The following is a 72,089-nucleotide window of genomic DNA, read 5'->3' as shown; positions in this document are numbered from 1 at the left end:
GATACAGGAGAAGGGAATTAATGATGATAAAAAGCTTCAAATAAATAATGATGTAGGGGATGAAATATTGGATGCATTATTAACTGAGTGTCCGCCACCTTACATGGTGCTCACTGAAAATACTGATAATAGTGTACCAGCAAGTACTACAGTGGCTACTGCTTCTGCTGAACAGAGATAAATACAGAATGAGAGAAATGTGCAGACATTTCAGATTGACCCACTACCTGTTGATTCAGCACTGACAGTGATACCTCCAGGTATTACTGCTTTAAATGTGACTGATTCAGTAAACAAAATACAAGCTTCAGATGCACAGACAGTGCCTAGACAAATTGTGACTGTCCAAATTAATATGGGCCCTACTCAAAAGGTTCAAAGAGTTGTAGAAGGAGTAAATATGTCCGGGTTTATTTCAGAAACTCAGAATTCACAGATTATTGAACAGAAACTACCCCAGACAGTCCAAGCATTGAAAGATGGGGGGAAATTTGTGTTTACAGCACCCACAGCCCAGGATAAAATAAATATATTTGTAGATGGGATTTTCAAACCTGCTTTGAGGAAGCAGCAGTAATTAAAAAGATAAAAAGCATGGGGGAACAAATTAACCCAGACCCTGAAAAAGAGAAACAGCTTAGTGTTCTAAAGTCAACATTTGAGCATGAAGAAATTAACAGTCCTTGCTATTTAAATCATGAAAATGTGAACCAGTGTTGGGGAAAAAGAATTAATTTCCCTGAGTAAGGAAACAAATACATGTGCAGTAACTACACATGCTAGACTGGCCGATTTGGCTAAAAAATATGAAATTAATGTTTCAGGAAGTTTTCCATTTCAGAAAAGTTTTAGGGTACATATGGATGATGAAGCAAATAAGACCATGAGTTCTTCAGAAATGCAAATGCACATTGCAGAAATAATGAAATATATTTTCAAATGCAATGGGTTTGAGAAATTAGGAGCCAAGTGGGCAAGAAAACATGAGAAGAGAAAGAAACAACCTGACCTAGCAAGGAAACTGGATAAGAAAAAGAAACCACCAGATCTAGTTGAGGAAAATAATAAGCAGAATGAGGGAGAAGCTTTTGATTACTCATTGAGAGAAATGGTGGGAGAAGTGCATGTTCATATGCCACTGAATAAAAGTGAACTTGCAGCATTTCTGAACACATTCCCAAAATTGAGGGACAAGCCTATGCTGTGGTACCCACAAGTTGATGGATTCGTTGAAATTTTAAAGGAGTTGTGTATTAATTTGGAAATGTTTTTTGACACTGCCATGCAAACTGAATTATGGTTTGAATCTAAAGTTGTGGTGCAAAGGCCAGGTGAGGAGACAGTGAAAAATGTTTGCATGAATGCACTATCATTTTCTCTTGTTGTTGAGAAAAATGAAGCAGTGATTACTTTTCTGAAGGGCAGAGTGCCAGCAAAATATGTTAATTGGGTACAGATTAAAAGAACAAAACAGGAGCTAAAATTGATTCATGAGTTTTGTGAAAGTGTGTGTTTAATGTTTCAGCAACACCGTGGTAGAGAATGTCCTGATGCCACTAGCATAAGATTCTTTGTAACTCAGTTGGTTATTGGTTAAATATTTTCTGATCAGATGAGTGTGCACATACAGCAAAAGCTGATAGAATGGCATCTGAAGGATGAAGGTTACTATTGTGCTGGACAGGGAATGAAGCCAAAAGAGTTTGAAGAAAAGCATATGATGGTACAGAGAAGGTTTGCACAGAAACGTTTTCAGAATAAGCTGTTTGCAGAGAATTAAAGTATGGTACAAGGTGATGTTTCACAAGTAGAGGTAAAAAGTGCTCAATGAAGATTTGGTGTTCCACAGGATGGAAATAAAGGTGTTTTGGTTTGTGCAAATTCGGGTATGGATGTTGTACTGCTGGAAAAAGTGTCCTTTTGACATCTTTGTGACAGATTTGAGCATTGGAAGAAGAAATTTAAATTTGAACATGATGCAGCAGTAGGAAATGTGCAAAAACAGAGAGAAATGCAGGTGCAAGAGGTGCCAGCTAAGCAAATGCAAATGTCAGTTCAGAAACAGGTACCAATGGCAGGAATGTTTCAAGAGAAAATGGTCCCACAAATTATGGAAAATACTAAAATTAATTTAAATAAGTTGTCCAGAGCAAATGTGAATTATTTCCAGAAACAAAATCAGAACCCAGTTCATCAGGTTACTGTATTTAAAAATGAGAGTTTTAACCTTAACAATTTTGAATTTACCAAGTCCATTGTGAATGCAGTGGAGTGTCGAGACTTAGTTGGAGTTTTAAACAGAGAAATTACAAACCCAATTTTAGAAGGATTTGCACCACAAATAGGCCCATTTGAGGAAAGTTACCAATTTATTGTTTGTGACTGACAGGAAAACAATTGTTTTGCAAATTAAACAGCACAGATTACTGTACTCCAGATAATGTTAATTTTCAGATTCCTGATGAGGATGTACATTTTAAAATGGCCCATCAAGAGACAGCTGTAGCATTGTTTTCAGAAAAGGCAGTTGAAAAATTACCTTCTGATTTGAAAGAAATAATAAACACAGAAGTAAGGGAGTTCACAGAGAAAGATGTCAGATTAATAAAATGTGCAGAGCATGTCTTATTCCAATTAGAATTAGATGACATGTATTCAAGAACAGCATCAGTTGCAGGAATTTTACCAATAAAAGGATTTTTGATGGAATTGATTGGAAGTGTATGTAACTTTCTGATCACAGGTTCGCAGAAACTAAATGAAAAGAACAGATTAGAGCAGGAGATTAATAGCATAATTTTTCCATGTTGTCCTGTGGTATCGAATACAGCCAATATATTTTTTCACATTCCATGTGCTGAAGAATGGCTTACTGTTATTAATTTTTGCCAAGTTCATGTCACAGTGTCATTGCATGAAGCTAGTGAGGAGTACTGTCAGAAAGAAAATGAATGTCTGGGACACATAATTGGAAAGGGAGGTAGAAAGGTGTCACCACAGAGAGTGAAATAATTTACCAGATGAATCGACCTCAAATTCAGGACGTTTTTTGGGAATGGTTAGCTGCTGTAGAGAGTGGTTGCTAAACCTTTCCCTAGTGGCTAAGCCTTTACTGAGGCTGACACACAAGGATGTGTCTGATCAGCTTCCATTGGACAACAATAGCACAAAAGTATTCCTAGAGTTGAAAGAGAAAAAGTATTGCACCCCAGCACTAGGAATGAAAGTTTATTTGAAAGAAAATACACCAATTTGCAGTGAGAGGGAGGGCTGCGCTCTCTCAGTGCCTGTTCAAAAACATGAATGCGTTCAAAGGTCTGTGACGTATTTCCCAATGACCCTTGACCCCAACGTCACAGAAATGCCCAGATGCCTTAATTTAGTAGCTGTGGTAGATGTCAGTCATAAAAAGTTTATAATAATGGAATTCCCAATTATTGAAACTGTTGCTCCCTTTGTGGAGTTGTTTTGGGAAAATACTGTGACCAAGAAATGTCTAAATTCAAATGTATTTAGCTTACTGCCAGCAAATGAAATTGTTTGTGATCAAACTGAACCTAAATGTTTAAATGTCATGAATTTCTGCCTGAAACCAAAGTTAGACTATAATGATGAACGTCTGATTCAGCCCAACCATTTTGTAGATGGCCCATATTTGAAAGGTAACATTGACACACTAAGAGCAGCACATGCTGTGCTTTCTATACATTATGTTGTCAAAGTTACATGGCTGTCAGCAGTTACCTCAGCCCAAAATTCGAGATTGATTGCCCTTACCATAACATGCAATATAATTTCTCAATTGGGAGTCACTGTTGTCCTGGGAAAGAGAAATGCTAATTCAGTTGCACAATATTTTATCCTGTTAGTCTCAAATGTGTTATTGCAAAATCTGATGCCCAGGTATAGATTGCAAGTTTCTCTGAAATCAGATCATAATGAGGTCTCAAAGTTGATGTGTGAAGAACCACAGACTGGACAAGGAGTGGATTGTAGGTATCTGCCTGACGTTTCAAGCATAATAAAGCAACACAAAGGCAGCACAGAGTTACATTTTGCAAAAGACTGTGTTTCAGCATCACCAAAGTGGCTCGAGTATTTACATGCAAATGCACTTGTGAAAACAACTAATTAAAAGACTAGCCATTGCTGTGAAGGTCTGACTGATGTGGAGTGTGCAGTTTCTCACCAGATCGCAGCTGCTACAGAAGATCTACATAATGGAGGGTGCCAAACTTTGATCTGAGAGATGCTGTGAAATGGAAAGGCCTGTTCCAAATGATCCTGGCAAAGACTGTAGTGAAATGTGGTGGCCTTCCAAATTGGGTGCATGCCTCTCACACACGTATGGTCCTGTGTCCCCCTGATAAAACAGCCCCTCTTCAAGAAGAGATGCCAGCAGTGGTCAAACGGCCACAGAAGAGGGTCAGTCAAGCTGTGAGGGAACACAGAGTCTGAAGTAGCACTAAAGCAAGTAGCACTGCAAAAGCAAAAAGTGGAAACTGGCTCAGATGAAAGCGGTGTCAAAAGGGTGAATGAATCAGATGCAGCCTCTGAAAAAGAAATCAGTGCTGTGGGCCTACGAGTGGAGGTAGGAAAAAGCTGTCTGAAAGGGAATCCAAAACGTTTGCAGTGGTCCCTTGAAAAATCATTTGCACCCATAGCTGAAACGTCTGAATCTGATCAAAGTGAAAATGAAAGTGAAAGGCGTGGATTGGAACAGTGCAGAGAATTGATGGTGCTCTGTCAGAGTTTCTCAGCACCTGATTGGTCAAAATGCATGGAAAAAGTACAGAATGCCACACACTATGAGGCACCCTGAAGGCGAGCTGGTGACAAAGAGAAAAAGAAAGGCTGAAACAATAACTGAAAATTATCAAGAGCTAAAGAGAAAAGAATCTTTGAATGATGAAAGAAAAAGAAGAAAAGTAAATAGAAAAGAGAAGTGTCCTATTGAATTTTCCTTTTATTATTTAGTTACTTATTTTAGAAGAAACTAACTGTTCCAAAAAGCTACTTACAGAAATCTGCACTACAACTTTTGAGCTTGGCCATATATGATCTGCTTACAGACCAAATTTGTGTGGCCTTAGAAATAGAGGTAACATTGTTATAGGCTCAGCTTTTAATAACCAGTGATAAAGAACATACTCATTTTGAAGGGTTTTCTTTTAGATACCTGTGTGAAATAAGTGTGCTAATGAACACTAAAGATGAGTAGTAATATTTTAGGTAGAGAAAAACATATATTTGACTCAACTAATGATGTGTTTTATTTAAACAAATGTAACATGTGAAATTAAATAAGTGTGATAAATTTAGAAATCATTTGAGGTACCATGATTTGATATTCATCAAAAGGGTGAATTGATGGAGCTCAGATTTCACCTATAAAATGTATGCATTATTATATGACAAAAAGCTGCAGACATGATTCCTAAAATGGCACGCAGATTGTGGCGCAAGTAAGATGAAAACATAAGGCCTGATCAGAATGCTTCAGTTTGGAGGTGCTTTCATGTGAAAACATGCTCAATTAGTTGAATAGCCATGTTTATATGTGATTAATAAATATGTAATCTCACTATTGAATGCACATTAATTTAGAAAATGTATTTGTACTTTCAAAATGGCATATAATTGTACTGAATTAACATGTATTTTTGCAAGAGTAGAAATGTGCTGAAATGTGTTTTACAGTGTAGAAAACCACGTGATTTCAGTTTGCTTTAGTGGACTCAGCTTACTGCAGTTTTTGCCCTTGAAGATTAGAATGGAATGTGCTCCTCTTCCCTACCAACTTTCAATGAAAGGGCTTTGTTAATAAATCACGCCCTCCTGTTTCCGTCTCTTCGACCTTCACCATGTTGCATATTTTTGTAGCCTGTTTAAACGTGGAGTGAAGAGCACACATGTTTTTTTTCATAACCACAAGACTAAAATTGGAACAGGAACACGCCAGATTAATGACGTATCCAGTCTGCCCATGGGTAGATGATGTGTCTTGAAGTTCTGATTGGACCAGCTACGGGGACCAAGCACGTGGACATTTGCTTGAAATTTGGCTTACAAGTGGGAGGGGTGCCACTTTTTTCTCATTTTTCCTGAGGGCCAGGCCCAGCTTCTGTGCTGGACACAGAGATGGGAGGAGAGAGAATGAGGGGCTGCGTCTGTGGGGGTTATTTTGCAGCCTGAGAGAGAGAGACAGACCAGCACAGGGAGGCAGAGAGAAAGAGTTGAGAGGATCAGAACAGGTCTAGATTTAGGTGCTAAGCTTTACATTTCATGCTTTAACTAACTGCTTTTGAAAAGATGTATTTGTCCTATGCATTTATTTCTCTTTATGGGAGATTTTTGCCATTATTAATTATTGATTAATCTTGCAAGACTCACTCTTTTCTTAGAAACTCTTTAAGAGTTTTGACTGACAATTTGCACCACATTTCCCTTCCTATATGTGATTCTTATATGCAGACTGTAATATGTTCTGTATTAATGCTATTTTTCCTATTTTTCAATTCTGTAACCTGATTGATATTTGACTAATGAATAAAAATAAAACCCTTTAAAATAACTCAACACTCTCATTATTGCCTTAAATATTGTTTGCATTTAAATTTCGTATTTATGTAAAGTCTCCTGTTTGGTGAAACACGGTCATCAAAAGGTCCATCATTTCTCCCTTTACAGCGGTAAACAATAGGTAATGAGGTTTTGAATAGGGAAATTACCAGGTAATTAATTGGGCAACCTTGTATTCCCGGGAGTCTAGGTATTAGATAGTATATACTATATAGAAATGTGGTTCCTTTGGAAGAATTTATACATTATGGACTTTTACAATTGACCTTGTATTATTGGTTTGGTCCTATGCATGTGTCAGGAGGAGATACCTTATGCGTCTACTTATAATAAGGAAAATTGTGTATACATTCTCAGAAAGGAACAGCATTTCTTTACTGTTGTAGGAAGGTAGGATCCTTCTGCATGGTAACCCCTACTGTTTGCCTGGTGTTCAGCTGTATTTTGACTAGTCTGACTGGGATCCTGCTAATCAGGACCTCAGTCTATCTGCTTTCTCCCCAAACTGTTGTGTTCAGTACCTAGGTACATCCCAGAATGGATACTGGGGTACCCTTTACAGTCCCTAGTATATAGTACCCATGGCATAGGTACCCCAAAGGTCTCCCATGGGCTAAAGCATGCATTATGCCACCCACGAGTGACCATTCAAAATGTAACTACCGGCCTGCCATTGCAGCCTGTGTAAGTTGGTGCCTTTACAATCCTGAGGACAGGGTGCTTGGTTCTAGGTGAGAGGGTGCCCCTGCATGAGCAGGACAGCCCTGCAGCCTACGGAGTCCATTCTCCCAGGTTGTCACTGAAGCAGCCATATACTATATATATGACTGCACGATGACCATCTCGAAAACGGCTGCAACAAATCCTATTATGTTTTGTATCAAACATTATGGAATCATACCCCCACGCCGTAAACGATGTGGGAGGTATGATTCCAAGCCCTTGGAGAGCCCTCCAGTGTTCCAGTACCAGCCTTCTAGTCCCGGACAACACAAAATGGTTGCTGCCGACCAGAGACACATTTCTGCCCTCCTGCTGCTGAGCCAAGCTTGAGCAGGGGAAGGCAGAACAATAGGCATCCTGTCGAAGGGAGGTGTGACCACCTCCAAGGCAGGAGTTAGTGTATTAGGGCTGGGTGGGTGCACTTGCCAGCGCCTGAAAGTCTGCATGAGGGACACATTTGGTGTCCCTGTGCATAGTCCAGTTCAAACCAGTCCTGGGAGCCGTTGGCTCCAGCTCTAGCGCGAAACTGGACAAAGGACATGGGAGTAACATCCCCCTTGTCCAGACCCTCCCCTGGCAGGGTCCCCTGAATATTCTCAACTCTTTCCTTAGGGTACTTAAGGGCTTACCTGAGTGTAGGTCCCTAGATTTGTCGTGGGCAAAATTAAAAACTGAAACCACAGCCTGACTTTGTCTCCCTTTCAGTCTGCTGCATCTTCTGTGCCTGTGCACCATACAGGATCCGTGCAAGACCTGTGGAGCATCCAAGACACTTGAAGATAATCTCCCTTCAAGTGAAGGAGTCACTTATCTGCATTTACAGGCACCTCAACACTGCTGACCGGTCTGCTGATCCCGAGCTCCTGCGGACTTCAAAGGGTTCAACAACACAGGTTGTGGTTATCTACGACTCTCGAGGCCCAAGCTGTCCTCTCACTGAGTTTGAGGTCAGAATCCCTCGTGGGGTCTGCATTAACCGAACCCCTGAGCACTGCGCACTTTTGCAAGTGCATATGCTTGTTGGCAACTTTGCAGCAAGTGCATTGGGCTCCAAGTAGCCTCAACCTCCAGCAACTTCTTCTACCAAGATCTTCAGCTACACTGCCTGGTGGGCATCATGGCCTTCTCCTCTTGGTGAGCTGCTCGAGGTCCTCTCGTGACTCCTGTACCCCCGGCCTGTGGGTCCATTTGAAGGTCACTTTTCTTTTCCTTGGGCTCCTCTAAGTACTTGGGGCCTGCCCCAACTCCGCTGCTTGTGGTGAGTCTCCTGGACCTTGCTGGTCCCAACTGTGCACCTTCTTGACTTCCTACATGGGTTGTATTTGCCAAGGCTTGTTGGTGCTCCCACCAGACACCAACCCCTCAGCACTCGACCTTCTTCATGGGGCAGCTTGTATCCAGATCTTGGTCATCCTCAGCATCGCCTGGTCCTCGCAGCTGCAGAGTCAAGGTCACCGTCATCCTTCCTGAAGCACCCGACATCGGAGAGCCTTCGTCTTCCAAGTCTCCTGATCACTCCTGAGTGACAAAGACTCTGTCCCCTCTGCTTTCAGGTACTCCTCGTCAAGAATCCACATTTGGAATCCTCCGGATACTTTCGCCTCTTCCAGCAGCGGCACTTTCCTGAAGTCCTCCATTGGGTTTGACTGCGGTTTCCGACGCCAGTTCACACCTATGCACCCGGCCTCCCTGGGATAGGTAACTTGGGTACTACGGTATCCACGGGTGGGGTGGCTCTCCAACCTTCTGTGTTCCACAGGGTTTCCCCAGGGTCCACTGGGAAGGGTCCCTAATCTTTAAAATTCCAACCGCGACTTGCACATAGACTTGTACGGCACACGTATAAGGGTGGGCAGGCCCATAGAGTTAGACTATTCCTGTATAGATAGAGAACTTGTTGCTCATCCTATCTGTTACTTCCTGCAGGTAGGATAGCTGGATTGTTACAGTGTGACCTCTGAGCTAGGTGTACAAACAAAGCTTAGTTTATATCAGTCACAAGATTACAGGCCTCATTTTGGGGTATGGGGCTGCACAGGGTAGACAGGGGCTACTGGGCCCTAAACATGATGGTTGAGGTAGTTTGCCAATTATATCCTAGAGTCCGTCTTACTATTGCTGTGCAAACTGGGAAAAATACAACCCTTCCACACTTGACTTTCAGGGTGGCAAGGCTGAGCAATCACAGGCTTCTTAGAGAAGTAGTGTGAGGGAAATGCACAGACCTCAACAAACAAAAGACACAGCAATATAATATCCACCCCAGTGCCTATTTCTTAGACAAAGAATCTAACAGCAAAACTCAATACTACACAATATAATTGATCCACTGTACAGGGTTGCCATAAATTGCACTAATCATGGGGTACTACACTCTTCACTCCACCCCAGTAATCATCTTCTCTCCCTCTGATGGTGGGCAAACCCACATTTACTAGCCCGTATGCTAGGTTATAGCAGGGACAGACTACTCAGGTGCAGACTACTAAGACTCCTTCAAATTTTCGATGGCTAACTCGGTTCAAACTCTTAGGATGCTTTTTGCCCCACACAGTATGAAGTGAGCAAGATGGTCCTACCCAAATGCTTGTCAGTCTCTCATCCCCAGGCTCAGCTAGGCTCTGGGGTTACCTGACATTGCTTGTCAGCTTTCTGGGCTCTGTGGTAGGAGCGTTCACATCCATATGGAGAGGACTTCTCCGGGGCTCGTTTACCACAGCGGTGGCTGGGCGAATGGATTATCTCAAGCAGGCTTCTATAGTGGCACCAGTTCTCGACAGCTATGACCCTCCTAGTTCAGCTTAGGACTGGGCCTTCTGCTATTGGGGGATTACAGCCTCCATGCCAAATCCTTATTCGGGCATTGGAGCAGATGCAGCTACCAGCCCTTGCCAGCATCTGGGTGTCCATTGCGCTTTTAACATGTTGGACCTCTCCTTCCTGGATAGTCTCTCCTCCAACAGAGCCAAACACATTTCTTCTATTTCTCAGAAGGCAGTCTTCTAGGTTTTCTAGGGCAGATCCTCCGCTCCTCCACCAGAAAGTGGTGACTTCAGGGGATGTCCCCCATCTCTTGGAGACTGGCTGTCAAGAAGACACCAGCCCAGCCTACATAGCAGCCCTTCAAGTACTCTGCCAATCACTTTCTTCCTTGGTCAAGGAGAACTTGGGACTGGAACAGTGTGGGTTGGTTTGGATTTCAATTGTATACACATTTTTCAGAAAGGGGATGCGGATCCATGGTTACAACCTTGAAAACCAGTATGGCTTGTTTTATTTTCAAATGTCATTCTCAGGACACAACCTTTGTGTAAAGTGATGCTTCTCGTAGATGGTAGCACTGGGGCAACAAGTAGGAGCACCCACAGCATGGTCAGAACTAAGGGAGTTTTCTACACCTGGCTTGGAGAATTGAGGTTTTTGTTTGTTTTTTTGAACGCGTTGATCGTCTTTGGACTTCACACGTTCTTCTTTGTTCTCTGACCGTCCTCTTCTTTCGGATGTCTGTGATGATATCTGAAAGGTACGAGAGGAACGTGTATCAATATCTTGATATCTGTCAGGTTTTCTCAAATTATCCCTATTCCTGAGGTTGTACCTCCTTTCAGAGAGCTCCTTTTGAGGAGACCTACCTCGGGATTGAGAATCTTTTCCTTTTGAATATTGTTTGTTATTTTCCCACTTCTTTTTAGAAGAGGTAGGATTATTTTTAGTAAAGGCCTTTTCAGGACTTTCAGATAGTTGTGGTTTAACTGGTTTCCCTCCCAAACTGTCTCGGCCTAATTCTTCATAGGATTTTTCAATTATTCTGGCTAGTTCTTGTGGTTGTTCTGTTACATCAAATTCCCTTAGTTTCTGGTGGATTGCCACTGATGCTGCTTCTCCTTTAATATTAGATAATATTATTGTTGAGACCTGGTCGAAAGTTTTCAGTAACTTCATACCTATTTTCAGAGCAGGCTCTGCCCCGTATTCATTTTGAATTTGTTTCAGGACCTCAGCTATTACCGCCATGGACGGAACACCATGTGTTTTTGTGTAGATTGCAGCAAATACTGTACCCCAAGTGGTGCAGTCTTCCAGATGTGGTGTAATCCCCATCGGTAAACAGATTGTTAGAATTCTGTGTTTCTCATAAGGGCTAGTATTTTCTGCAGCAGTAATCAGGGACAGACAAAACGGCAGGCTTGACCTAGAAACGTCCTCATCTTGGATAATAGAAATCGCATTTCCACCATTATCATCCTACCATCTACCAAATGGCAGTGCTCAGGAAGTACTAATAAGCAGCCTCTTGCTAGTAAAATCTTCTTAGAATTTCTAAATATAGCTCTGTCTCCAACCTCCTCACTTTATTATCTGACTCTCAACCTTCCATCATCAGGAATGCCAGCAATACTGTTCCACTGTCGATGAAACTATACTCACCCTCTGTTTTGTGTCATGTTAAACCAGGGGCATTCAAAATGGACCCAACTGGCTTCAGCACTCAGACTCACAAACGCACACACAGAATCCTGCTAATGCGAATGTATCACATGCTCAGTGTACACAAACGTGTGGATGTTTGCGCCATTTGTTGGCTCTCACATAACAGCAGAAATTTACAAGAGAGGGTTCAATAGGTCACACTCTCAATCACAGTGATAAAAAGGACTAGTTACTATATAAATATGCTGCCACCACTGCTGAATGTGAGGAACCCCGAACAGGAACAGTAGTCTGCTGTTCACCATGAGAGCATACTTGGTGTGCCCCTCCAGCTGACAGGGCAGGCCCTGGACCTTGTATTGTCAGGGGCAAGTTAAAAACAGCTGCTCAAATGCTAGATTAGCATGATGATAGGGCCAAAATAAAAGGCAGTCAGGCACTCAAGACGAAGGAACCTCCTCAAATACCATGCAGTGGACTTTTCAGTTGCACTGCATGATGAAAGCCTGTGCCACACGCTACAAAAGGAGCTGGCATCCCGTCAAAGCATTTCCACTTTTCCTGCTGCTCTGCTCCTAATGGGTGCATAGAACACTAACTCAATTCCACTGAGAGCTGATGAGCTGCAAAGTATACCTCCCCCCCGTGCCATCATTTCACAGGCTCCTATGGTTTCTGGAAGGGCAGGTATTCCACAGCTCAAGAATCACCCTTGTTTGCCAAAATGGTTGCTCCGAAATGGCCACTGCACCCTCTGCCTGCTGGAGACTTATGTATAATGAATGAGTGAGGTATTACCTCTATATCGCACTATCACTCAAACAGAGCATCCGGGGGCTCTGACTGACATCATAAACACACACTAAAAGAAAGAAACCCTGACACCACCTTAAGTCAGTTAGACCAATTCAACTCCATTCAGACATGAGAAAAGCCAGGTTTTTAAAAGTTTCCTGAAATCTACTTTCTCTTTCACCAGTCTCAGGGAGAAGGGGAACGGATTTTCAGAACAGTGAATAATTTACCACCTCTAGATTTTAGCCTGATGTTAGGTATGCATACAAGATTAGTATTGGATGATCTCAATGTACTTTGTTTGTGGTCTGCAAGATACTTTGAGCCTATTGAATGGAAAAGCTCTAAAAACTATTTTCAGGGATTTGAAAGATTTGTAGGGTATGTTCAGTCTTTGAAGTCTCAGTTGAGGTAATGCACCACTGGACTCCATAGTTTGCTGAAGTTCACCTCTAAGCCCAAGGCTTTGTACTTAAATTTCTCAGGGCCTAGTATTGACCAAAGTCTCTATTCCACAATTCATATGTTAGGGTTAGTACCTTCAATACTTGTTTGCTGCCCACCAGCATGTGCGATATTGTCTTTCATTTGATGAATGTAAATGGATAATCATTGGTGTCGGTTTACCAAGAAACACTATTTGAGAGCAGCTATCTAATTTGTTTCCCATAGTTTGCACCACCCCTTTCACAATGTTGACCCAGTATTTTGCTAATCGTGGCCACCTGAAAAGGATGTGAAGGAGAGTACCTTGTTCACCACACCCCATCAGGTATTCTCCACTTCTTGGGGAGTCTATCAACTGCAGTCTGACTGGGGTATTGTAGGAAGGTAGAATCCTTCTGGCATTGTTACCCCCACTGTTTGTCTGGTGTCAGTGTGTTTTTGACTAGCCTGCCTGGAATCCTGATAATTAGGACCCCAGTCTCTGTGAACTCTCCCTAAATTGAGCATGGTAAGTACTTCTGTACATCCACATTGGCTACTGGTTTACCCTTGTAAGTCCCTAGTATATGGTACTGAGGTGCCCAGGGCATAGGTACACCAGGTGTCTTCCATGGTCTACAGCACATGGGAGCCCACTTAAACTGTGAGTACAGGCCTGCCATTACAGCCTGTGTGAGTTGGTGCTTGCACCTCTCACAACAGATATGTTTCCTTATATCTGGGGTCACTGCCCTAAAACCTATAAGACACCCAAATGGCTGGCTCTTCATTCCTGAGGGCAGCGTGCTTGGTTATAAGTGTGAGGGTGTCCCAGCATGAGCAGGACACCCCTACAACCCCAGAGTCGATTCTCCAGGCTTTGTAAGTGCAGTCAGCCATTTTGATACATGTAGTGGACCTCAGTCATTATGAGATGTCTAACTATATAGTGGCTGCACCGAACCCGGTCAAGTTTGGTGTCAAACATGTTGGAATCATACCCCAACACTGATTCCAGTGTTGGAAGTATGATCCCATGGGGGGCTCCCTTGGGGTACCCCTCTGTAACATGTAACAGCCTTTCAGGGTCTGACAGTAAGCTAGTGCTGCTGCTGACCACAGACACAATTCTGCCCTCCTGCTGCTGAGCCAGGCTCGAGCAGGGGAAGGTAGAACAATAGGTTTCCTGTCGCAGAGAGGTGTGACCACCTCCCAGACAGGAATTAAGTGTATTGGGCTGGGGTGGGGCCTCTTGTCACCGCCACCAGATTGTTTTGAAGGGCACATTTGGTGCCCTCCTTGCACACGCCAGTTTGAACCAGTTCAGGGAGCACTTGGCTCCTGCTCTGGTGCGAAACTGGACAAAGAGCATGGGACCCCATAGTCGTTCCTACCCTTTCCATAGGTTATTTAAGGGCTTATCTGTGGGTGGCTTTTCAGATTCGTCATTGGATAAGACTCAAGCCTGAAACCGCGTCACTCTTCGACCGTCTGGACACTTAGACTTCCCCTGGAACTAAGACTGCATCAAAGAAGACTCCTGCTGCTCCTGGTCTCGCTGTTCTGCAAGTCTTCTTCGTCATCTGTGTCTGTGCTTCTTCCAGGATCGTCACCAGACCTGGGGGCATCAAGGACACCCGAAGTAATCTCTCTTGGAGTGAAGGAGTCACTCCCATGCATCTGCAGGCACAGCAATAAAGCCCACACCACTGTCCTATCCACCTCTCCTGTGTCTTTAAGCAAAATATATTCCCCTGCTTCCTCATAATATCTATCCCTACCCGGTGTTGGAGGAGAGTCATTTAGTCTACCTGACCCCCACTGTCTCAGTTGATGACTTGAGGTCCACGCTGTAGTTCCCATTACGAGCCATGGTCAGACAAGGTCAGTGGGTCATACTCTATTGTTTCTCTGAGCATGCAGTCTGTCCTAGAATAGATATTGTCGGCTGCTATGAAATGAGAATAATCATTTGTGAGAGGATGACAGTAATGCAAGGCATAAATAAAATCCAGATCTTCTAGGTCCTGTTTTCCTGCGGCTGACAGCACAGGTGTCCGACTGTGTCTTTGCTGTAAGCGATGGTGACCCGCGTGCATGGTTATGTTAAAATCATCACCTGTCACCAGCAGGCCTGTAGCAAAATATGCTATCTTGATTATGGATCGCTTCATGAATTCCTCATGTCCCTTTGTAGGGATATTTATTGAGACCAAAGAAATTGGGTGATTGTTCCACAACCCGTTCAGTACTTACCATCTACTATCCTTATCCTTCTTTACCCACTTCTCCACAAAGGGTTGTTGGCCATTTACTAATATACCCACACTGGCTGATTTTCCAAGTGCAGTGAGCATAATACTGTATGGGGTTGAGGCGAGATCCAGTTCTTCTCTGATCGTCTCTAAGTAGATACAAATCCTGAAGGAAGCAGACATGCACTCCAATGTCAGACACCTCTTTTATGATACGTAGACACTTGTTAATACCTCAGAAATTATAGGAGGCTAGCTTTAATGGTGTCAGATCTTGTGTTTGTCCTTTGATCATGGATTCTCTAATTGGCTTGGAGTTCTCTTAGCTATCTCTACCTCACAGGTAGATGTAAACCGCATATCGAATGAGGGCATGTGGTATCTTAATTCTCTTTTGCTCCCCCAGCAACCCGAAAAATCCATAAAATTTCACAGAACTTTTTAGAACCCAGAACAAGCTCTTTGCTAACTAACTACCTTATACCTAAGGGTAGAAACATTGCGGTTCCTTAACCTCCCTTTCCTCCAGGTTGTGCCCCAAAACCAATATGCTAGAAATTAAAGGAATCATGGGTGATAGCCAAGTTTGCCTCCCAGATCCCGTATGCCCACAGTCCCATCACCTCACCCCATGCTCACAGTGTCTATATCTAAACCCATGGGCTTCCAATTTCCATACCCAACTTCCACTTTGATTCATCTTCACCCAGTGTCTTAGTCACCTACTTACGGAAGCTTTATGTCGTTAATAATGTGTGCACTGGTCTCACGCAGGTGTTGATATATCTGCTCTTTGTTTGTGTTGATCATAGTAGGGGCTATATGGTTCCTATTTTTACGTTCAGAAACTCTCGACCATTTTTCTCTAGTAGGGAATGCAACTCCTCCTATGGTACAGAGCACCTCAACATCCTCTTCGGATCCCAGGTCAACAGTATGTCTGGTTCCTACTGAGAGGATACTGCCCGCTCCTGGTTTTCCCACTGAAACAGTAGCCTTAAGGTGTGCCCCTACCTATATCTCATTTATTTGGAGCACAGAAATATCATAACCCGTTGAATGTTTTCACTTATTCAGAGAGATCCTAGAAGAAATACTCCTGGGTTCCCTTATAGGAAATAAGTCCCCATTGTCTTGCTTTATCCATAATTGAATTGTTTTCAGAAAAGATATGAATCCGTACCACCACCATTCGGTATGACACTTTTGCTTGATCTGGTCACGCCACTTTGTGCTATTGCTATGCGTATGCGTTCCTTACTCACATGCTACGAGAGTGAAAGAAGTCACAAACATAGTTGCGGTTCCTCAGAGCAAAGGATTCTAGGTGCCAGGTCCACAAACCCTTATAATAGTGGGTGAGCCGGTGTTACTGTCATGAAGTCCTGACATCCAACTGCAGGTCCTCCATTCAGACCGCAGGCACCACTCAGATGATGTAATGGAGTGTGGTTGAGTTCCTATCTACCCCCAACGGCCACTGCAAGCCCTGATCCAGAAGATATGTTGGGCCCATCCGTCTCAGACTAATGTCTCGCCATCAGTCCAGACCCTCAAGCGTTTCTCCTGGATTTAGGCTTGGTCGCTGCCACACCTGCACACTCCTTAAGGCCCTTCAGATATACAGCACCAAATGATCCTAGGTAGCATAGCAACCTACTATGTCTCTGGCTATATTGTCCTGATTCACCGCCGTCAGCGCCTGTACTTCAACTTGGGGAAGAGGATGTGGCCTAATGGCTAGGGCGGCCGATCTCAAATCTGGGGAACCGGGTTCGAGTCTCGGCAATGACGCTCAACATCCTGTGATTCTGGGCAAATCACTTCATCTCCCCATGTATAACAAAAATGAGGTTCCTGTGTCCGGCTGGCCACCTTCTGAAGCGCTATCCTGCTGCCCACGCCAGCGCCGCTTACCTTGTGTGCAGAAATCCCCCGCCGCCGCCATCTCCATCAGCGGCCGCAGTGAGGGGACAGGGGCGGACTACACTTCCCGGCATCCTGTGCGCCACCGGACCCGCTGACGCTGTCTTCGCGCCACTCGGCGTTCAAAAGAGCGCCGTTCCCTCGACGGAGCGGGTTCCTGTGTCCGGCTGGCCACCTTCTGAAGCGCTATCCTGCTGCCCACGCCAGCGCCGCTTACCTTGTGTGCAGAAATCCCCCGCCGCCGCCATCTCCATCAGCGGCCGCAGTGAGGGGACAGGGGCGGACTACACTTCCCGGCATCCTGTGCGCCACCGGACCCGCTGACGCTGTCTTCGCGCCACTCGGCGTTCAAAAGAGCGCCGTTGCCTCCGCGTCGCGGGACGCGCGCGGGCGGCGCCGGGCTGAGCCCGGGCAGAGGGCGGGCCGTCTGTGGTCGTCCGGGGTCGACGAGGGTCGGGTCGGCCAAGTCCCTGACACCACGCATCCGGCACTTTAAGGTACTGTTATCTGGTCTACGTGCCCTTGTTCTAAGTCTAAGTCATGGGTAAGAGAAAAACCCCGGAAGGCGGGTCTGAGCCATCAAGATCTTTGGCCTCTAAATCTAAGCTGAGGAGGACTAAAATGAAGAAAAGTCATCACCATGCGGGGAGTAACTGTGTGATGGATCGTATAGATGGCATTATTGATGAATGTGAGGTCCTTCTTAATCCTACCCCTCAAAATGCCGCTGGTGGGAGGAGGGAGATTACCAGAGGTGTTGTCACGGTTCCAGACATGTTTCTCCCAAAAAAGGGTGGGGAAGATATACCAAGTGTGGAAGTGGTTGAAGAAGTGGCTTCTATTACCTCTATTACCTCTACAGCAGAATTGTCTGAAGGTCAAGACCATCCCGCTAAGCCTCCTCATGCTTCTATTGACTCATCTGTTATTGTTTGCAGCAATAGGTTTTCTGTACTAAGTGAAATCGACACTGTTGCTAGTACCCTTGCTTCGCCTCCCATTGAACCCTTGGTCCCTAATCCGGGTGCTTCTGCATCTGGTGAAAGTCTTACTATGAATTTAACAGAGGTTCTTTTGGGGCCTGAGGGTAGCAACCAGGATGTGAAATCTTTAGTGGTGACAGTGAAAAAACTTTGCTCCTTGATTGAAACCATGCAAAACAAGATCGAGTTGTTAACGGTAGTTGTTAAAAAACTGGAAAAATCTAACTTGGGCTCAGGCACCTACCACGACTCCATCTCTGCTGAAGGGGTTCGGCTTACAGCCCCTCCTGAAGTCGTAGAGGGTTTACATAAGTCATCTAACATATATAGTAGGACCTTGCCTCATGTCTCTCGCCCCTTGAGTAACCAGTCCCGCTCAATAGCTCAACCTAGGGATGATACTCATTTAGCTGACATTCCAGCTCCTACTAGAATCCTCCCTGGTCCCCTTGGTTTCTGTCAGAACTCTATGTATGCTAGAGGTCCCCCACGTGATGTTGTAAGCTCAGGCACCATCCCTAGGAGTATCCCCCATTTTCTGTCACAAAATTCTGGGTTACAAACACGTGTTTCGCACCCTCGGAAAATTTATATGGTGAATGTCCCGAGTCCGGCATCTGGCTCTGCTTATGAAACCAATGAATCCCTGACCAATAAGGTTATCCATTGGATTAGACATGTAAGGGGCTGTTGCTCTGTAATTAGAGCAGATATAGCAAGAGTAAGTAGGATTCCCCAGGATGGCAGTGGGAGGGATTCTATTGAGGTCACTTTTACTGATCCTACTATAGCAGACAACCTAATTAACCTTGAGTTTAGAAGCTGCTCCCCGGACAACTCTACTATTCAAATGAGGTCTACTCCCATTGGCTCCTCTCGTCTAGAGCGAGCCTCTATCTTGCCCATGGGTCAGTCGTGCCTTGAACAAAATGATTGACTGCATAAAGTTTGCAGCCCAATAGTCCATCCTGATTGCTCATTGCCGACTGATAAAATCCCAAATACTGAGTCCGGCACTTCGGCTTGTGTGGAAATAGAAGGCCTTTCCATAGATCCGGCTAGGGCATACCAATTGAGCATTACCCCGGTGTCCCAAAAGACTGACAGTGCATCATATGTAGAGTTTGGGATGCTCTTGTCCTGGAATATTGCAGGGTTAAAAACTAAATTGGATGATCCAAATTGGGTAACATTTATTAATCTTTATGATATCTGCTTATTCCAGGAGACCTGGTCACTCGAGGCCCAGTTTTTGTTGGGTTTCCTGAATTATAATGTTTTAGCGATCAGGGGCAAAAAAGGTCGCCCTTCTGGTGGTCTCACTGTTTGGATCAAGCAGGATCTTGGTCCCATTGTAAAGGAACTTCCTACCTCACATCCAGACATCCAGTTGCTTAAACTAAAGTTTAAAGATGGTAAGCGTCTGGATATTTATAATGTTTACATTAGAAGTACAGGCGGAAAGAAATCTGACACCATAGGCCGATTGGATGAACTTATGCTTTTATATTCTCAACATTCTTATGTTATTTTAGCTGGTGATTTTAACACAACCTTTGAACCGCTTCTTGGTGTTGATCGGAGTATATCAGTGGTAGAGGATGACTTATGGGGTGTCCCTAGTCTAGACCTTGAACCTGCTATTCGATGGACTGAGATAGCAATCCAGATTAATGCCCTTTGTTTGAACATGGGGCTTCGTGCAACAAATGGCAGGGCCGCACATGATAAGCTAGGGACTGTTACCTTTAAGAGTGGAGGCCGTACTAGCAGGATTGATTATATTTTATTATCACTAGAGCTGTGGGAGACCCTGAGGGACATGACGGTTATAGACAGAGTGGAGAGTGACCACAATCCTCTCTCCCTGTCTATCTCGTACTGGGTGACTACCACCGCCCATAGTGATTCTCCTCCTCAGTATCAACAAGATGTAGTTGTTACTACCGATTTGCGCCATGTTAAGTGGACAAAGATTGTCCAAAGTCAAGAATGCTTAACACGTATTTTAAATAGTTTAGAGCTTGCTACCCAAGATTTAGGTGTTGTTTACAACCAGTGTCTTTTGGATCCACATTCCATACCTGAAATGTCGATCCACGATTTTTTCTTCCGTGAACTTAAAAATATTTTTGTAAAGCCCTCCAAACAACCTAAGCCCAAACATGATCTCCCAACACGTTGGTACTCTTCTGAGTGTAGAGATGCCCGTGATAATCTGGGAATTGCATTGAAATCTGGCGATAGCTTGAAAGTTCGTAACGCCAGATATGACTATAAACAAGCTATCTTTAAAGCAAAGAAAGCGTGGGACTTTCTAAGATGGGAGGAACTTAGGGAAGCTGGTGCCCAGAAGGATATGAGACGTTTCTGGTCTGTTCTCAAATGGGGTGCTGGGGGTAACCCTGAAAAACCCCAAAATTGGGTCTCGCAAGATGCTTGGGTCAAACATTTTGAGGCTTTATATGCTACTGAAGATGATTCGTGCTCCTCTTCTTATCAAATTATTTTTTACAAGGAAGATGCATTTTCTTTAGGTGATGTTGACATTGCCCTTAAAACACTGATTCCTGGAAAAGCCCCTGGGATGGATGGAGTCCCTGCTGATATCTTTCTGGATAATTGTAAATCTTGGAGTAATTATATTTTAATTTTAGCCAACTTGATAGCTAGAGGTGCCCCGATTCCCACTTCTTGGAAAGGTGCTGAAATCATCCCGGTGTTCAAGAAAGGAGATAAGTCCCTCCCTGCCAACTATCGTCCAATCAGTTTGATTGATACTACACAAAAGATCTTAGGCAGGTTGATCCTAAATAAAGTGCTGGACTGGGCTTTAGAGAATACAATCCTTTCACATCTACAGGCTGGTTTTAGAGCTAGAATAAGCACCATTGATCAGGTGCTACATTTTGCTATGCTCTATTGGAAAGTAGTCCACTTAGGGGGGGGAGCCTATACGCTGCCTTTATAGATCTCAGGGCAGCTTTTGATCTTGTCCCCCGGGCATCCCTATGGACCACACTAGACAAGATGGGGATGCCTGCTGTTTTAATCTCCCTAATTGCCAGACTTCACGTAGACAATTTTGCACAGATCCGATGGGGTGGTGTCGGCCAAGTGACTAAACAGTTTCCTATCAAGAAGGGGGTCAGATAGGGATGTGTACTTGCACCAACTTTATTCTCCCTGTACATCAACGATGTGGCTGCATTATTGATAGATGCAAATGTAGATGCCCCCTCCTTGGCAGGTAAAAAAATTCCTATTTTAATGTTCGCAGACGATTGTCTTATAATTTCTAAAACGCCGAGTGGCCTCCAGAAGTCTCTAAGTATTTTTGAGGACTTCTGTCTAGCCCGCGGCCTCGAAATCAATGTTTTAAAATCTAAATTTATGTCTTTTAACCAATCTAAATCTTTTAAAAGTAAAATATATATGAATAACATGCCATTGGACCAGGTCCAAGATTTTACTTACTTAGGTATTTGCATTCAACATGATTTGGGATGGAAAAAGCAAGTAGATTTGGCATCCCTTAAACATTCCCAGCTTTCTGGCGCGCTAAGCAAAGAACACGCCAAATCCCTGACTCAACCCATTAACCCCGCTCTTCGGGTATATGATGGTAAAGTAGTTGGAGCCGCGCTCTACGGGGTAGAATTGTGGGGATTTGATAATGTACACAAACTATCTACCTCTGAAAACAGGTTCTTAAGAAATCTTATTAAATTACCTCAGAGTACTCCCCTTTGTCCCTTGACCTATGATTTAGGCATAAGGCCAATAGCACTAATTGCTCTGTTTCGCCCAGTTTTGTATTGGAGACGCCTATGGGTGACTCCTGAACTCAGGCTTTTTGCTCTTGGCCTGTTGGATATTATTAAATTGGACACTTTTCACAAGGTCAAGTGGCTTTGTAGAATACGTGACTCGTTCCAAGACCTGGGCCTAAAAAACTTGTGGGAGGATCCACTAAATGCTAGCTTCCCGTCTAAACAAGTATTGAAGGCCGTTTATTGGGAAAAAGTAGCAATTCGAGTTTTTAGTTCGACAGCCCCGCTTTCATTGTCTGGTATCTTTCTTGATTTTAAGGACACTATTTCCCTGGCACCTTTTTGGGATGACATTACAAATCCTTTGGACAGGAAGCTCTACTTTCAATTCAGGGTTGGCAGTCTCCCAGTCAGAGAGTTCACTTCTAGGTGGGCAGTGTCTAATGTGCTAAACTGTCCAGGTTGTACTGCACCCATTGAATCAGTCAATCATCTTCTGTTCCAATGTCCATCCTATGTAATTCCCCGCAAGTTGTGGCTAAAATCAATGTGCCGACTATTAGGTACCAGAAATGCTAAGGTGGCAGTGCGTATTATGCGTACTGCTGAAATCCCATTTGTTTATATATCTGTTGCCAAGTTTTTAGGTAGGGCTTGGGTGATCAGGAATAAAATGTTGGCGGGATAACCATCCCGATATTCTGTAATGTTAATTTCTCCGCAAATGCCTTTATTTATTGTTTTAAACCTTTTAATATGCTATGTAAATTGTGTATATATATAAACTTTGTATGCTTTTATGACAATCGTCGAATAAAGCTTTCTTGACTGACTGACTGAGTGTCCTTGTGTAACGCAACTTTTGGTCATGTAATTCGCTCTGATACCTTCAGGTCAAATTCGCGCTATATAAAACTCTGAAGAAAAAAAATGAACTGTTGTAGTCTCCTGCATGCAGTCAGGTGGGTTTCAGGCCTCAGCAGAGTTGCACCGCCATTTTGGCCTTAACTTCAGTGTATTGCACCGGGGTACCAGATGGCGGGCGAGCCCCCTAACTTGCTGTCCAGACCAGCGATCACAGTATATGCACCCATACCACTCCATGGGATCCTGGGTAGATTTTTTGAAGGGCGAGGTCTCACGATTAAGCAGGAAGCAGAGAGGAGATCTGGAATTAGGAGGCCAACATCCAAGTTGGCTCAGCCACGCCACACCCCACCCCAAATTTTATTTTTTAAATCAGTTTTATTACATATGGGTATAAACAAAGCATTTGATCAGACAGTACCCGTGTGAAGAAGAAGTAATAGTATATAATCATTTCAGTCCATAGTACGACATTGAGAGTCAAATTAATCTATCATTTTCCTACATGTGTTTGGTGGTATCATTTTCTCCTTGACCTACAGTGGCATCTTGATCGAGGAGACTTCGAAAATATAGGAGCAGGCCCACAGAACCCTGGAAAAGAGAGAGACAGAGGCTCATTTTAAGGGACTTTGAGTGGTGGAACAGGAGATTGGGCTTTTGCATACCAAAACCAGCACAGTTATGCCCACATACTGTCGGTTAAAGATATGGAAAGTGCATTGATTTTAAAAAATATATCATTTTGTACACAACCTAATTCAAATTACTGGGGCGGGTGAGCAGTTTGCTACAGGCTAAGCGAAACATCACTTGATGCCTGTGTACCCTCTTTCAGTGGGGAACGTGTGCGAATAGAAAGGGCTGTGTGCAATAATTTGCTGAATTGTTTTACTAGGATTCGTATGTATGACCTAAAGGTTGCCCGCACAAGCCCACTAACCCATTCACAGCTCTTAGTACTAGGACTTGAATCAATGCCCTGCAAATTGCACCCACATTCCTGCAACAGCTATATAAACCTACCAGACAGTTTTGAGGCAGATTACAATCTATAACCTTCAGGTTACACCCGGTTCTCTGCAGCAGGTAGGTAAACTGACTAAGGGATTCCACTGTTATTGGATTTTTTTGCTCATGAGATCAGATTTCAGAAGGATTTCAGCTGCAGCAGGTTCACTAATCATTGAAATTAGCTTTATTCGGCAATATGCCATCAAAGAGCAGACAATTACAATCTCGATAAAAAAACATAAGAATGCATTAAAAACATGTGTTAAGACCATTTAAAAGTGGTAATAAAACACTGGAGAAGGTAATAGAGGAGTCAATTCCACAAGTCTAAAGTTTTAACACCACAAAGGATACTAATCAGTTTCTGTTTTATATTAATGTGCCTAATCCTCCACACAGCCAACAAATACCATGAATCTGGGAATACTTCACACCGACTAGTGTCACATTTCAAAATTCTCAGCAGAGTGGGCGGATGTACAGGTCCCTGGGGCCACAATGCACCGAGCAAAAGAATAAAACATGCTCCAGCGAATCAGTCGCTGAGAAGCATGAGGGACATTCCTCATGGGGTGCCCTCTGTTTACACCCCTCCCTCCCCAGATCTAAGGATAAGTAGGGGAAGGGAGACCCGTATCCAAATTCTATTTAAAAAAAAGTGTCTTTGCTGTTGCCAGATCAATACCATCCAAGAAATGTTCTAAATCATTTAGAATTTGAGGGTCATGGTTTCCTTATCAGGAATATCTGTTGTAAAATGCATCTATTTCAAGGAAACTATTAGTAATGTATGCACAGAGTGAGAGAAGAAAAGAAAGAGTAACTATGGTGTATTTTAATTTCAAATTACGGAAGATGCTCAGAATCGAAAGAAGCTTTATTATTCACCAATTCTAATGAGATAGAGTAATTTTTTTAATATTACGAGGAAAATTAGAAAAATGAAATGTTTATTTCTTGCAGGTTGGGGTATTTTTATTGCGTAATAAACACGGAGAAGGGCTGAGCCAGGGTCATTTTGGGGGAAGCACGCCATACACCATAATAATATTGCATATACGTAGGGTGGGTCACGGGGGCGGTCCGTGGGAGAGGTGGAAAGCTGCTGATGTCACATCATGTGTTGGTGTTGGCACCACCCCCAAGCCTAGAAAGGCTGGAGATTTGAAAATCACACCACTAGCAGTCTCCTCCCACAGCCCTGTAGTAAAAAGCACATTGCATTTCTGCCCGCAGCTTGACTTCACAGTGCCATATCTGCCTTCAGAGGAGGAAGAGGCCTGCAGGCAGGAGCACCCACAGCCCCAAAAGAAAACACCCCAAAATCTAAAAGAGCACCGAGTGCCCCTACCCAACCAAAGGAGACCCCTGCACTATGGTAGCATGTGTGGTGCCTTTCCTCTTCTTCGTACTAATGTGCCACCGAGCTGCAGCTACATCAGGTGAGTTTTATTACCGAACCAGTCGGGTTTAATGTGATTGAAATCCAGGGTTAATGGGATTGTGTATTTAATTTAGTGTAAAAAAAAGTATTTATTTGCTATGATGCAAAATTACGATGTTCGCATTTTATAAGGTTGTTAAATTGTTTTATTTTTGGTTTGGGCCCCTACTTATGACCCAATTTATTGTTCGTTTCTATGCTTGTTTATTGCAATTTGTGTAACGGTTTCAGATTGTAACGATGTCCCCATGTGTTCATATTTTGGGGATAGGTGGGGAAGTGTTAAAGGGTCAGGGCGAGGTGAACTTGGAACCCAGATGGTCCGCTCTTGGTTTACACCCTCCTAATGTTGCCACTCATTTTTGTAGGTTTTATTGTAAAGTACACACGTTATAACAACCCTTGCTTGCGTTTGGTGCCCACTTTGCTTGCATGTCTAGTAAGGCTTGGGTAATGGTGTGGGGTATAGAATGGGGGTTAGGCGTGGCTCTCGTTTGTAGTTCATTCCGATTCTCTTCTTGAACAATTAATTTGACTCTCCAGCTGCTAATTGTTAGGGAGTCTCATTGATAAGAAGCAAAGTTTTTGTCTTCGGATCCCAACTGACAGCGGGGCTGTCTGAAATGGTAGCACATGAATTTATGGTAGGTTTAAGCCTCGACGCTTGTTCTATATTCGTGTAATTATATGCTTTTTAAAGCTTCTCGTACTATTAAAACTCACCCACACTCCTCCCCATACCACCGAATGGATGAGAGGGCGGCTGGAAGCCGGTTTAGAGCCTCTCCCATTGGGCGACGTCATAACTGCCGATCGCGAGCCTTTCTCCTCATAGCCAATGGAAGAGCACAGCGGTGAGGTCCGAGGGCGTGGCGGCTGGTGGCGCGAGGGAAAGGGGCGCGACGAATGGCGCTGCGTGGGGCGGTGTCCCCACTGTTTCCTGTGATATAGAGAGCCCGGCGGCTAAGGGGCGTCCTTTGGTCGGCCGGCTGTCATGTGTCGATCCCGCCCTTGGGGGCACTAGGAATGTTCTGGCCCCTCGATACATATCTCGTTCTCAGAATACGGTTCCTTTTCGCGAAGCGACTCAGTTAATCAGTGACCTCCATTCTCTCAATTGGAACCGCTAGCAAGTTCCCACTTTGAAATAATAATTTATTCTAGTCTGAGGCTGTATCATGCGTGCTTTCCACACAAGGTATCTAACTCGATGAAGTAGCGCGTCGATAAATACTCCCACTTGTCCAGAAATCTGACAGGCGATTTCAACCTTTACTATTTTAACACCTTAATTGCCCTTTGGAGATTCTCCTCTTCCATTGTTTTCTTTTAGGGTACCAGCCTGTCACATTTAGGGGTGGGGAGTAAATATTTGTTTGCATTGTTTAGCTGTTCATGATCAAACTACTGTTTGGGTTTTGATGGATATTCAATAAACACGTTGTCATAACATTTCTACGTCCTGTGTGTTGTTGGATTAAACAAAACCTTGTAGGCCTTTTTAAAAGTGTATCCAATGTGGTTTATCTGAACTGGCCTTGCCTTCAGAATACACATCACCACGCCCATTCCGAAATATTTCCCAGAATAGTGATGGAAAGTTGCCCCCCCTCCTACAAGATCGATCCCCACAAGAAGGCCTAGTTACATCCGGGTTTCTCTTCTTAGTTCGTTACTATAGAATCACAGGCACCGCCCCACGTGTTCTGCAGTTTGAATAGAATGTCTATCAACCTAGTAGTTTTATTTTAAGACTTCCTTGTTGAATCTATACTGATGCACCCAAGCAATAAGTGTCTGTTGCCAAAAAGGAATGTATGTAATACTAGAAAAAATGCAGCAGAGTGCTATACATATTTTTAAGGTTTATGCAGTTGTGCACCTGGCTTTTAAACATAACGAGGTTTGAAGCATTTGGTACTAAAGATATGTGGGATATGTTTGCAACGGGATACTTCTATCTCAGGCGATTATATTTTTTTTCTCCTCATTGTTAAATAGAGTTTTGTATATGTTGGAGTGAGATGTGATCCCTTGGATCGAAAGATGAAGTCAATAGAAAAATAATACTGTTAGAGTGCAAGACATTTTGAATGTCAGTGGGTTCTTCGGAACAGTGAGCTGAGCGTTACACCCAACCATTGCAAGTGTTAGGCAATTCTGTCCGATTTGATCCAAGTTATGCTGCCATCTTGCACCCCACCCCCCCTTTTTAAGATGAATACTTTTGGCTGAAACCTACAACTTCTAAACCTCCTGTTTAGGGATGGCAAACATGCTATGAAGGAGGGTGCGGCAGAACTCGAGTGCATTGTCCATTTCCTTGTTTGATCTTCCATCTTCTGCTCAAGTCGTGCGTTAGTGACCAAGTAGTCCTATGCAAAGCCTAATGCTTTTTTTAGCCAATTGGGACCAACTTTCCAACTAACTCATCAGAGGAGATCAAATGAGAATTCCTCAAATGTGAATTGTGAGACGTGCTGCAACATTCTTAAATTGTCAGATTCAGTAAATAACTTGTGTAACTGCCCTTGACACCCCTCCACTGCCCCCCAACTCATTCTTTGCCCTTTTCTAGGCTAATCAGATAGCTGGATGTTGCTGAGACACTTTTCCAGTCCCAGGTTTTACTCTTGCAAATAGTTGGTAACAAGAATGTTAATCTATATTTCATGTTTACCAAACAAGACCACCTTCCTTGAATTGCAATGCTTTTTTACACATGTATGAAAGCCCAGTACAAAAAGGATTGTGTCTTAGTGACATAGTCACTTGCCAGCCTTATGTATTACCAAACTCATAAGGGGGAAAGACAGAGCCAGCCCTAGGAGTATACCTCTGTTGGTGGCATTAATTTTGTTGAGCAATCTTATTTGATACTTTTGTGGAATACACGCAAGGAGCCTACTGTTTCTATCCTATAATCCAAAAGGCAGCAGTGGGTCCTGAGTATTGAAGGGCTATGCAGGCCATAGGTGCTGTGAGGAGGGCTCAAGGACGGTTATAGGTGCAGAGGACACGCTAAAGAACACCTTAGCTTTCTGAGGGGGGCAGAGGGCAACTTCTAGTTGAGATTTGTAAGCATGAACTCTGTGGTGTGGCTGCTCTGCTCACACCTGATAGGAGACCCCTTGAGATTTGGGGACTGAGGCAGCAGCTCACACTTTACATGGAGCAATTTGAGAACTCTGTACTGGGTGGCATCAATGCAGTTTAAATAGCATGTGGAGAGCATGTGACCTAGAGATATGGCACAAGAGATGAAGGAGGAATTGGTCTTCGGGTGGGTGGATCCATCGCACTTCTTTTGATCTTCCCCGTCTTCATCCACATAATTACTTCTAGGTCACATGCTCTGCTCATGACACGTAGATTACTTGCGTTTTGTGTCCTTCATGTAGGATACCCATCCGGGTTTCTACATAAAACACTCCCCTGCCAATTAAGCATTTTTCTGAATCCTATAAATGTAAAGAGAAATCGAGTGAACTTATTATGCTTGATCTCTGGAATGAAGGTGCTACACAGGCCTGACTACGGGCATGCTGAGATCTGCGGGTTGGGTAAGCTTCTCACACCTGACGAGCTGGCTTGAGACGTCTGGCCTGGTATGAACTGCTCATACATACCGTGAACAGCTTCAGATCATCTCCAGGCTTTATAAACTACTCATGTCTGACCCAGGATAACTTGCGATTTCTGGATTCTGTGGGCTACTTCCCCCAGATATGGGACAGCTAGAGATCTCGTCTGAGCGTGGAGACATTTTCTTGGCTTGCACTCAATTATCTCCTCGTTTCATGTGCTCTTGACTTTTCTTCGTTGTGGCCTAAATGCACCTTTTGTATATTAAACCTGGGCTGCCCTGGCCTACCTGTGTTTTTAAAAGCACTCTCATTATTGCGTAATATTAGTATTCTTTGGGTGATTAGTATTCTGCAGAGAGATGCCCTGTGTATGGGGTCCAGTTGGGCCATTGCCACGGATTAGACGTGTCAGGCCCCTGCCTGGAAGAACACACTCTTAATTGAGGTGCCTTCAGTGATGTATAAAAACCCAGGTGGGTTGTCCACATGTTATCTACCTTGGAAAGCTAAAAGCTCGATTTGAACCATTGGCATACTGGTTCCTCCTAAGTGTCTCAGCCTACGGAGCTATAAGTACAAAGAAAAAAAGTCACGGGTTTGGCGCCCCTTGTGACCTTCTGGTTACACCTGAACTACATTCCCCTAGTATTCCACTTTAAAGACACTCGCGCTTCTCTTGAAGCTGACTCGCCTCAAGATGGCGTCTTTACATCTTGTATGCAGAGTTGTTAGGCGTGGTAGCTCTGTGCATGCTGCAAAAAGAATATAACATGCACATACTGGCTACGTAGCCTTCCATTAGGGTGCTGACGCCTCGTCATTTAACTGGACCTGTTGATCAACTTTACAATCAGTTTATTTAGTCTGCATACCTATTGTAGGGCACTCAAGGGTGGACGGGGTGATTGCTTTTTCTTCTAACTCAAAACCTGGCCTTAATATATAAAATAGGCACAGTAAGCATCCATGCCTTTTTAATAACGTTTGTATAACCTGACCAAATGCAGGTTTTGTATTTATTTCATCGACAGAGGTGGGAAGTGGTGCCTCGCCTGCCCTGCAGGGACTCCCTCAAGTGTCCTGCAGATTACACGCAGATCTATATAGCCAGCACCTATAGATACCGACTCATCTTACCCGGGTCTCACCTTGTATTCTTGGGAGAGACAGTTCTCTGCGGTAGATGCATTAACCCGCTGAGTAATTAAAAAATATATATTGGATGGATTCTAAAGTGAGGGAACCCAATGCGGTGAAGTTTAACTGCAGTTAATTACAATGACTTCTTTCAATTCCAATTCTCTCGGACCACTTAAGAGCACCTTGAGCCGACACAAACTTACAGAAATAAAAAACACAATAATAGTTTATGGCACTGGCCCTTGTCTGGAGTTTTTCAGTAACTTATTGGAAAGTGACATTTTGATAACAATGTCTCGCTATTTTCACCATTTTTAGATTTTTCTAAACTGCAACAGGTTACGTAACATAAAATACCCTTAACATGCATTGTGACCCCTTGATGCCATCCATCTCTGTGTCTTAGCGACCCTCTTCACCCACTTTCCTGTTCCCTTGCCATAATGTCTTTGTTTTGTTAGTGAGGTTTTTGACCTCTATAATACCTCTTGAAAGAAATTTGAACTACCATGGTCGTGCAGGCTGCAATAAAATGAAACCCAGCTTTCACTACAGGCTGCAGAAAGATTGGGGTTGATTTACTACGTGTTAATAACTGTTCCGAATTTCCATTACATTAATTTGCAAAGTTGACTGGGCAATGGCTGAGTGAATACCTGCTAGAGCAAGTCTCCCTCAATTCCAGAAGACCATTTCTATTAGCTGCTAAACCCTATGAAGAGAATGACCCCTGTTGCAGACTCACTCGGAAAACAGTTTGTGATGACGTAAATTAGCGTGGCTTCTCGGGTTTTATTTTCTGAACCCGGAAAATGACTTCCAATTGGCCATGTTCCTTAAAGTATCCCCGTCTATTTCTTGAATGCAGCCTTTCTGTATATATCAGGCCTTGTTTTTGCTGACCTTTAGATTCCAACCAGCTTTTGTCTTCTGTGAAACCGTGGTCCGAACTACTAATTAGGCAGAAATATCCAGAGAACTCTGATCTGCAGCGGTGATAAAACACCGGTTTTTGTGTCTACATCAGTATGCCTTACACAGTGTTGATTACTGTCTTCAGGAGATGCCTGTAGTCTGAGACTAGCTAGTCCAAGGCCTGGTTAGGCAATCCGCATTTGCAGTTACTTTGTTATTAAAGTCAAACCTATTGGACCTTAACTGCGAAGCTGCTGGGGTAATGACCCTACTCCATTGATCTGTGATGGTGCAGTGGTACAGTTGACCCCCATCAAGACACGCATCCCTTCAATTCTGGGTACTGATTAACTTGTCAGACGCATAAACATTGTGCAATGGTATTGGATTGCTCTTTACCTACTGGTGTGCCAGGGCAGAAATGTTCTGGAATTTGGTCACCCCTTTGGCTGGCTGGTATTTGTGCTAAGGGGTCTCTAGGCGGCCAGGCTGCTGTTACCTGTTGCTGTTTCACAAAATTCACAATCTACTTGAACTTGGGGCTCAGGTTGACTTATTTTGTGACCGCACCATGGGATTCTGCAGGGGTATGGCTTCCAAAATTTGCAACATTAGTTCTTATACAAGTCATGAAAGAAGACTGGATAGTTCTGACCTGGTACATCTACCTGCCTGTGCCCCCCCCCCACCCCCCCCTGCATCTTTGTCTCGTAGTCCCACCTTTAGCTGCCCTTTGTGATATACAGGCTTTTTAAAAATGCCCTTGAAATCCCTCTTTTGTTTTTAGTGCACTACTTGTATTTATTCTATGTCGCCACCGACTGATTAAGTATAGAGGGACAACACCTCCTATAACCAGAAAGTCGCCTGTTAATGCAAAAAATTTCACTTTCAAATTATTCCCCCCCCCCCCCCCCCCCTTCCCCCTAATCTGTTTGCCCCATTACCGAGATAATCAATGTCTGCTTGGGATGCAATAATTTTGTGCACCCCGGGAGAGTAAAGGATCCTTGATTACCACAACTGGTAAATTATGGACTTGCAGTTTTATTACTTTATTCTTCCGTGTATATTTTTTTAAGTGGTTTAGAGGATTCTTTTATTTTATTCTTCTAGGTTTATAGATGTGTGCTGCCCTCTTGTGGTTTCTTTTAAACTGCATGCCTATAAAGATATTTATTAAAGACACAATGAATCTCGGAAATAGGTGAAGGGAATGTTACCTTTCTTTAGCTGTGCGGGAGGCCTTTTTGTGGGCGGGAAGAGTTTGTAGAGTGACACCGTGCCGGCTTGATGGGTAGACCAGCAGTGTCCAAGGTTGCTTCAGGAAGACAGAAACCATGTTTGTCTACAGAATGTTCACAAAAGTTACATTGATATTTAAGCAACTTAAATTGAATGTCTTTACATAGCCGGTGGTTATTATGAAAATCTCGAAAAGATCCAAACCTCTTGTACCTAGTTTGCACAACCCTAGTGAAGGCAAGCCAAACTCGACCTGTCGATCAGAACTGCGAAACTGCTAGAACCTTCACTGTAGAATGTTCTCTTCTATGTAAGCTCCTCTATAGTTATACACTCACACACAAACACACTCACTCACTCTACTGTGTGGTTGAATCAGCCTGACAACATACTCTTGAGTGAGTATATGTGAGGAGCTACCATGACAATGTGACACAAAGTTGTGACCCCCTACGGCTTATATTCCGACAACCTCCCTGTTAGCTGCCTGCGGCCCTCATGTGATTGGGATGAGGCTGGCTTCAAAGAGCACGTGGAGGCTTATAATACATTAACCAAAGTAGGCCATCGCACAGTGACTTAAACTTGTGACTTGCAACCTATCTTCTAAACCACATCTTCAGCGTGCCCTCTTGCGATCTTGGTAGTGCCTGAACTTTTTTCCAGTGCTTTTCCGCTCACTTTTCTACAGCAAAAAAATTAGAACCGGCAAAAAATGTAGTCCAACCGGTTTGCAAATAATTACATTCTTTTCCGGGCTGTCCATTGTGTGTATTCTTTTCCCAAATTTAGTGTCTGCTATTCAGTGTTAGATACTTGTCACAAGCCTCCCTGTGGCAGTATTGAGGCTAAACCACCTACCAGTATTTGCCTTCTGATTGGTAGCAAGGCCTGTGGTGTGATCCAAATTCCTCCTCCTTTCCTCCCCTATTCTAGCTCTGCAAAGCCCAAGGCAAATTTGGATCTGGCGGAGCTGCATGGGTTTGCCCTTGCTGGAGGTGTGCCAATGGGCGGGGCTCTCTTTGCTCAAGGAGAAGTTGCTCCACTTTTGTGAACATAGTGAACTCAGTCTTTCAAGGTGGTGACTCAGCTTCACCGGGTGTGCCACTGGTTGCTTATTTCCCCAAGAAGGTGAAAAGTGTCACTTCATAAGCAGCAGTGTTGTGACCTTGCCACGTTTGCACAGTGCAGGCTCTTTTTGAGGATAAGAAATGACTGCCCAAAAAGAAAATGCTTGAATCAATAAAACAGCAGCGCAACATTATCAGATTTTTATATGGCTCGCATGCTACCACTCCCAGTATTGTTTGTAGATACTCGGCTAACCACATGGTAAATTTCAGCCTATGTTCGATGTTCCATTCATAAAGTCTAAAGTCACGATTGTCTAGACTGCCCCTAGCGGAGTTGGATTGTTCCTAAAGAAACCTTTCAGAACCTGTGTTGTAGGTGGAATGTTGTCAGTGTCGATTGACATGGCTTGTCTTGGTTGCCTAGCTGAGGGATTTTCAGGTAGGCGTGTTGGAAGAGCATGCTCTTCAGTAGTATTCAGAGTTTTGGGTGTTCCCTTCCTTTATGTACTTTAAGAAGCAACTCTGTCCTCTGCTGCTGAGGCCTCCTGTGATCCCCCCTTTTTTTTTTTTGGTAGCAGTACTATTTTATCTAACTCGATCGCTGATGCTTGTAGGTTCCAAAGGCCAACCTTATTGGAGGCTAAGAGGAACCAATAGTGTTATTCTTACTGGAGGAATTTCGAAATAAGTGGATTCCTATAGTTGGTTCGGGGTTAAGAAAACCGAGACCGCCTTCAGATGAGCTTTGTGAAGTGCTCCTATGCGGAGCTATCTATCTTCTTGACTCTGTGGTTCTACATTTCTTATCTTATTCCTGCAAAGCGGACCCACCCCAAAGTGTACACTACAGAACATGAACCACACCCAACTCTACGCTTCATTGGCCTGTACGGCATCAGCCCATTAATGTTAAATGCCCTCAAGAAGGGTGGGGAACACTTTGTGATGTTTTCATTTAAATTGTATGATGTAAATGGACAGGGTTCTGTTTGGCGGAGAAATGTGTGAGCAGCATCACAGCGCTGATCTTTTCACAAATTGCAAAACCAGAGAGGCGACTGCATCAATGCAGGCGTAGTTGGGTACAGTGCCTGGTTCAGAAGGTTTTCAATCAAAAGTGCAGAGGAGGCTAGTCAAAATGAGTTGAAAGTTTGGTTTGTGCTAATGCCTTGATCTGCAATTTGTCGTGACTTACTGTAGCATTGCGACACTTCATAATCCACTACCATTCCACAGATTATATCAGAAAGCCCAGAGTTTTGAATCGTGAGAAGGTTTTTTTTTATTTTATTTTTTTATTTTTTTATTTTATGGAGCTGCTACTTTGGGCCTGCTTGCTTTTTTTTTTTTTATTTTTATTTTTTTTTAAAATTTTTGGGCTTGGTAGCATATTCACAACTGAAGCACTTTGACTACTGTTTTTCTAAATTGCACTTGTAGTCTATGTTCAGAGTGTATTGAGAAATCTGAGATCCGGTACCTGTCCAAGTCCAGTGATATTAAGTTGCCCTATGTCAGGTTTCAGAAGATCACCCTGTCCACAGACTTCACTCTACCATGTCATGTGAGTAGAGCGCCACCTCTAGAGATCTCGTTCTCTCACTCTCGAGAGATCTCGATCTCCTATGTCCGGAGTGAGTGCAGTTTCCAGGCCAGAGATCCTACGCTCGTCTTTTCAAGTGCAAGTAGCTGTCCTACTCAAGAGATATCAAGCTCTTCAATGTCAGGTGTGAGTAGATCATAGTTTGTACATCACAAGCTCTCCAATGTCAGGTGGGTTCATCTCATCAGACATTGTTTTTCTTTACTGTGTGATACTTGTAATTTTGTTTTTCTCTTGATGTCCTTGAGCCAAAAAACAATGGTATAACCGCGGCTTGCTCTGCTGCTCATGCCATGGGCTCTCTGGTGTAGCAAGCCTTTACCTAGGCCATTCTGCTTTTGGGCAATGTGTATTGATGAGGCCAAATGTAACTGCCGTCCATCAATCTGAACTTTGTATCTGTCTTCCCCATCATGCAGGTGTTGCAGAGTGTGGCCGAAGTGAGTTCCGTTGTGGTGATGGAAAGTGCATCCCGTATAAGTGGATCTGTGATGGCAGCGCCGAGTGCAAGGATGGTTCGGACGAGTCGCAGGAGACTTGCCGTGAGTACTGCTAGCCTTTATGACAGCCATATGGTCTTTGAGTGGGACTCCAGACTGCATTTGCAAGCTCTGTGCTGTAGTATCAGGCGTTGTTTAATCTGCTTGAGGAACATGGACAATGTGGCTTCTTAATTCCAATTAGTTTGGCCAAATTGGCACTTGGCCTACATAAAGCAAAAATGCTGATGGAATTGACACTATCCACCTATTCACAGTGTGACTTTTAAACTGGTTTGAAAAAAGACACTTAAATTTTATTTTTTTCTTCCTCATTGACTTCTCAAGTGAAAAGTCAACAGGTTTTGCCTACCAATGGCTTCCCGACTGTGGGCAGGGCGTGAATTAAATAGTTTGTAAAATCCTACTAAGGCTGGCCTAGAACCAGCAGGCTGTTTCATGCCAAGACAACTGACTCTGTTGGTCTCCTATTTCCATAAGGTCCTGTCCATTGGGTGCATCTCTAAATTGGAATTGGTTTTAAAGGAGTGTGTATTAGGTTTTTAAATGTCCCATTTGCTATAGAACACACATTTTTTAGTGGGAGGAGGAGCAGGTCCCTGTAATTTGTGTCCTCTTATCTGGTTTGAGCGTCACCAAGGAGTATGTTAAGTCTGTTTGAAGGCCATAAGTTGGTACTAGAGAGACGGGTTCAACATCGCTCTGGGCTGGTCTGGGCTACAATGAAACGTGAAAGGGACACCTTGTGTTACCAAGCCACTACATTGCAATTTTGAGTAGTCCCATTTTGTTTTTTTTAAAGTGATGGGTTTTTAGAGAAACAATGTGTGCTTACCACTTCTCACCACTTTTTCTGCAGGGTCTGTCACCTGCAGGCCGGAGGAGTTCAGCTGTGGAGGGCGTATTAACCGTTGCATCCCCATGTCCTGGAAATGTGACTCTCAGGCGGATTGTGAAAATGGCTCCGATGAAGAGAACTGCTGTAAGTGTCAGTCTCAAAATCCCTAGTGTGTTCCCCCCCCCCCCCCCCCCCCCCCCCCCCCCCCACTCTTTGGTCTGTGTAAGCCGGTTACTACCAAAATTAAGGGCACAGGAGAAGGCTTAGAAAGAGAGTAATGAATGAGTGCAGATAATATATTTGATATTTGTTGCCAACCATCCCCGCAGAGGCATAGACCATAGGCAATGGATCTGCTTTCGGCATCACTGCACACTGTTTCCAGCTCTGACTTTGATCTTGCAGTATTAAGATTCCCATTTTGAAAACTATTGCCATCCTTAAAATTCTAAAAATGTCCCTGTCTAAACTGCTATTTAGTCCATCTGATCTTGCTCTCGCCTCCTTTAATAATCCTATAGGTACGTGCCTTTGTCACTTTTCTCTTAAAGCAAGACCTACTTAGGGTGCAATTTTCACAATGCGGCAGCTGTTTCTCTGCCAGGGTAAGAATAGAAGCGGGGCAGTTAGGTTTTAAGTACTAACACGTTTTCCCATAGACACAGAATGGGTAAATCCCTTTGATACATCAGAGTTTGTCCATCACAAGCTCTCCAATGTCAGGTTCTTTACATTGTGATACTTGTAATTTTGCTTTTTTTCTTGAGACGTCCTTGAGCCAAAAAACAATGGTATAGCCTCTGCTCATGCCACGAGCTCTCTGGTCATTCGCAGGTCAAGTGACCATATATGATCCCCACTTTGCATATTTAGTCGATCCTTTTGGCGTGGGATGGGGGGTTCGATTTAGTGTGTATAGAAACAAAGCACTTTTGTTGTGTTTTTGCTGCATGTTTATGGCCCTTTTTTCCCCCCCTTGACCAGCACCCAAGGCGTGTGCCGATGACCAGTTCCAGTGCCGCAGTGGGAAGTGCATTTCAGTGCAGTTTTTGTGTGACGAGGACCGTGACTGTGATGACGGCAGTGATGAGGAAGGCTGTCCCGCGCCCACCTGCAGTCCTGCCTACTTCCAGTGCCAGAAAAGCAGCTCCTGCATCCCTAAACTGTGGGCCTGCGACGGTGACGATGACTGCGATGACGGTTCTGACGAGTCGCCGGAACACTGCGGCCATACCCCGGCAGCCCGTGAGGTGAAGCCGTGCTCGCCACTAGAGTTCCACTGCGGCAGCGGCGAGTGCATCCACATGACCTGGTATTGCGACGGGAGCTCCGACTGCAAGGATCGCTCGGACGAAGCGAATTGTGGTAAGTGTCCAGGATATGGCTCTTTCAGGCAGCTCGACAGTGGAATTTGTTTCTTGGCAAATTAGATTTAATCTCATCCAGTCTATTGGGCGAGACCTTTGAAGGAAGACCAAAGATGACATATAGTAATTGCTTGACAATCCATGAGAATGTGGCAGTGAATGAATGTTGTGTACCAAGTACCAGCTTAAATGTATGGCAAGCAGTGTAGGGTTTGCCATCCAAAAGACTTGAATGTCACTGCTTCTCCTGGAAGATATCTGGCTTTCAGGAGGAAGGGTTCCTCGTCGGGGCACTTAGCCACTGTTATCTTGCATAATTTGTGTCTGCGACTCTAGCTACCTTTCTTATGTGGTACAAGACGCATTTGTGTCAAGAAATTTGAGAAAACAAACTGCCAAGCTATATACATTTGAATCACTGCTTGGATACTGCATGTTTGCTAACTTTTTAAGGGTGACTTGGCTTTTGAATGCAGTAGTAACGCCTGTTATTGAAAGTGCTTCGAAATGGCGCAAGTGTGGTGTGAAGCACTATAAAATGCATATTTATTAAAGCAACCATTTTAATAGGTGGAATTACATTTCTCTTAATATAGTGAAGGCGACCTGCAGGCCCGATGAGTTTCAGTGCACTGACGGTGCCTGCATCCACGGCAGCAGGCAGTGTGACAAAGAGCATGACTGCAAGGACTCCAGTGACGAGATTGGCTGTGCAAATGGTAAGCTAACTGGACCTCGACAAACGGGCTCAAGTCAATGTGATCTCCAGTGCTGTGTCCCAAAAACGTTCAGCCGCCACTGTATTTTTCTTTTTGTATAGCACTGTGTGCCAATTACCGGCAACATTGGTTCCAATTGCGTAGCACATTCATGTGTAAGTCGCGTACAGCTATTCCATGTATGATATTACAATGAAGGAGGCAGACATGGTCAAACCTTTTTTCCATGGTTTTCCAATTTCTTTGTGTTTGATGTAGGTGGTGTCCTGAAATGGATGCTTTTTCAATAGCTTCAGGTGGGCGTAGATGAAATGTCCAGCCAGGCTTAAAACAATAAAAGTCCCAACTATGGTCTTTATCGCCTCTGCAGGGAAACCGAAATTATCTAGAACACTGTGACCCCCTGCAAGTGCCTTTTTTGTTTTTTGCCTTGTGAAATATAAGACAAACACGCATAGAACTAAAGAAGTCCTTCCTTATTAAAGTGGTAAAACTTTTTTTTTTTTTTAAATAAATGAATCCAGCTACTTTAAATTGAAAACCCACTCGATTTTCAAAAAAAGTTAAAGATGCTTTCTTAAAATACCTCTTTACCCTTTTAACTAACGGATACTGCTTTTTCCTAGTCATGAAAACTTGCTGAAGAACCAATTTATTGGCTTTTTCTGCCTCTACTAAAAAAAGTTATGTAGTTATTGAACTTTTATGCTAAAGGTTACGAAAAAGGCAAATGGAGGTTTTAAAACGTACAAACTTGGGGCTTGTTGTAGACTTTGTGTGGACAGATACTGTGTCACAATGGATATTCCATTCTCCTGATCACAAGTGCACAATATACTGATTCACTTGTAATCCGATAGATATGCACGTTTGTTACTGAGTACCTGTCCACCGAACCCTAAATTGGGCCCTCAGCCTCCCCTGATGGTGGAAAGTCCCTTGGTTATATGCAGTTTTCCCCCATGGAATCGCATGCTGAGGGAGTTGGCTAGCTTCCCAAGAGGAAAGAGTCAACTGAGCTGGACGAGTTCCAGGGAGAAGTGGATCAGCAAATAGTTTAGCCTGCTGCCAGCTCTCCCTGTCTTGGCTTTCCGTGTGTCTGGCAGTGTGTTTTAATAGCAAAGTCTCCGAGGCACGTCTATACCACATGTGACATAGTGGACTAAACTGTGATCTCGAGGGTCGGCGTCACTGAATGCCGAGCTGTGTTTTAAGAACGAGCAGTAAAAGTGCAGTGACTATTCTCGCCAAATATGTACTGGACCAGACCTGTGCCAAAAATTCAGCTGTTTGCCTAAATAATTAAAATTTGTCTAGTTTAAAACAGGACTATAAATCGCAGTCCTTTCGAATATAACATTATTTAAATTGACATCAAGATGTTTGCTGCTGATCATTAGTGCTGTTGTGGGTTTAGTTGAAGTTGTCTGTCAATTTAAGTGGTATAAAATCAACAAAGTAAATCGCATTTTTCCCCCACAAAATGCATTTATCGGGCTTGGCACTTAAAAATGGAACATAAATTGCTCATCTTTGAGTGAACGCTCAATCAGGTCTTTTTTTAATTAATTTTACTATTCAGAGGCTTTAAGCTAAAGCAGTGGGAAAGAAGTGTAGAATAGTGGATGTTTTCGGAGGTGTCTCCCCTTTACCTATAAAGAATAAGGTTATTTGCTTTTGTAGTGCAATAACTGTCGTGAGTGTATGAGTTATAGCCAATAGATGGGCTTTACTATAAAAAATAATATATGTACATACATCTCTGCATGCATTTCTCTCTCCCTTTCCTGAAAGTGCAACTTTGTTTTGTAACTTTGAATAGGAATGTACTTGTGATGTTATAACTTTTATGTGTGTGGTTCTGGAAGGCCTAAAGACCTGGGGCAGAGCGGTTAGCGTCGGGTTAGACTGGCTTTGAGAGGCAGGAGGTGGTTGACTATTGCGCATAGCTTGATATGTGACCAAATTACTTAGAACTTTAAAACGTACGAGCTTACCAATAACGATTCTGGTTCTTTCTATTCATGCTGCTGTAGGCAACTACCATCAACCGAGTGTCCTGCAATGACTGTAGGGAGGTGATTGGGCTCAGATTGTATATATATTCTTTCCAGTCAACACTTTATTCATCATTACCGTCTCATTTTCTCCCCAGTCACCAAGTGCGAGGGGGCAGACAAGTTCAAGTGCCGCAGTGGGGAGTGCATCTCCATGAACCAAGTCTGCAACAAACACAAAGACTGTCGTGACTGGTCAGATGAACCGCTGAAGGAGTGTGGTAAGAGAGACCTCTGGCAGTCGATTGATGGCACAGAGATCTGCTTGCATGGAGTGATTGGTGTTTGGATAGGCAAAGGGAGAAGAGTGTGCAGAAGTAGTGTGGATTACAGTTTCCTGTTGGGATTTCAGACCAGGGCCTGGGTGATGTGGATTGATAACAAACGTTAAGCTAAGTTCTCCTCTTGGCGGCTGGTTTCAATTCTACTACGCTGTATAGTGATTAAACTGCCTTGGCTCATGTAGCATTTGAGTCTACCCAGAATGGTCATTGTGCATTACGGAGTGAAGTCTAGCTCTTGTAGGCCAAGGCTCTCTAGCTGTCTGGTATGTGGGTTTTGAAGGCGTAAAGAATAAATTTGCTCTCCAATGCTTGGGGATCTTGTGTTGAGATCCTCTGCGTTGGCACCCCATTTGACCATCGCACATTAACTATCCTGCCCTGGATGGTCTTTCCATTTTGGGAGTTGGCTTAAAAGCCTTGACTGCTGTTCTTCTGAAAATGGAGAATGCAGTCACTTGCCAGAGATTTTCTACCCGGTAGAAGATCCATTACTTCTCCTTTTTCCCTGAAGACTATCCATCTTGTAGGTAGGGCAGGTCATTGGCTATTTTTGAGTGTCTTTACTCCTGCTGTTGCTGTAAATGTCCAGTGCGCCTCCACTCTTGTCCGAATCTGGACACGCTTTGCATTAATAGCATTGGTAATTGTGTGTAACTGTGTGCTAATGGGACGCTCTATCCCTTGCAGGTGAGAACGAATGCCTGGGAGGAAATGGCGGCTGCTCGCACACATGCAAGGACCTAAAGATCGGCTACGAGTGCATGTGCCCCCCTGGCTTTCGCCTTCTCGACGGCAAGCGCTGTGAAGGTAAATTCTCCAAGATTCAATCTTCTGCTCAAACTGCATCCACATTATAAACTTTGTTGACACAGAATGGTAAAAAGTGACGGTAACTAGGTGCTGGGCATGTCCCACTCCACGATATTACAAAATGACAGTGGTTGCCAAAAGGAGTGCCTTAAATATCACTTTTGGTGCTGCAGTGTGTACATCGAAACGACCAGCAATTGTAGTGATGTTTTGGTTATGCCGCAATTTTTACTGAGCAGGCTCAACATTTTTGCATAAATTCGTTCTGATAACACTAATGGCGCTACAGCCATAGCCCCACATTGATCAGCAACATCCTAATCTGGCCCTACTGACTTCAAAATGTTTTGCAAAACAGGCTTTCACACAGCCGCAAAAAAGAAACTTACTAGGACGCATCTCTCCTTGAGGGCGTGAACATCTCACACCAAAGGCTTTGTTTTTTTTGCTTTTAAAATATTTGTACTACTCAATGGAATATTTCATAATTTTATATTGGGTACTGGATTTGGTAATGTGGAATTTGTCTGGATCGTACATCTGAATGGAACGAGTGTACATGCCAGTGGAGCACTCCTTGCCATCTCTTCTGCCCTATCTGGGGGTGGGTAGGGTTTAAGGAGATGTAGACGTTTCCGTTGCTTAGTCTATAAATGTTCTCATTAATGATGGGCAGTTTGCTTGTGGAATTGTGTGTCCTAAAGGTTATTTTATTGGGTCATAGAATTCCCCCTTGACTTTTTTTTTTTTTCTTCCCCTTTACTCCTCTTCAGACATAGATGAGTGCCAAAATCCCGACACCTGCAGCCAAATATGCATCAACCTGGAGGGAAGTTACAAGTGTTCCTGCAACGAGGGTTACCAGATCGACCCGGTGTCCAAAACCTGCAAGGCTATTGGTGAGTAGCAGATGGCTTCTATTGCGCTTGGTTGGTTTTGCTCCCCCATAGCTCTCCGCTGTGCCCCTTGCTTTCTATTCCTAGTCCTGCTTGATGTGAGAAAGCAGCTGAGTCGGTTTGTTGGGTTTGGTCCTTTGGGTTGATTACCAGCTTGTTGTCACAGATGCCTTTTTGGGCACGTGCATTTGCATTCCATTGGCTAGCAGCTTCCAAATGTGGTGGACAACTTAATACTTTGTTCTTCGTAGTCCAAAACCGCCTGTGTGTTTGGGTAAATTGTAAATTGATACTTGTATAGCGCACTACTCACCCGCAAGGGTCTCAAGGCGCTTGTACGAATACCGCTGTGGAACCCATCCTGGCTTTCCCTGTGAGGCGTCCACTCCTGGGCACCCCCAAGGTGGAGGCCAGGCATCCTTAGCGTTGTGGGGGCCGTTGTGGAGATTAAGCAAGCTATTGCCCAGAGTTGCAGAGTGGGACTCCATGATTGGAATGGCGGCGAGAATTATCAGATCCGTGGAATTTTGAGCCCAAGACCCGCCGAGGCGGGGAATTGAACCCTGGTCCCGGGCTAGACCTCTGCATCAGGGTCTGCCGCTCTAAGAGAAGGGAAATGCAAAATCCAACAGAAGGAGGTATATGGTGAAAGTCACTCTATCTTGACTTATTTCCTTTTAATCTTTCTTTGATCTAAAAAAAATGATACAAATTAAACCTTCAGCGTACTGTTAAAATCTTTATTAATTCCTTGAATTAAAAAGTGCAACCAGTACACGCGTTTCTACAGGAGAATCCTCTTCCTGGTGGCTGAATTTGCCCATTTAACTTGACCCAAAGGATTCCACATCGCAGACATTTTCTTAAAAATAATCTATTTCTCATTGCCCCATACCGGCATTTGAGAGCGGGCTCCTCCAACTACCGTCCCGTGTACAGCATCCCAGTAAATTATTTTTCGCTTTAGTTGGGAGACGCGCAGAAGGCAGCTGGACTTCAGGAACCGCAGGGTTTGCTTTTATTCTGCATATTGAGTGCGAATTCTCTGATTACAACTCGAGGTGCAAGGTTGACTCATGACATGGGGCCTTCTCTCCCTCCTCTCCAGGCACCGTGGCGTACCTCTTTTTTACTAACCGACACGAGGTGCGGAAGATGACGTTAGACCGCAGCGAGTACACGAGTCTGATCCCGCAGCTGAAAAACGTCGTGGCTCTCGACATGGAGATCGTCAGCAATAAGATCTACTGGTCGGACCTGTCGCAGAAGAAGATATACAGGTGAGTTTTGATTGGACCGCGAACCGGAAGTGCTACCTGTCCTAAACAAAATGTCGCTTCTAATGTGTTAGATTTGTGTGTTTAGGCGAAATGTAACTGCGTCATTGTCTGCTTTAGTCAGGGGATGAACACTGCGTCATTTGTTCTTTATTCATTTCTCTTTCTCTTCCCTCTCTTGCTACACAGTGCCTTCCTAGACAATGCCAACAACTTCTCTCACCATTCCACTGTGATCGAGCATGAAATCCAAGCGCCCGACGGCATCGCCGTGGACTGGATACACGGCAACATCTACTGGACGGACTCCGCCTTCAGCACCATCTCCGTGGCCAACACCGACGGCACCAAGAGGAGGACGCTGGTGAAGGAGGGGCTGGCCAGGCCCAGGGCCATCGTGGTGGACCCCGTTCAAGGGTACGGTTTGATGGAGCCCTTTGGGGATGCATGGGCCGAGACCACGGTTCAATGAGCAACTTCTTCCGTCCTGTGGTTCACACATAGAGATGTTTCAATGCTGGATAGTGGTGTCTGGGTTCAGGTCCCCTCCAGATATGTTGTTTAGTAGTTTGATTTTGCTAGTGGTGTCTGGGTTCAGGTTCCCTCCAGATAGGTTGTTTAGTAGTTTGATTTTGCCTGTTAGGGAGGGTGTGATGGGCCTGAAAGGGATGGTATGGTGGGCCTGAAAGGAATATGGCCTGATAAGGGAGGGTGTGATGGGCCTGATCTGGCCTGTTTGGGAGGGTGGGCCTGATATGGCCTGATGGGGAGGGTGTGGTGGGCCTGATGGGGAGGGTGTGTATATTGTGGAAATGGTGCTCCCCGTCTTATCATCTGGACACTTGGCCAGCTCTGCCATGCCAGAGCACCGGAAGAACACGAAGAGGGTGGGACTAAAGTGATGATGGTCGTTTGCTGTTAGTCGCTCACCTTCGGTCTCTTTGTGTTTTTTAGATTCATGTATTGGACCGACTGGGGCTTCCCTGCCAAAATCGAGAAAGGGGGGTTGAACGGAGTGGACCGCATGACTCTGGTGCAAGATGGCATTGAGTGGCCCAACGGCATCACTTTAGGTGAGTGAAGGAAAGACGTGCAGGTCACGTGACTGGGGTGACCCTATAAACACCTGGAGCATAGTTGGCTACTTGGTAAACGTGCCCAGAATTCACCATTAATTATAATATTCCCAGCATTTTGGAAAATGTGACTTTTAGTGGCTCACCTTGCCCTTGCCTTGTTTCTCTTCAGACATGGCCAATCAGCGCGTGTACTGGGTAGACTCCAAACTGCACTCTCTGTCCAGTATTGATGCAAATGGTGGGAACAGAAGAACTGTAATTATGGATGAGGAAAAATTGGCGCACCCATTTGCTGTCACTATTTTCGAGGTGAGTCCTATTGGTGACTTATTCATGCACCCTATGCGTGCTGTTTTAAGTTAATGTTTCCAAATTGTATGTTTATCCGTGTATGTCATAGCGGTACTGAACTCCATGCTGTCTATGCATTGATCTGCCCTTTACCCTTACCTACCCCAGTTTTTTTCTAGTGCTTGCACTGCGCAAGAAAGCCTTGTTCCTTGAATTTCATGTAATGACTGTAGCCATGGTGGTAGGTTTTCTTAGCCCCGAGGGAAATTGGGTAGCCCCAAAAACTGAAAGCTAGTTTCCTTCAAATTTCAGCCACCTGCCTACCAGATCATGATATTTTTTGCCTTAAAAATGAATAAATACAAATCATGTATTTTGCTAACTAGCAGCAGTTTTCTTCGGGTGCTGTTATATTGGCGATCTTTTGTATTCCTAATGGACTAATGCCACTGGAAATATCAACGCCAAAGTATGTCAATGAAAGTGTCTATTTTCATTACAAAGCACCAAGTCCAAGAGTTGGGTCATTTGTTATGTACTCCCCCTTTTTGCCAATAAAGGAAGTGAGGAGTAGTGACTTGAAGCCGCATGCCCAGTATTAGTATAGGGTAGCCAGGGTTACAATTGAGGTCACCGCGACTTGCAGTCAGCACCTTTTCCGTTCACACCGTCATTTCCCAGTATACAAGTGTACCGAATATCTTGTGCGAGAGTAAAATCAAGAAAGAAAATGACAGTTGTAGCACTATTTGGAGTAGACCCATACCTCACTATCAAAGGTGCACTCTGCTCAAAGGTGTATTGCCTTTCAAGCCTTGTCATGGGCATGGTAGCTCTGCTTTAATCCCAAGAACATGTAGGTATAAACATTTGTGTCCAGTAAGTTGTTACTGGAAACTCTTAATCCTAGTTTGATTATTTTTAGGGCATTCAAAAATTTCCATTGGCAGATTCTTTTGAATCCTACAGTCTGTTGGAGCCAAAACACCTTCGAATTGGCTTTTAACAAAGCCACAATATATTAACGATTTAACCCCTTGTGTAGTGTTTGCAAACTTTTTTTTTTTTCTTTTCATTTGTTTGAAAGTTTGTGAACGCCCGGGCCAAAGGGCTGTAAAGCTCAGGTTTGCTCAGAACTCTTGCCAAGATAAAAAGCGATTTTCAGCATTTTTCTAAAGTTTCAATATTTGCTCTTCTTATCTGCTACTGTTTGTTGATCTGTATAAATTTGTTTTGCAAGTGCTGAACGTTTTGTCTGCTTGACCCGGTGAGAATCTATTGACTACCTTTTTGTTTTCAATTTTATAATTCTATATACATTTCTATTTTTAGGACAAAGTATTCTGGACCGACATTGAACACGAATCAATTTTCAGTGCAAACAGACTGACGGGAGGCGATATTGTGACTGTTGCTGAGGATCTGATGTCTCCGGAGGATATCATTCTGTATCACAACCTCAAACAGCCAACAGGTAAAGACTGAGTTTTCACTCTGCTTCCCATTACAATATTCCTAATAAAAAGCAGAGTGAACCCTATATGTTTGACAGGATCTCCAAGAAGATTGCCTCGAAGACCCTCTAACATGTCTTTACAACCGAAGGTGCATGCCATCACCCTAAGTGTGATCTGGTGGATAGAATCCTCATCGGGTTAATCACTTAAGTGTCCTCCAAGTGAAAACGTCCACCACCTGGTGGGAGACTGTTTGAGTGGTGACAGTGTCCAGATGTGGGAAGTGGATCGTAAAATGATCTCCTGTCTTTGAATAGGAAACTGTAATAAATGATAGGGACAGGGAAAAGATTAAAAACTGAGCCATGTAGTGTGGATACGTTATTGGTCTGCAACACCTAGTGGTCTGGTCGACTTGTTTAAGACAAGCAAGCGGTCACCCCTACAGATCTGAGGCCTTTGCCAGGATACTGTATAACAGGGAACATATAGACTTTAGGGTATCCCTTGTGTTAATCTGTGTAAGACAACTAACTTGCAGGTCTTCAACCAATGGTTAGTACTTTGCCTGGAGTAGACCTTCTGTTATAGGAGTCGTCTTTAGCCTATACTTATGGAGATTATAGATGTGCCCCATGGGATACAGGTGAACATGGATCGGTCTGTCACGATGTGTTACAAGGCCAAGCATATTGCTGTTCTGTCTCTCCCATCCCGAGTGTCTTTGCACCTTGCCAGTCCAGGGACATCTTTCGATTTGCTCTGAGTGCAGGTCACCTTTTATATTGATTTGACTCAATTCTCCCAAAGCGTGTTTCCTGCATCGCAAGGGAGACTGCCTTCGATCCTCTTCAGTACACCACCTTTCCTTTACATATTCTCAGATAGTCGGCCTTCCCCACCATTGTTGATTTTAGCTATCGTAGTTTGGATGTTCTGCAATATTTTCGTTTTTTATGTCGTCAAAAATACCATTATTTGTTTGGTCAGCTTCACTCTGGCTCTCCCATCGCACATTCTTGGAGGCATTAACTTTTCGCAAGTTAATGTAACTTGTTAGTTTTATAAATGAAAGTATTCAGACGCAATATTAAAAAGGGCATTGTGGTGCTCTCCAGTGTTAAAAAAGAGCCATGACCAGGCTAGGGATGCTAAGAACATCATTATCAGACGAAGAGTCAGGTTTTCAGTTGGCTTTGGAAGGTCCGAGAACTTTTGTTCTCTTGTTGAAATGAGGAGAGCGAGAAAATTCCAAAGTTTAGCCAGCAGGACTCTGTAAGCACAACCTTTCCTAAACGTGGAAATCCTCAACAGATTTTCAGATGTGGGGTGTAGGTTTCCACCAGGAACAAGCATCCCCAACTACTTGGCCAGCATTGTTGGAAGAAGTCTGTTGTTCTTCAGAGGCCGCACGTGGGTCCTGGCTTGAGACTCTTCAGCAACCGTGCATTCGCCTTGGAGTCTCAGGTTTTAAGCTTTAGAAAGTTTTGAAAACCAGTTGTGGAGTGTTGTCAACTTGAATCTGTGCACAACGGGAATCCATTGACGGCTTGCCGTTGTGATGGAACTTTGCCGCTGGTGATCAGGCTTGGTAGCAATGTGCACTGCTGAGTTCTGTAGTGGCTATAGACCAGGTCAACTTGATGTATGACTGCTCTAAAGTTGGGACCATTGCCATAGCAAGTCCCTCAAGCCACCTGTTTGCTGACGTATTCAATTTTACTAGTGGCATTAAAATGATCCAGCTGATTTTTATGGTCTTACTTTCATCATTCTATATTATTTCTTTGTAGTAAGGCCAAAAGTGGGGTTGTGCAACATAGACAATGATGCCTCTAGCCATTCTATTGCTTGTATAATGCTTTGCACACTGATCACATTCCAAATGTTGTCACTATACTATATTTTTCACTAGCCTCACTTGCCTGCTCTATACAATGTTTGTAATTTGTGGTAGGATGGGTAGCCTGCATGCACAGTTGGAGGGAGCTCACCACTTGTGAGGAAGGAAAAGAAAATGTGTTCTAACCTGCTCACTTTTTTTCCTTGCATTTGCTTCCGTTTTCTACAGGTGTGAACTGGTGCGAGACAAGCGCTCTCTCCAATGGTGGATGCGAGTACCTCTGCCTTCCTGCTCCACGCATCACTGCCAGATCCGCAAAGTACACGTGCGCCTGCCCTGATGACCTGCACCTCGCCCTAGATATGAGGAGTTGCGTGACTGGTAAGCGTGGCTCATGTTAAGATTAACTTTATTGTATTAAACTGCTAAGTGATCAAAGAAGAATTCTACGTTGTTGATGAGCCATGGGATATTTTTGGTTTCATGGTGACACCTGTTGGAGCACATGAAGCTGCTCATAAGTTCTACTTTGGCACAACAAGTATTTGAGTTAATTCACTCATTTGGTGTCTGAGATTTATGGCTCCATTTAATGCAGTCCTTTGAGAACCTGTCCATCTCAGGACAGCCTGTCCGTTTGAAGTCGGTGGATTTAGGTGTTGGTTAAACAGCCAGGCTGAGGGATTGGGTTCTGAAAGTCCTGACCTATTCATGGTCTTAGTTCCGTTCTTGGAAGTACTTCCCTGGTCTCCCCTTTGAATGTAGCCTCAGCATGCCTCATCCGATTGTTGACACCGACTTTGAGGACTCGTGGGGTCTCCACCCTTGGAGTTCAGCAGCAGGATTAGTAAAATAGGCCCATCTGTTGATCAAACCCAAACTGGACTGCGAGCATGGCCATATGGAATGCGATCCTTGTGCCTGTCGGGAGGTCCCCGACAAAGCAGAATTAAGTGGGTTGGATGTTGAAGATATTGGTGACTTTGTTTCCAGTGCCTTTGAGCATTGCAGGGCTGTAGACCACCACGTTTCATGTTACTAGTGATTTGGCTTTCACAGCTTTGGATCCCACTCTTCAGATGTTTTCTCATTTACAAAGTATATTTTATTCCCACTCTGAGGGTCATGCATGGTTTAACCCATATTTGTAATTAAATGTTCTGTGCTCTTTTAGAATTGCTACATTTTCATGTGCAAAGATGAATTTTGTGCTTACAAACTAACGTTTTCTTTTCTCTTCTTTCAAAAGTACCCCCTGCAGCCCCCTCTACCAAGGCCAGCTCCCCCTCTACCACCACTGGTGCCTTGCGGACGTCCACCGTTGCTCGTTTAGCCACCACAAGAGTGCCGAGTCCCCGGTCCACTCCCCCAGCACCCAGGAGCACAACCCAAACTCCCAGGATTACGACTCTGGCTCCTGCCACCAGCGCGCCTAAGAGGAACCCTGCATTGGTTCTGGAGCCCACCACACCACTGACGGAAACTGTGCCGCACCAAGGTAAGGCCTAGGCCTTTGCTTTTGGCTGGCAAATCGGAGCACTTGGGTCACACCAGAGCGCCGGATAGCAGTTACTTGGGTCACACCAGAGCGCCTGATAGCAGTTACTTTGGTCACACCAGAGCGCCTGATAGCAGTTACTTTGGGTCACACCAGAGCGCCGGATAGCAGTTACTTGGGTCACACCAGAGCGCCGGATAGCAGTTACTTGGGTCACACCAGAGCGCCGGATAGCAGTTACTTGGGTCGCACCAGAGCGCCGGATAGCAGTTACTAGGGTCACACCAGAGCGCCGGATAGCAGTTACTAGGGTCACACCAGAGCGCCGGATAGCCGTTACTTGCCTGCAGCATTTGGTTTCTGCCTTTTCCACAGTCTTACATGCGCAATGATTACATTTTTCTACCATACAGTGAATGGGTCTGGAATATTTATAGAGTTCTGGAAAATAACTCTGTACTTGAATCAAGGGCTTCTCTTTATTCCGACTAAATTCACATATTGATCTGCGATCCAATGTTCAATTTATACTGCAAATCTTTTAGAATGGGTGGAGGTGCAGCCCCACCTTAGTGACTGTTGACCGCTGTCTTGCGAATGGCACTCGAAGGGATTCAGTGAATGGGTTAAACCAATTGCATCACATTGTTTGAAAATGCATTTTGTGGCTTGTGTTCTTTTGCAAACCCCCTTTTTTTTTGTTGTCCCTTCAGCTCGCAATGACGTTGCGGCGGACATCAGCACAGGCAAGCATGGCAGCCCTACAGCCCTCTACATAGTTATTCCTCTCGGTAAGTACATGTCCTTCTACTTGTTTTACACCACTCTGTTTCTTGATTGGGGGGGGGGGGGCGGGGGCTGCCTCAAATTCTGCATTTTTCTTAACCGCCTTGCGGCTTGTGAAAGGAGCTTGTGTGAGTGCCACATTTGTACAGTAGCCACCAAAACCAGTTTTTGGGGGCACTTGTTTTAATAACTTGTATTTTATACAGCACCCAATTCCAAACTTATCACCTTTTGCCAAGTGCTGTACATAACAGATGTTATTGATACGCATGTTATTCACCTTGTGATTAAGAAAACTGGTTGGCCACACAAGGGTTCCAACTTGTCACCTGTAGGCCACAGAGAGACCAGCATTGAGAGCTTGGTGATCTTACCCACAACTACTGATGTTCAGTGTGTTAAACATTAGACCGATGAGTAGCCAAGGCCTCTCCCTCAATCCCTGTAATCTGCCACCTCCAGCTGGGGCACTGACCGAATGGCCTATCTTGTTTTGATTCAAGCCCGTGACCTGCAGGTTATGCATCGATCTCTGTGGCGGTTATCTTTATCCACACAGCTAATGTGGCTGGACTATGTTGCGTGGGGGATATGTAGCAGGTGGATTTGGCCACATGGCCATTTTTCCAGAAAAAGAGCTGATGGCCTAAATGTTCTATCCAGTGAAATGCTTTTGGTGCCAAAACCAAGAAGTGGTCTTCCTGTCAAGTTTATTCCATGACAAGCACACGGTGGGTGGCGAACTGAAGCCGCGTTTCACAGAAAAAGGCTGGACTGCAGGGGGCCATGGTTTGTAGAAGCCACTTCAAAAAATCATAGTTTGTGGCATCTAAAGAAGGAGAATTTTGACATATTTGAGAAGGAAAATTGAAGGCCGGTTGTTCACTACCAATAAGATGGCTGCCTGACAAATTGTGCTGGTTTTACCCTGACTTGCCATCCTGTGGTCAATTCCGTCTATCTGTCTGAGCTTGATAAAAGCGCAATAACACTTGTTAGCAGCACCAAGTTCTTGTGTCATGGGATTACTGTGGCCGTGTGAATGAATGCTCGCTACCTCATCGACACTGAAACTAATGGCTATTTTGCTTTTCCTTCTAGCTGTACTCTGCCTGGTGGCCTTCAGCGCTTTCCTCCTCTGGAGGAAGTGGCGGCTCAAGAACATCAACAGCATCAACTTTGACAATCCAGTGTACCAGAAGACCACCGAAGATGAGATCCATATTTGCCGGAATCAGGACGGCTACACATATCCTTCTGTAAGTAGGCTGCGGCCAACTAAGTTTCCTTAGTTCCCTTATACTGTTCAGTTGTTGTCCTCCCATGGTGCGCCTCTCTCCCAGATGCTGCTTGAAGAATCTCTCCGCATCTGCGTACTCTTAAAAACGGAGAAAAAGTATGTACTATACAATGATCAAAGTAGCCTGCATGCATGGAACAAGGCTTTTTATCTGGATTCTCCAAAGTCGGTCCTGCAGAGCCGGATCCATGCCAGATTTTTAAGATAACTAAATTTATCTGAATGTGGAAATGCTAAAAATCTGGCGTGGATCCGGCCTTCCAGGGCTGACTTTGGAGATCTCTGCTTTATATGATACTGGTGCTTTCCCTGGCTGTTGGTAACTGGCACTCAACAGATAGGTAATTGTATTCACCTGAGTACCGGTCTTTAATACAAATACTTTCTAGTTTACACCCTGGAGCATGTTCGTGGCACAGGGTTGGTTGCACCATGCTCAAGAACGAGCTCAGGCTTGTGATATCTATGCTTGCTGAACAATTTTATTTCCTTTCTGTGAACCTTTGTTCAGCATTGCTAAACCCTGGTGAATATTTTACTTTCCTTTTTGTGGCCCTTTCTTTAGCATTTAAACCCCTATAGTTCAAAGAAATTGTCTTTAAACCGCTTAGTCGCCATTATTTTTTCTGGGTATTGTACAGTAGAAGAGACGCGTCTCCAATGGTAATGTACACCCAACCTCTGTCGAAAGGATTTCATGCCGGAGGGGGCAGAAGCTGCACCTATGCGAGTTATCTATGAGGAACGGCCAATTTTTATTAGCTTCAGTGATTCCAAAATGCAAAACCCACAATCCCCTTTAGAGGGTTAGTAATGGTGGTACGAAAATACTTTTTTTTTTTTTTTGTCCCAGTACTGGGGTCTGGCGTAAGAACAATCACTCTTTAACACTGGTTACTTTTGTAAATACAAGCAAACAAGAATTAGACTTAAACAAAGCCAATTTCTTTCATCTTTTTATATTATTCCCCACTCCTTATACCCCAGTTCCAACCCAGTCCTAACCTTCTCTGTGCCTTTTCCTCCTCTCCAGAGACAAATGGTTAGCGTGGAGGATGATGTTGCTTGAAACATGCTGAAGAGGTCCTAACCAAGATGCTGCTACTGCTCACTGTGGGGAGAGGAGTTTATTGAAGAAAAAAAAAAAGAAAAAGATGGCTACACTCTGCAGCTCTTAACCCAACCAAGTCTGAGCACACTGCAACCCCCATCCTGATCAACTTGACGGACACTTAATCTTTTAACACCTTAATTGAAGTGTTTTTGGAGCTTTAGATTTGTTTTATTTATTATGATAAATCAAGATATGTATTTTTTTTTTTTTTTTTTTTTCCAATCCACTTTTTTGGTCAAGCTACAAGAGTGTGCCACTTTGGCCCCCAAGTTTTATCGGGGAGTCTCTTAAACATGAAGGAGATCGATGGTCGGGTTGTGGAAGCCAAGCAGTTCTCTGGAGTAGAGACTAATATCTGTGACGAGCGCTTGAAAGTCTGTGGAGCACAAGGTTGGACATGAGCCAACCGTCCCACTTTGAACTACAGAGCTAAAAGACTAACCCACCCCTTTGAAGGGGAGAAGAAGACTCTTGGGGAGCAGTGGGAGGTGGGGTAAACTTTTGTTTAAAAAAAGTGATTGTGTTTGCCAGACTGTCGCTGCACTCGACCTCAGGAGAAAGTACTGTTTACACGCCCCAGGAAATCCCTGAGGTTTGCCACAAGCCATCCTGCTGTCCTCCTTTTGCACAAAAGGCACGCTTACCTGTGCCACTCAGGACTGCAGCCCATTGGCTGACCCTAAGCTTTAATGAAGGTTGGCGTGTGGTTGATGGCGAAAGGAGGGCAATTGCTCCATCTCAGTTGAACCACTACTGTGCCTGTAGGTTATAGGTTTTTTTTTTTTTTTTGCCCTGGAAATGTTCTCCCTTCCCTGTGCACTTTATATACATATTTTGTTGTTGTTTGGGTTTTTGTATATTGTACAGAAGGACTGTTAATACCTTGCACTGTTTACGATGTTTTGTAAATAGAATATACAGCGGTATGAAGGCGTTTTTGTGTGGCTCTTGGGCACATGGGACTAGGGCAGCCAGCCGCCCTACCCCCAAAATCTTGTTCTTATGATTCTTTCTGATGAGCGGTAATCATGATCTTATATCCTCTTCTGTTGCTCTTGAATACTTTGCTGGGAATGTCAATATTTGGGTTTTGTGGGAAAGAGGGTTTTAATACTTGGCACAGATCAGAAATCCATCTGTGAACAGCCAGAATTTTGTATGATTTTGTTGCCAACACTTGGGAGCTTTGGGTTACCAGTGTTGCCAGTTTCTTTTCTCTACATATTGTTTAGCTCATTTGACCAGCCACAACCCACCTTGCACAAGATCAAGCAAATCTACAGTGGTCATCAAACTGGAAGCATCTTCCACCCATTGCACCATTCTTTGGTGTTTTGTTTACCTGGCCTAAATTCTGGGATCCTGCAAAACACCTTGCCAATGTGGTTTGTGCTTGTTTGGCAGAAGTCTTCTCTTTGTGCACACACCTGTTTTCTTAAAGCATCAAATATCGTAGAGGGTTGTCGATTGTTTTTTAGGGAATGTAGCTGCATCAAACATGGCCTTCTCAATTTCCTTAGAAATTGAAAAACGCCTTCTTTACATAAATGTTTGCAGACCCCTCTTTAAACACTCTAACCCCCTAGAGATCGATCTTGCACATCCATATAGAGATCGGCGACTTCCTTGCTTTAAGCAATGTTCTGCACATAGCAGAAAACACCTCTTAATAAGCCATATAGATGAAGGTTATTGCCACCTAGAAAATCCATGGATCTATCCGAATATTCTCTGCAAGGCACACACAAATATTTCATGAACTCGTTTCACGCTGTGAATGTTTGCACAATTGTGCCTTCCATCACGTTGCCAACCACAACTGTGCTTTCTGCAAAGGCGCGGAAACTCCTCACGCGAGGACTACAAAGGTGGACGTGTTGCCATTGCTCTGTGCAAGGCAAGGTGCGATATGAAGTGCCTAGGATGACCAATTGTACTCCGCATTTTTTCGACAACTCTGGTCTCATTCAAAGGAGTCGGGTCCCAAGAACAAAGCGGTATGTGTCTCCATGTAGTAATGGAGAATGCTCACCTCTCTGAGGGTCTGTATTGCCAATGTCCGAAACAGGCTGTTTCCAGGTCTGACGATTCATCCATAATATTGGACTAGCAAGAACCAGTACCCAATCCTGAGCACTATGTTGGAAATTAGGTTTTCTGTCACATTTTGGTATATACATCTATGACCAGGTTCATGAGTTGCTTAATGCACTGGGATTAAATGTCAAAATCCTTGATTTCTGAAGGGGCTAATCAAAAGGAAGTACCAGCATCCTACTAATATGTATAGAAGTTAATGGTATCTGTAAACATGCCAGAAATTCAAATTTCGAGCCATCACTGCTACATAGAATGTATCTATGTCCAAATCCTGTATTCGAGTTCCTTGCTTCGTATAATTTAAGCTATTCATGGATGAAACCTGTGATTGTCCTCCATTTCTTCTTTCAATAGTGTGAGGTACATAGCCAAGGCCCTCCTACATTATGACGTGGGAAGTTCTTGCAACGTAACTCAGAAAAGGGTAAAACAAAAAACAATTGTGCTCTAAATTGAATGAAAAACTGAAATGGGTCAAGCAGAAAAAGAAGTCCGTTCCCACATAGTGCCTGAAAACTGTCAAAACCACTTTTCTGACCTTTCTTCTTCTCCGATGGGTGTAAATATGTTAATTTCTAAAAGATCCTTTTTTAATTTGCACATCACCGCTTTTGTTTCCATATGTTTTGTATGTACATATTGTTTCAGAAAAGATGTTATTGCTAAAGAATTTATAAAATATGATTTATTTATTTCATAAGACCAGTGCCTTCGAGTCTTTAGTTTGTCTTCTGTTTCAATTGAATAGTCCGTGGGGTTGGTGATTGTTGATGGTTGGTATTTGTGTGTGATTGTTTTTGTCAAGTTTAATTTGCAACTCACGGCAGAAAGTTTCAAACTTCCCGATAATTGGAAACTTGATTTCACTCCATTTTAAGCCCCTGTTTGGTAAGCCTCAAATTACACAGCTTCATTCAAACCAAAAGCCTTTTGATGACCAGTGGGCATGCGTCAAATTGGTGGCATACAATATATTTGTAGCCTTTCTTCTTGCGAGAGACACCAACATTAGCCTATGGGTCTTTTGCTTCTGTTAAAGAACCCATTTAGTGAAGCACGGTATGCACTTACATTTTTCTACTTTGCTGATTTATTTCAAGTAGCATTCTTAAGTGTCCAAATTTTAGACAAAAGTTCATACATGATAAGCAATTTCTAAAAGATTTTGTTTTGAGCGGGAACAAGGAGGGGAGGGACAAGACCAAAGAAAGGTACACCAGACGAAGAGCACAGTGAGATGGGATTAAAGATAAGTGGAAACAAATACAAAAAAATAAGCAAATCAGAAAGTGAAATTGAAAATGGAGATGTAATAGCTGGTTCAGTTTTTGTAAATACAATGTATGTGAAGATTAAGGCAAAGTAAATTAAAAAGCCATGTGTTCTGAATTGTTATTTAACCGAGCATTTAATTATTTCAGTAAGGCTTCCAATAAAAAAATCACACCAGTGTGGAAGGGGAGAGAGAAGTTTTAGTTCTGGGGACTATATGATACTGTCTCCCTCAAATCAGTCTTGCAAAAGGTATCCAACCGCTCTGTATTCAACTATAAAAAAGGTGACTGGGTCCTATTGCTGCCATAGAAATAATTCATTTGAGGCATGTGTGCTGTAGATCCACATGCTTTGCATAAGTCCGTCATCTAGTGTTGGGCTAGGATGATTACTAGTTGTTTTTTTTTCGAGTCCCTAGGCTGTGTGACTCCTCCTCTTGGTGATCTTGTGCATGGTCATTGACTCCATTTCCAGATTGAATTTTTCCGCCGATGGGTTCGGAAGTAATCTCTGGCACTCCGGTTCGAGACTCCTTTGGTTCTCTATTAGAACTTCACTTGACGGTATTGTCTCTATTGTGTAGTTTTATTGAAATCCAAGCGATTTCCCTTCTGCATAGCTGGTCTTCAACTTGCTTCCTTGGCCCAAGGGCCATGCCTGGCTGGACCTTTTTTTCCACTTCCATGGTCTTTGGAGAATGACCTGCTAATGGAACAGATTCTGTTCTGCTTCTGTATGAAGTGTCACTCTAGATACCCCCATACTGACCAACACTGTTTGCAACCTATGCCTCTCACCAGATCATCGAGAGGAAAGCTATGAGGCCTGCAAGTCATTTTGATCAATAAAGACCCTTCAAGATCGACGTGCTCAATGCCAAGAGATGCAGCATAAACAAAGGATGTACCGGACATTTTTGGTTGACAGTAGGAGGAAGACGAGAAAGCATCTGCAGCACAGGAGCAATCATTACCTATACATGATTCAGACCAGGACTCGGCCACCCTCCAGCCAGCACAGAAACATCGGACTGTGCGTACCTTTCTCCCTAATCCAAAGCCCAAAACATTGGCTCCGTACGACAAGACTGCTTACAGTCCACTACTGCAAAAAAAGCTATGGCTGGCACCAAAATACAGAGACTGAAGCCTCCAAAAGCTCAGCCTACAGCAGGGGCTTCCACCTTCTCGACCTCAGAGTCTACAACGCCTCGATCATCAGTTTAGGCACAGAAACCTAAACATACCCTTTCAGATCCGACCACTGCTGCATCTAAGTCGAAACATCCTTCACCGAAGTGTTAAACTTTCGGACCAAAGTCTCCACCAGAGCCAATCCTCTAATGCAGGAGCGGCTCGATCTGAGGCAGAAAACGCTCCAAATACAGCCTGGACCAAAGAAAATAGTTCTTCAACCAGCAAAACATCACTCATTTAAGAAACCGTTAAGTTTCCAAGAGACTTTGGACGTTCCTCAACAGCCTCCAAAGAAGAAATAGGATGCTGCCATTAGCCCTTTGCACTTACATATTCCACCTTCACCTAACCCACAAACACCACCACCTTTCAAGCCACCACTTCACTCACCACAACTATCTGAGGCAAGTGACATGTCTCCTCATTCACATATAGTAGAGGATGATAATGGTATATCACAGAGCATACATAGAGAGATGCTTGGGCTGACTGATGCTGAACCACAAGAGTATACAGACCCTGATCTCTATCCCACATGACCATCACTACCTGATGATGCCTCTGTGTATCAGGATTTAATAGCAAGGGCAACAGCTTTCCATCTGGTACCTTTACAGAAGGACACCATGGAGAAGGACTTCCTTTTTAGAACCTTATCTAACGTTCAAAGCGGGGCACAGTATCTACCACTCGTGACATGGTACGTCACGCTGAGAATTTTTAAAGGACCTGTCAAAGCTAGAATCATAGCAACATGCATTAACAAAATCGAAAGCTGCACCCTCCAATCCTATCGCTCTATCCATCTTTTAGAGGTCAGTTAACCCCGACTCTCTGGTAGTGTCCAATGCACAAAAAGGGCATACTCCCAAACATCTGGAGATGCACCTCCTCCAGAAAAATAATCTAAACTTCTAGAAATCTAATAGATGCTTCTGGAAAGCGTGTGGCTGCACAATCAGCTAACCAGTGGCGTATAGCCAACAGCCAGGCTCTATTAGCTAGATACGATAGAGACCACTGGGATGAAATGGAGAGTCTCCCCCCAATACCTCCTAGAGGTACACAAAGGGGGTAGGAATTTGTTAATGAGGGAAAACTCATTACCAATAACTCTAAAATGTGCACTAGATGCAGCCGACACCGCTGCTAGTGGTATAAATACTAGTATTCTAATATGTAGGCATGCATGGCTACATGTTTCAGGATTTAAGCCTGAGGTACAACAGGCAATTTTAAACCTCCCATTTGACAAAGAGAATCTTTTCGGTCCTCAAGTGGACATAGCCCTTGAAAATGAAAAAGGACCAAGGTCGCAAAATCGATGGGGGCTCTCCAAACCAGTACCTACCGTGGTTAATTACGCAGGCACATCTATAAGCAAGATGCAAGATCTGCCTTATCAGACAACACCGGGTCAACGTATTAAAAACTGTGGCAAACCTCAACTCCTAAAACATTCTACAGAGGTTCTTGGAGTAAACAATTTTAAAGGAAGAAGGTGCAGAAATAATACCCGTACCTCAAACAATACCAAACCATGACCTCCTTACCATTACCCCAGGCATTTTAACACCGGTTGGGGTAGTTTTCAAAATTTTCTCTCCAAATAGGAATCCATCGCCACAGATCAATGTTAGAAGTCCTCTAAACTTTCCACCTCCTAACGCAAATTATCAATACAGCATCAAAATCTCCTACAAGAGGAAATAACCGCTCCATTGCAGAAAGGACCTCCGACACCAAATCATTACATCATATGGTCACTCTTCAGGAGATCATTCCTGTACTACAGAAAGGCGATTTCATGGCTGCCTTTGTCTTAAGAACCTAATTCCATATACCTATCCATCCCACAAACAGAAAATATCTAAGGTTTCAATTCCAAGGAACCCATTATCAATTCAAAGTTATTCCATTTGGAATAACAATTGCACCACGGGTGTTCACATAATGTCTAGCGGTACTAGAAGCACAATTCCACAGACAAAACTTCCATGTCTTTCCATACTTAGACTGGTTAATAAAAGCAAACAGCCTCTGCAAACAAAGTACTCAACACACCCTAAACTTACTACATCACTTGGGATTCACATGCTCAACACACAATCCGCATAGGCATATCCAAATACAGAGAGAATAAATAACATAATAACATTACTTTAACAGTTTCAAACTGGGACTCCATCCCAGCCAAAACATTTCTACGACTTCTAGGCATGATGGCATCCTTCATTTCAATAGTCCCACATGCTAGACTACACATGAGCCTTCTCCAGGAATGTGTTTCCCATCAATGGGCACAGTTACTGGGTCAACTTCATGATCTAGTGTTGGTAGACAGCCGCACACATCACTCTCTGCAATGTTGGAATCCACAGAATTCATCCAATGGGCAGACGTTTCTAGACTCAGTTCCACAAATGATTCTAACAGCAGATGCTTCTCAAATTGTTTGGGGAGCTAGTCTACAAAACCTCACATTTCATGCTGCATGGGATGCCAAACACTGGATTCTCCATATCAATCACTTAGAGCTGCAAGCTGTTCAGTGAAAGCCTTTCTACCTCACCTACAATACAAAGTTTTCCTAATTCAAACCATGACCACTATGTATTACATAAAAAAACGGGGGGGGGGGGGGGAGGAGCACTCTTTCCAATTATCCCAGTTAGCACAGAAAATATGGAGCATAGCAATACATCACAACATGTATCTCCTAGCAGAACATGTCCCAGGGACAAGCAATGAAGTTGCAGACTTTCTAAGCAGGACTCCGCAACAAGTCCACGAATGGGAACTCCACCCCACAGTTTACCCCAAATGCCCAAACTTTGCAGCCACACCAACAGTCCAAGGGCAACACTCTTGATGGTGGGTCAGGGATATTGGCATATGCTTTTCCTCTCTTCCACTACTTCCATTAGTGGTCATTAAACTCAGACTAACATCTCTTACAGCGATACTTATTGCTCTAACATTGGCTCGCCAGCCATGGTTTTCAACACTGTTGGAGTTCTTACTTGTCTCACACGAGAAGCTTCACCTCAACCTGGACCTTCTCACACAGAACAAAGGAACACTAAGACACCCCAATCCCAAGGAAGTGAACCTTGCAATATGGCTCCTAAAGTCTTAGATTTTGGGTACTTAAACTCACCACAGCACTGTATGGACATTATTAAAGAAGCTTGCAAACTTACCACAAGGCAATGTTATGCGACCAAATGGAAAAGATTTGTTATATACTGCCAGATACAAAACATCAACCCTTCAATGCAAAAGAACAGATAATAAATACTCCTTAATTGCATTTGCAAACCACAGAGTTGGCCTATATTTCAATACGAATAAACTTGGCAGCTATTGCAGCCTATTTGCAAAATAGACTACTCTTGTCATTATTTATAATACCCTGTTGTCAAAGCTTTTATGGAGGGACTTCAATGAGTCATGCCTCACAGACTTCCACCTGCACCTTCACCTGCATGGAACTTAAACACTGTGCTAACAAGTTTTATGGGGCCTCCATTTGAACCACTCCACTCTTGCCAATTGCAATATTTATCCTAGACACTCGCAATTTAATTGGTATTACTTCACTTGGAGTCAGTGAAATTCAAGTACTAACCCTTGAGGAAACTTTCTTCCCACTTCATAGTGACAAGATAGTAATTGGGACAAACCCTAAATTCTTACCAAAAGTGGGTCCCCATTGTCCTATTTATCATCAATAGAATTACCTGTTTTCTTTCCGCAACCATATGCAGTTGCAGAAAGAGCTTTACATAATTTAGATGTTAAAAGAGCTCCAATGTCTATTGACAGGACCAAAACATACAGAAAAGCGAAGTGTAAGAAAGTGCCCTCTTTTTGCATGGCTGCCCCCACTTTTTGCCAAACTGCTGATGTACTTCGGCTGAGTGTACCCTGGGTTCCTGCCAAACAGGTACCCAGGGCCTATGTTCTTTCCTTAAACTGCATAAACAACAAAACCCAATTGGTACTCTGACCGCAGGTCAGTCCCTTGTTAATAGTACCATAGGTACCAAGGGCACTGTGGCCAGGGAAGGCCTCTAAGGGCTGCAGTACTTATTGCACCACCCTTAGAGACCCTGTACCTTTACACACACACTGCCATCGCCTGTTGCGTGTTTTGGTGCAGAAAAAAGTTGAATGTATGACACACACCCCTGTGCGCCATACCTACAACCCACTGCCCTAGCATAGGTCAACCACCCCTCTAGCAGGGTGCACTATACCAGTGGTAAGGGTACAGGTGCATGAGCCCTATACCCCTACTGTGTTTACACAAATTCTTAGACATTGTTAGGGCAGTAATGCCATTAAGAGTATATGGTGCTGGGAGTTTGTCATTATGAACTCCCCTGCCCCATAATGGCTTTATTGAAAACTAGGAAGTTTGGTATCAAACTTCTCAGCACATTAAACCCACACGGAAGCCAATGTGGGATTTAATGAAAAACGCACTCAAAGGACATCATAGAGATGTCCCCTGAAAAACGAACTAACTCTAGTGTCCTGGCTGAGTGGCTACCACCAGCTACCACCATGAGACATTTTTCTGGACCCCTTGGTCGAGAGCCTGCTGCTCTCAGGGGTCTGAAATAATGCACATCCTGGGACGAGGTGCCAAGCCGCCTCCCCCCAGGATGGGCAGAGACCACGAAGGGGAAGTTTCAAAGGTTTGCCGCTGTTGTAAGTGTGAGAAAGTGGCTCTGGATATACTGTCCCCAAATAGGTACAGGGTGTACAGAGTCCACAGTCCCCAGAGGGTTTGGCAGAGGCTAAAATTAGATATAACCTTACTCTCTAAAGTGGTAGCTTGGTCGAGCAGTAAGGCAGTATCAGAGGACAGTGTAAAGCATTTGTTGCACACACAGCCAGCAAATGGTCTCACACACTCAATAACTGAACTCTAGGCCAATGGTTTATATATAAAAAATATATGCTTGTTTTATTTTAGAACCAACAATAGGTATTACAATATACTTTCTCAGAATGAGATGCTTTATATAAATACTTTTGCAATATGCAATTGACTTTTGTAGAAAGTTACAAGTGGTTGCAGTAGGCGACACCATTCTAAACACAATAATGCATGGAGTTCAATGGAAGTTTCAAGTTATTTGCCACAGATTACTTTTAGGATTACTTCTGGAATTCCAGAACTGGATCCTAGATTCAGTCCTGGGTCAGTACTTGGAATCAAGTGATAAAAGTAGACTTAATTACTGTGATGATTTTTAGACAATATTTTGCTATTTTAAGTTTATACTTAGAAAATATTTCATAGAAGAGTCAATGATTCACTATGGCAGAAAATTCAAGTTGCAGGTATAGTATGTTCTTGTTACTTTTGTAATCCAGTACTGGGTGCCTAGACTCAGTACTGGGACCTTTATCCAAAACAGGTAAGTAATCTATTATACGGTTTTTAAAGAATATTTAAAGTTTGCAGAAATTGACACTTTGAAGAAATTTCACAGAAAAACAGTCAATGATTTCCTATGGGAGAAAATTGGGTTACTGGTAAGTACAGTTGTAAGTATTTTTCAGAGTCAGTGCTGGGCACCACGATCCAGCACTGGGAGCTCACCTAAGAGCAGGTGAGTGTTTTCGTTACTCGGCTGATTTTTGGTGAATATTTTAAGTTTTGAAAAGTCAACAGAAGAAATTTCAGTAAAAGCCAGTCCATGTTACCCTATGGAGAAAATTGAGTTATAGGTTTAAAGGTAAGTACTCGACTGGCTGAGTTAAGGTTCTGGGCATAGACTCAGTGGTCTCCCAGGGTCAGGAAGGTACAGTTGGTTCACCCTCAGTGGCACAAGGGCAGCCGGGTGCAGAGAGAGTTAGGTCCAATGTTATCCTATGAGAGGTAGGGGGGGCCTTGGTTGGTGGCTGCTGACTAGCAGGCCACGCGGCTGTGGGAGCTGGGCTCCTGGTCACTTACTCAGGGCAAGTGGGGAAGTAGATAGGTGTAGAGGTTGCACTGCCAGGGCCACTCGGGCGGCTGGGTGCAGGGTGCTCTTGAGCCTTTGGGCGCTCAATTGATTTCAATGGGAAATCTCCGGTTTAGAAAAAGGCTGCAAGCGCGGGGACGAAGATTCTTCAGGTGCTACCACCACTTTGAGAGGTAAGTTGGGTAGTTGGAGGATAGGTAGGTACCCCGGGATTGGACACAGGGGGCCGCGGGCGCCGGGTGCAGGGGTGCCTAGAAATCTTACCCTCTGTTGATCGTGGTTGGGGGGGGCACCTGGTTCTGAGGCTGCAGGCTTCTTCAGGAGTGTCGAGGGAGGTCCTTGGGTGCTGGACTCGGGGTCACAGTCGCCGTGGGGTCGTCCTCGTGTTCTTTGTTCACTCTGGCACAGGCCAGGCTTGGCGGGTGCACTGTGCTGGGTTCGCGGTTCCGGGCTGCCGGGAAGTAGGTTTTGAGAAGAGCCTCTACTCATGGGAGTCCCAGGGGTTGAGTCAAAAGGTAGCCAGGTCCTCCGGGGTTTGTGAGGTTGCTGGCCACAAGAGATGCCGGGTTGGAGCAGTAGCAGGTTCGAGGGTCGACCGGCCGGTAGGGCTTGGGCCAAAGCAGTTGGTGTCTTCCTCTTCTTAGCAGCTGCAGGGCAGGTCTTCTTTCTTCTAGCTCTTCTTCGGATTTCGGAATCTGGGGAAGGAAGGTTCAGGGTGCCCCTAAATACTAGCTCAAGGGTGTTACAGGTAGGCCAAAGGCAGGGACCAATGGGTCTCTGTCCTGGGGTGGGTACACCCCCTATCCTGCCTCTCTCCTGTGGGAGGGGGGCAGTAGCCTAGTCCTGATAGGGTAGGGCTTCACATCTTCAAGATGGCGAGAGCCCGGGATGTGCTTCACCTCACCTCCCCCACCTGAGGGGTGGGGTTGACAGGCTGGCACATCCCCTGTCCTTATTTGGGGTTTCCGGCCAAGCTTTCCACCAGAGTGGGGGGTTGCAGTGGCCTGGGGAAGTTCTCAGAGGTGGCATGCCTTTGAAGCTTCCCCCTGCCCATCCTGGGGGAGGAGATTTAGCACCTCGTCCAGGATGTGCATTGTTGCAGACCCAGGAGAGCAGGGGCTCTCCTACCCAGGGGTCCAGCAACATGCCTGCTGTGTGGCAGCCTAGGCAGCCTCAGAACAGACGTGGATTGTAGGTTAGGTTTCAGGGGGCATCTCTAAGATGCCCTCTGGGGTGCTTTGTACATTAAATCCCACACTGGCATCAGTGCGGGTTTAATGTGCTGAGAGGTTTGATACCAAACTTCTCAGTCTTCAGTGTTGCCATTATGGTGCTCTGGAGTTCGTGTTTGACGAGCTCTCAGCACCATATACTCTTAAATGGCAGCACTGCACTTACAGTGCCCAGGAATGGACCTGGGTACTGTAGGGACACAGGGATCCTGCTCCTGTGTCCACACCATTGGCATAGGGCACCCAGCTAGAGGGGTGGCTGATGTATGCCATGGCAGTGTAGGTGGTAGGCATGGCACACAGGGATGTGTGCCATGTCGACTTTGTTTTGTCCTGTAACCAGACACTCAGCCTGCAAGGGCAGTGTGTGTGTGTAAGGGTACAGGGTCTCTAAGGGTGGCACAATGAGTGCTGCAGCCCTTAAAGGCCTTCCCTGGTCACAAGACCCTGGTACCTAGGGTACCATTAACAGGGGCTGACAGGTGGCCAGGGTTTGCTAATTTGTGTTTTGTGTTTTAGGGAAGGAACATAGGCCCTGGGCACCTGATTGGCAGGAGTCCAGGGTACACTCAGTCAAAGTACATTCAGCAATTCAGCAAAAAGTGGGGGCATACCATGCAAGAAAGATGGCACTTTCTCACAGTAAGCTACCCCAGTCATTTGTAGCTTTCAGTAACTGGCCCCCACCAGTCCTGACCCCCAATTTGGGCGGAAGAATCGGCGGGAAAACCAAGTGAGGAAGTGAGGTGTCCCCACCTTTGCCTACCCCATCCCTAAGGTAGGAGAGGCGAGGTGAAGCACAGCTCTCAGGCACTGCCATCTTGCAGATGGGGAACCCAGCCAACCAGAGAAAGGCATATGCCCCTCTCCCACTGGAGCGTGGCATAATAGGGGGTGTACCCACCCTAAGGAAGGGACCCATTGGTCCTAACCTTTACTTACCTGTAATGCCCCGAAATCTAGTATTTAGGGGCAACCCTGAACCTTGCCTCCTCAGACAAGAACCAACCAGAAGAAGAGAAGAAGGACCCTGGTTCTAACCCCAGAATACCAACTCCCACGAATAAGTACTTCACTTCAAACCGTTAACTTCCTGTCCTTCCATAGGATTGCATTGACTGCTTTTCCTTAAATTCTTCTGTGTGGAGTTGGTTTGTATGAATTCTGAAAAGCTGCAAATGTTCTAAAAGTGAATTACTTACCTTTTTGTCTAAACAAATCTCAGTGTAATAGCTAGGCATATCACACTGATTAGCAAAAGTAACTTAAAGTGATCTAAAAAGTAATGTGCACAGTAATCTGTAAAGTAACTGAAAAAGTAATTTCGAACTGTTCACTTACCTGTAATTTAATCAACTGCATTTGAACTGCGTCCACTGCGGGAGGATGTTATACATCATAATCTCATGTCACTGGTTGCATAGTATTCATACATAACGTTGCTAACTATGTTAGGTCTAATAGATGTCATTTTCCTTCAGGAACCATGCTGATTCTTTCAGCAGTACCGTTCTGACTAGAAATTGAACCCTATTGTGATTGACTCACTGCCTCATGTTGCTGCACATAAAAAGATTCATCATCCTTTTGTCAGACTTTTGACGCATCTCCGCACTGTGAGTATTGACTTTACATACTGTATTTCTTTCTCCTTGACCAAGTGACTGAGCATTGACATTCCTCCTTCATTTATTAATTTCAGTCTCTATGTGCGGTGTCTTCATTCTTTTTGGACTTGGAGCCCTTAGCCCTATCCTGAACTTCTCCACTACCCCACTGGCATTCCTAGATTAAGGTGAGCCTGTGTTACCATGTGTCTTAAGGTACACACCCCATAAATATTGTGCAAAATACTTCCGTTAACCTTACCTACCTTGTACGTTGCTCTGCTATTCGTCCTGAGGAAGGACCCGTTGATAGGAATCAATTACCCTCTCCAAGTTCTGGAGTCGAAACGTCAGCTTTCATATGTAATTTGACCTGTACTTGTTCTACAGCCCAGCAGCCGTGAAAAGAATAAACATTCCTGGCATCCCATCACTTGGGCTTCTTTAGTTAGATATTGGATATATTGTAAGACAGTTCTGATGGATACTTCTGCCTGTGGATTCCTCACCTTTTGAATACCCCCTGCGCCAGCATTCCGCGGGAAAATTCTTTCCTAGCTCTCCCACATCGACCAGGACGTCACAATAGCACGGCTCCGCTCGCGGCACCGTATGACGTCATCGGAGCCACAAAAGGACCTCGTCAGCGTGCTGACGTCAGTTCCCTTTTTTCCGCGCCGTCGACACTCAACGGTTTTTTTCAGGGCTCTCCATTTTCATCGTGGAAAACGTTGTATCTCGTAGTTTGTTCAGAATGGCTACTTCTAGGAAGACCGGGTTCAAACCCTGCAGAGAGTGTGGGGGGACACATGTCTATCACGGATCCGCATGATGATTGCCTGAGGTGTTTATCCTCGGACCACGACGTCGAGGAATGCAGGAGCTGCAGGAAAATGAATCCTAAGGCTATCAAAGAAGGTGAAGCCAAGTTGTTTAGGGCCAAGCCAAGAAGGAAAAGAGAGGTAGGAAGAGGGCGAAGTCTTCGTCTTCTCACACTTCGAGGTCCAAGAACCACAAAAAATCCAAGAGGAGACATACCTCTTGACATCGTTCTTCGAAGGCCAGGGTCTCGAGATTGAGGCCGCCGAATCCAGCTGAGCGACCTTGGAGAAGGGACATCATCTCTCCTACTCCTTCTCCTCAAGCGAATCCAGTACCATCTCCGGCTGCGGCGTCGCCGATTTCAGAGGCTTCTTTGCTTCATGAAGAATCACCGGCTCCAGCGACGGTGCCGGGAGGATCCTCTCCAGGCCGTGTCGCTTCACCTGTGCGGGCGCCGTCCCCAGCGCCGCAGGCTCCAGTACGACCTCAGGTGACTCCCCTACAGGAAGGTGCGGATCCATATCCTCCTTTTCCTGCTCCTGGGGCTGACTCTTCGCATTTTCTCAATGCGATGTTTGGTTTATTTACAAGAGCCTTAACTCCATACGGCGCGCCTTCAGGCCTACAGGCCCCGTGGGTTCCAGTACGACCTCAGGTGACTCCCCTACAGGAAGGTACGGATCCATATCCTCCTTTTCCTGCTCCTGGGGCTGACTCTTCGCATTTTCTCAATGCGATGTTTGGTTTATTTACAAGAGCCTCAACTCCATACAGCGCGCCTTCAGGCCCCGTGGGTCCTCTGGCATTCAACCTGGGTGTGCCTCAGTTCTATCCCCAGGCATCTTTCATACCTTTTATGCCGTCGACTCCGGCTTGGCATTTCCCAGCGCCGAGATAGTCTACTCCGGCTCCCCGGACTCCTTCAGCTGCAGAGTCTGCTCCACCTCTGATTCCATCAACGTCTAGGTTCGATGTCGAGGCTCCTACATCGACGCCGCTGGTGTCTTCTCCGGCGCTGCGTGTGGCTCCACCGACGCCGTTGCCTAAGCAACGCTCCAGGAGAGAGGCTCAGAGATTGCTTGAGGAGGAGTATTTGCAAGAACAGAAGGAAAGAGAAATTGTGGACTCTGTGGATGAGTTTGAAGGCCTTCAGGAAGCTAGTGGCCTAGATACTTCCCGAGTATGACTTACCGTCTGCAAGTGGATGTGTTGTGCAAGACGTTGCACCTTACCATGTAGTCATAAAGAAGGCGGCTGATTTATTGGGCCTTAAACTTCCCTCTGCTGAGATTAAGTCCAATATACTGACGGAAGTTTTAAATACTTCTTCGTCAACTTCTGGGCCCCTACTTCCATTCACAGATGCCTTAACAGATCCAATTCTGGAGGTGTGGCAGAAGCCTTTGTCTGCTCTGGCTGTATCTCGTTCTATCTCGAAGATACAAGCCTGCCCCTGGTGATCCGGCTTTTTGTCATCGCATCTGACACCGGAGAGTCTAGTTCAAGCTTCTTGCTCAAAACAGTCTTCTAGTGCTTTTCCTACCATTTAGGGTGACAGGGACTCGAAAAAGACGGAGCAAACTGCGAAGAAGGTGTTCTCTTCTGCGAGTATGGCTCTAAAGTCAACTAATGCAACTTGCTTTCTTGGACGATATATACATGCATTGATGGACTCTGTTGTTCAATTGGCTCCTAAGTTGCCTGAGGAGGATCGTGCCAACTTCTTGGAAGTCCTTTCAGATTCGCAGGCCGCAGCACAACAAGTGATTCAGTCAGACATGGACACTACTGACTGTGTGGCTCGTGTTATGGGGTCTTCTGTGGCCACTAGGAGACAGGCATGGCTCAAGTCTTCTGGTTTTTCGGCTGATGTGCAGGCAACCTTGATGGATTTGCCCTTTGATGGGTCAAGGCTCTTTGGTTCAAAGGCGGACTCAGCCTTGGAACGTTTCAAAGACGGTAGAGCTACCGCAAGATCTTTAGGCCTCCAGGTGCAATCTAGAGGTTATGGGTACAAAAGATATCGGGGTTTTGGGAGGTCTGCTTCCTTTCGTGGCCGCCAACAATTTCAGCAGAGCCAACAGCAAAATCCCTTGTACAAATCGTACAGAGGGAAGAATAAGAGAGGCCTCAGGGGTGCAAATCGTCAACAGGCCTCCTCCTCTTCCTCTACCTCTCCTCCTGCCACCGCTGGTACATCAGGAAAGCAGTTCTAAATTCCCCATCTTAGAACTTGTTGGTCCAGTTGGAGGTCGGGTGTCTCACTTTCTACAAGATTGGAGACTGATCACATCAGATCGTTGGGTCTTGAATCTTGTATAGAATGGGTACGCCCTCCCATTTTTGGAGTTTCCTCCTTGCCAAGGTGGTTATTCAGAAGACCACTTGCTGCTTTTGCAGCAGGAGGTTCTTACATTACTCCAAAAAGGTGCGATAGAGGTGGTTCCGGAGCAGGAAAGGGGTCAGGGTTGTTACTCCCGATATTTCTTGATCCCCAAAAAGGATTTTCGCTTGAGACCAATCTTGGACCTCAGGATTTTGAACCTTTACCTCGGGCAGGAAAAGTTCAAAATGTTGACCTTGGCTCAGGTTTTCCGTGCACTGCAATAGGAAGACTGGATGGTGTCCATCGATCTGCAGGATGCGTATTTCATCTTCCCATCCTAAAGTTGCATCGGAAGTATCTCCGGTTCACGGTCGGATCGCAACATTACCATTTTGCGGTTCTCCCGTTCGGTCTCACTTCTGCGCCTCGAGTCTTTACAAAGGTGATGGCGGTGGTAGCGGCTCATCTCAGAAGGTCAGGGGTTCCTGTTTTCCCCTACCTGGACGACTGGCTGTCGAAAGCGGAGTCTCCAGAGTTGGTTTCGCGCCACTTGCAAGTGACAACTCATCTGTTGTTCAAGTTGGGTTTTTCGATAAATGTACCCAAATCCCACCTGGTGCCTTCTCAGCGCAGCCTGTTCATAGGGGCAATACTGGACACTTCTGTGTGTCGAGCATACCCACCTCCGCAGAGGATTCTCGACATACAGGAAATTATTCCTTTATTTCACGATGAAGCGGTTGTTCCAGTCCTGAAGGTTCTTCGCCTGCTCGGTCTGTTTGCTTCCTGCATTCTGTTGGTCAACCATGCACGCTGGCACATGAGGGCACTCCAGTGGTGCCTCCGCAGGCAGTGGTATCAGCACAACGGAGATCTCAGGGAGGACATCAGAATCTCCAGAGAAGCTTCAGCGGAGCTGTCTTGGTGGAGTGTGCAGGGCAACCTGTCTCAAGGAAAGCCCTTTCAGCCTCCTCCGCCGGTGGCCACAGTGATCACGGATGCCTCCACTCTAGGGTGGGGTGCATATCTGGGGGATCTGGAGGTCAAAGGCCTTTGGTCTCCAGAGGAAAGGTTGCTTCACATCAACCTACTGGAATTGGCAGCGATGCGTTTGGCACTGAAGGCTTTTCTCCCTTCCCTTCGCGGTCAGTCGGTTCAGGCCCTGACGGACAACACTACCGCGATGTGGTACATCAACAAACAGGTATCCCCTCTGTCGATAGGCTCTGCAGCTCTGGTCTTGGGCTCAGGGCCGATGGATTTGTGTGTTTGCAAATCATCTGGCCGGTGTGTTGAATGTTCGTGCGGACAGTCTCAGTCTGTGTTACTCGGCCGATCACGAGTGGCGGCTTCATTCGGAGGTGGTCCATCGCATCTTTCAGTTGTGGGGATCTCCTCGGTTGGACCGGTTAGCCACCCTCGAGAATGCGCACTGCCCGTTATTCTGCAGTCTCCAGTATCCGATGCAGGGAGCGCTGTGGGACGCGTTTCAGTTGGATTGGAGCTCGCATCTCCTTAATGCGTTTCCTCCCATACCCTTGATTCCTCTGGTTTTGAGAAAGATTCGTCAAGACCGGGCCCAAGTTATATTGATCGCCCCGGATTGGCCAAGAAGGGTGTGATCCACAGATCTTCTTCACCTCTCGTCGCACCCTCCGCTCCGTCTCCCTCTCAGGGCAGACCTCCTTTCGCAGTCGCAAGGGGAGGTTCTATACCCCCACCTCCAGAGCCTGCACCTTCATTCCTGTTCTTTCTCTCTCCCACCGGTTATAGTGGATGTTATTTTATCATCCAGGCGACACTCCACTAAGTCTGTTTACTCTTCCAGATGGTCCAGGTTTGTTAAGTGGTGCGGAGAGAGAGACATTGACCCTTTGAAGGCCCGCTTGTCTAATATTTTGGAGTTTTCTCTTTCTTTAGCACAGCAAGGTTGTGCTGTAGCCACTGTTAAGGGCTATTTATCTGCTTTGTCGGCCTTTTAATGTTTGCCGGACCAGCCGTCTTTATTTAATTACCCCATTGTCATGAGGTTCATTAAGGGCCTTACAAATAAGTTTCCTCCCACACCTTTCATTCTGCATCAGTGGGATTTGAATCTTGTACTCACTTTTTTAATGGGTTCTCAGTTTGAGCCTCTTCACTCTTGCCCATTGAGGCTTCTTTCTTTTAAAACGGGTTTCTTGATTGCCATTACCTCGGCTAGGAGGGTAAGTGAGCTTCAAGCTCTTAGTTCGAAACCTCCTTTCCTGACCATTCATGCGGATAAGTTGGTTCTAAGGACCAGGGCTGCTTTCCTTCCCAAGGTAGTTACCCCTTTTCATATGGGTCAATCCATCACTTTACCCACCTTTTATCCTCTCCCCTCACCCTTCCGAGAAGGAAGAGAGACTGCATCGATTGGACCCTAAGAGGGCTGTCCGCTTTTATTTGGATCGGACTAGAGATCTGAGGCTGGACGATCAGCTCTTCGTGGGCTATGTTGGGAAAATGAAAGGCAAGGCAGCACAAGAGGACGCTTTCCAGGTGGATTATCTTGTGCATCAAGATTTGCTACGTCCTGGCCAAGAGGGAACCGCCTGAAGGTATCAGAGCTCATTCCACCAGAGCTAAGTCTACTTCTTGTGCTTTGGCTAGAGGTGTTCCTGTTCT

At 44.6% G+C, this 72,089-nt stretch overlaps 1 protein-coding gene across 1 annotated transcript; it reads left to right on the top strand.

The window, feature by feature from the left end:
- The first annotated feature begins 24,956 nt into the window (after positions 1-24,956).
- LDLR (low density lipoprotein receptor) lies at positions 24,957-55,698 on the top strand. Its single transcript, XM_085600650.1, has 18 exons — positions 24,957-25,217; positions 35,202-35,324; positions 36,142-36,264; positions 37,105-37,485; positions 38,084-38,206; positions 40,362-40,484; positions 41,235-41,354; positions 42,131-42,256; positions 43,362-43,533; positions 43,720-43,947; positions 44,485-44,603; positions 44,779-44,918; positions 46,233-46,374; positions 48,429-48,581; positions 49,450-49,698; positions 50,412-50,489; positions 51,586-51,743; positions 52,818-55,698. The coding sequence occupies exons 1-18, from the start codon at positions 25,151-25,153 to the stop codon at positions 52,851-52,853; spliced, it is 2,661 nt and encodes an 886-aa protein (XP_085456776.1). The 5' UTR covers positions 24,957-25,150; the 3' UTR covers positions 52,854-55,698.
- The last annotated feature ends 16,391 nt before the right edge of the window (positions 55,699-72,089 follow it).

Source organism: Triturus cristatus, chromosome 4_2, assembly GCF_964204655.1.
Source record: "Triturus cristatus chromosome 4_2, aTriCri1.1, whole genome shotgun sequence".
NCBI lineage: Eukaryota > Metazoa > Chordata > Amphibia > Caudata > Salamandridae > Triturus > Triturus cristatus.
Note: the sequence above shows the minus strand (reverse complement) of the source record. Positions and strands in the feature narration are given on the sequence as shown.

Coding starts and splice junctions, on each gene's coding strand:
- LDLR (XM_085600650.1), top strand. CDS start 25,151: ATGGTAGCATGTGTGGTGCCTTTCCTCTTCTTCGTACTAATGTGCCAC. Junction 46,375..48,428: donor CAACCTCAAACAGCCAACAG/GTAAAGACTGAG, acceptor CGTTTTCTACAG/GTGTGAACTGGTGCGAGACA. Junction 51,744..52,817: donor ACGGCTACACATATCCTTCT/GTAAGTAGGCTG, acceptor CCTCCTCTCCAG/AGACAAATGGTTAGCGTGGA.